At 45.2% G+C, this 70,078-nt stretch overlaps 4 protein-coding genes across 10 annotated transcripts in view; 2 read left to right on the top strand and 2 right to left on the bottom strand.

The window, feature by feature from the left end:
- Positions 1-8,346, bottom strand: part of IDS (iduronate 2-sulfatase) — a 13,404-nt gene extending 5,058 nt beyond the window's left edge. The window contains exons 1-6 of one of the 2 annotated variants that reach the window (XM_035113760.2): positions 8,142-8,346; positions 5,691-5,827; positions 4,059-4,236; positions 3,830-3,918; positions 2,215-2,415; positions 779-949 (exon numbers count right to left, since the gene is read on the bottom strand). In XM_035113760.2, coding sequence (XP_034969651.2) covers positions 779-949; positions 2,215-2,415; positions 3,830-3,918; positions 4,059-4,236; positions 5,691-5,827; positions 8,142-8,229 — 864 coding nt within the window. In that variant the 5' untranslated portion in view covers positions 8,230-8,346. Of the gene's footprint in view, positions 1-778; positions 950-2,214; positions 2,416-3,829; positions 3,919-4,058; positions 4,237-5,690; positions 5,828-7,716; positions 8,105-8,141 lie in introns of those variants that run through there. The other variant, XM_060270202.1, reaches the window with a different exon arrangement.
- A 26,097-nt stretch (positions 8,347-34,443) lies between these two features.
- TMEM185A (transmembrane protein 185A) lies at positions 34,444-57,518 on the top strand. 2 transcript variants are annotated; one of them, XM_035113218.2, is made up of 7 exons: positions 34,444-34,606; positions 40,153-40,329; positions 41,830-42,037; positions 42,958-43,041; positions 44,300-44,476; positions 45,218-45,341; positions 57,380-57,518. In XM_035113218.2, exons 1-7 carry the CDS (start codon positions 34,569-34,571, stop codon positions 57,406-57,408), a joined length of 837 nt encoding a protein of 278 aa, XP_034969109.1. In that variant the 5' UTR covers positions 34,444-34,568; the 3' UTR covers positions 57,409-57,518. The 2 variants fall into 2 exon arrangements, with proteins under 2 accessions (XP_034969109.1, XP_034969108.1); XM_035113217.2 differs by lacking the exon at positions 57,380-57,518 and adding an exon at positions 45,501-46,413 and having other exon boundaries at positions 34,445-34,606.
- Positions 52,809-60,178, top strand: LOC118084008 (heat shock transcription factor, Y-linked-like). The gene is made up of 2 exons (XM_035113219.2): positions 52,809-54,432; positions 57,380-60,178. Exons 1-2 carry the CDS (start codon positions 53,869-53,871, stop codon positions 58,157-58,159), a joined length of 1,344 nt encoding a protein of 447 aa, XP_034969110.1. The 5' UTR covers positions 52,809-53,868; the 3' UTR covers positions 58,160-60,178.
- Positions 60,179-60,530: 352 nt separating this feature from the next.
- LOC118084559 (protein EOLA1) lies at positions 60,531-67,673 on the bottom strand. 5 transcript variants are annotated; one of them, XM_035114198.2, is made up of 3 exons: positions 67,259-67,673; positions 63,486-63,769; positions 60,531-61,802 (listed from the first exon to the last, which is right to left on the bottom strand). In XM_035114198.2, the coding sequence occupies exons 2-3, from the start codon at positions 63,736-63,738 to the stop codon at positions 61,579-61,581; spliced, it is 477 nt and encodes a 158-aa protein (XP_034970089.2). In that variant the 5' UTR covers positions 63,739-63,769; positions 67,259-67,673; the 3' UTR covers positions 60,531-61,578. The 5 variants fall into 5 exon arrangements, with proteins under 5 accessions (XP_034970089.2, XP_034970085.2, XP_034970086.2 ...); XM_035114194.2 differs by having other exon boundaries at positions 67,419-67,669; XM_035114195.2 differs by lacking the exon at positions 67,259-67,673 and adding an exon at positions 67,062-67,238.
- Positions 67,674-70,078: the final 2,405 nt, after the last annotated feature.

Here is a 70,078-nt window from a genome sequence, read left to right as displayed (position 1 = left end):
GGTGGATGTCTCTCTAATTTTGTGTTATGCCACGGTCCCTGTCTGGTGTTATGTCACATGCCCACCTACCGCTGCCGCCACCATGGCAGTACTTTGTGACTGGTGCCGCCCACATTCCCCCCAAATCTGAAGCGTGCTCACTAGTCTAAAATGTTCTGCCATAAAGCAAACCCCAAAAGCTAAGGATTCCCCAAGTTCCCTACTCCCATATAAGAATGAGATCCAGGACCAGCACTAAGGATCTGCATGCTTCGGCCAGCAGCCCAGCAAGGGAGCTACTGACAAGAACGCCCCCCGCCTGGGCCTCCTCCTGACCAGCACTGCATGAGCCGCTACTTCTCACTCTGGTCCAGACAACCGTGCTGGTGAACAGGAGAGGTGGGTGTCGCTGCCTGCTTGCTCAGCAGCTCTATACCTTGCAAGGAAATAGGTGGAAGCAGTGATGAGGAAGAGGAAGAGGAAGAGGAAGAGGAAGAGGAAGAGGAGGAGGAAGAGGAGGAGGAAGAAGAAGAAGAAGAAGAAGAAGAAGAAGAAGAAGAAGAAGAGTAGTTTGGATGTGATATCCCGCTTTATCACTACCCGAAGGAGTCTCAAAGCGCTAACAATCTCCTTTCTCTTCCTCCCCCACAACAGACACCCTGTGAAGTGGGTGGGGCTGAGAGACTTCAGAGAAGTGATGGCACCTTGCCCAAGGGACCTGCAAAACCTGGAGCAGAGAACGGCTAGATCATTGACTTGCACTTCAGCTAAGTGCAGTGAAAGGGAATCCGTCACCTACCTGGAAGTCTTCTGGAATTGGCCCATAAGGGAAGCTGATGTTCAGTGCTGCAACATCCTCCCTATGCCTGATGTCCGTCCAGGGATTGTAGGCCACAGAAGGGAGCCCTTTAGGAACATCAGGATCTGGGGCCAGTGTGATGTTTTCCAAGGGGTATAATTTGAGAAATTCCTGGAGCAGAGATTTCAGGAGAGCCATTTCAAGGCTTGCAAGCAAAAATAGGCTGCAGGTTTTCTAGTGCTGTTCTTCAGTGGTTCTTACAACCAGGCCACAGACTGTTTGGCATGTGGCAGCAGCCGTATTGTGACTATGGAGAACTTTGAAGAACCCCATCTAGATGGCAACTCCACCCATGGGAGCCACTGACGGCATCACCCACCTATGAAAATTGGTCCCTGTGGGTGTGGGGAAGATAAGGATCCAACCCATTGACCGGATCCAGTTCCCTACACAAATTCAAATTCTCAAACCTTTATTGGCACATACCATAAAATCACTCATCAAAACCTGCATCTAACACTTGAGTTAATGTTGTATTACATTCACAGATCCTCACTTCATGTTGCAGAAACCTAGCTAATATCTCCATCTTATCCCCATCCTGAGTAAACATGCCGTGTTTCTCCGAAAATAAGCCATACCCCAAAAATAAGCCATACCCCAAAAAAGGCCATACCCCAAAAATAAGCCATACCCCAAAAATAAGTCATACCCCAAAAATAAGCCATAGTGATAGGCGGTTTAACATTTTAGGTTAAACTGTACCATACTTAATATAAAAAATAAGACATCCCCTGAAAATAAGCCACCGTGTTTTTTTGTGTTTTTTTAAGGAAAAATAAATATAAGACAGTGTCTTATTTTTGGAGAAACACGGTAAGGAAAGCTACTTTCCATTCCTCTGCATGCTACTCGCTACTAACAACCAACTGATCAAATTGTCGGATGCCAGGGGCAGTGCAAAAGAACATGCACAACTGATTCTATTTGCCTCTGTCTGCAGGGGCATAGTCTCTCTACAAGTTGTAGAAATTTCAGGAATTTCCCCTGTTGCATTGCCAACAGTAGCACGTTTAGTTTCACTAGCATTGATTTGGGTGGTCAAATGGGAGAGATAAGTCACCATTGGTTGTCCAACTCACAGTTTCCCATACTTGGATCTAGAGCAGGCATCCCCAAACTTTGGCCCTCCAGATGTTTTGGACTACAATTCCCATCTTCCCCGACCACTGGTCCTGTTAGCTAGGGATCATGGGAGTTGTAGGCCAAAACATCTGGAGGGCGGAAGTTTGGGGATGCCTGATCTAGAGGGTCAAGCAACCAAACCACTTTTGACCAACCAAATGCCAAACCCCATGTGATTTTCATTGATCTAGAACAACTGTCTAGGACTGTGCATTTCTTTCAGGCAGGCTCTTCTATTCAGGCTTCCTTACCTGGGGGTACCTGAATGGAATATGGGGTTTGTGGTACCCAACAGCAAGGAAGAACTTGCTCTCACTTTCCTTCACAATGTTCAATAAACGAATCGCTTCCTCGGTGCTCTGGATATCTGGCAAGGTCCCCTCAGGCATCTCTGAAACATCCACTGGGCAGATAAGGTTGGTGTGAAGTTCTCCATCTTTCCCTCTGCAAACCTTTAGAAGAAGAAAACAGTCTCCTGAGAGGGGCACTGGGATCAAAAGCAAATCTCAAGGCAAAAAGTCCCAGTGAAATCAACACAAGCCTATTGTATTGATTCACAAAGTCCTTAGCAACTTGGGAATGGGATACCTTAAGGATCTCCTGATACCCTGATATGCCTGCCTCATCCCTTAGGTCTTCAGCAGAGTCACTGTTAGTGGTCCTCCCATGGAATGTAAGCATGTTCCCTGTTGAACGTCTGGCACCAGCCACCCCCAAGGTGAATTGCTTATGGGTAGCTTGCGCAGCTGGGAGGGTCTTTTGGGCCTTCATCTCCCCCTGCCCACACCACTTTGACTGCTGCTACTCATGTATGAAGACTTTCTAAATGGTTCCGCGAGTAAACAAAAATATGTCCCGGCAACCTGTCAAAGTCATCTTCCCATATATCTCATCTCCCCTCTTTCTTCAAAGCCGTCCTCAAAATCTACCCTTTCCCCATGGACTTTGGCTTATCTTCTTAATTTTCATTCCTAGCTACCTCCAAACTTTATATAACTGTAGCTGCAATTGTACACATACACCCCTTCTTATCCTCGTCTCATTCCAACATATTTCTACTTTACAGTTAGATTAGACTTGAATTTGTATACTACTTTGAACATAAATTTATGTTTCAGGGAGAGGCAGAATACAAATTATTTTTCTTTACTTACTTATCATTTCATTCCTTTTTTCCATTTTTATACCACACATATAACAAGAATTCTCTATGTAGTTTAAAACCATTAAAAATGATAATGCACAGTACAACATTTAAATGATAAACACACTATAACAAATCTACTATATATTTTGGAAAGTTGTTTGTTCGCTATGCATTTGAACTCCTTAAGATATTGTCATCATTTTTTTTACGATGGTTCCTGGGTTCAAGGAGAAGGATGTTTTTTATCGACCGGTATGTTTGGATGCAACTGGATGCCATTTTAAATCAAGGTGGCTGATTGAACAATTCAATCTGATTTTAACCACTGATTTTAACCACTGACTTAGAAACTGAACTGATGTTTCTTTGTTTCTTAGAATTCCCAAGCGACAATGGGTATGTGAATGCTGGTTATAAATAAATCAAAAAAAAAATTATTGTTGGCTAAAGCCAACAAAAATTAAAGTCTAGTTTGGTTTAAATAAAAAATTTGTACTACTGGCTTTAGAATACAAAGTCCTTGAGAGCAAGATTTGTCCAACAGCACAAACCATACACACCTATTTAGAAGGCAGTCTCTCACTAAGTTCAATTAAGATAATTCCCAAATTAACTAGGCACAGCACTGTAGCCTCCATATCTCTGCGAATCAACCACGCACACCAACAGTGCAGCCCAGTTAATAATGGCAGAAATAATTAGCCATAGCATCCATTCACCTTTGTGTTTTCGTATTTTTCGGATGAGGGATGAAAAGCAGGGGTGGTCCAGCTGTACGGATAGTCATCGTTATGGTTTGATGAAACCCCTGAAAACAGAAGCAGCGGCATAAATGTCCGGGAGTGAGGTGGGGGAATCTTTCAAATTAATTCTCCAAATTCTAAAAGCCACTGGGCTTACAGAAAAGCTGCTTCTGCAGAGATCTCATCCTTCGAATTCAGAGCTTACCTGGGTGAAACACCTTCCCTACAGAGAGGGTGATGTAGCCATTTTCCTGGAAGTACTGCGGCAACGTGGTATAATTTCCCGCATGCAACCTCCAGTAGGAATGAAAATCATAGAGCCTGGTGGTGTCAGGTCTCCGCCCAGTGAGGAATGACACTCTGCTTGGGGCACAGACAGCTTGCTGGGGGGAAAAGGAGAGGAAGGCCATAGCTCAGTGGTAGACAATAGTGCGGTGGCAAATTCAGAAGGGCAGGATCCCCTCATGATAGTTGCAGCTCCACCCCAGCTGCACCCCCTACTAAGTGTATATAATGAAGTTTTTACAATGAGGGGTGGATTGTAATGATCCACACAGATCCCATACATTGTCTTTCAGCTGTTTTCTATGCATGTGCATAGGCAAATGGTTTGGAGGACTTGAGTAGCTTCTTTCAGAGTGACTTAAGTTGTGCTTTCCTTGAAGTTGCATTATATGCAACAAGACTTGCTCACCATTCTCTTGGAATGGAAGCCCCTTGTGCTTTTGGTGTTCTTAAATGCTTCCCTTTGGAGCAGACAGAGGCCAAAAATCATCCCTTTGATGCTGAGTGGCTCAGGGATGTTGGAGACATCGAAACTCTCCTGCAGAAATAGCAACAAGTCTTTGACCTCCTGCAACCCTGGACCACTGGCAGAGCACATGCTTTGAATGCAAGAAGTCTTTGGTTCAGTCCCTGATCGCCCAGGCAAAGGCCAAAGGACACAGAAACTGTTTTCTGGTGAGGAACACGTTCTGTCAAGGAGAAACTGTTGGAACCTAGAGGCTGACTGTGAATGGGAGAAAGAACCATAAGCAGCCAGGGCTTCACTCTCTTTCTCTCTGCCATCCCTTTTCCTCCCAGTTTTTCCTTCATTTGCCACTGGCATGAAATAAGGCCAAGGGCTGCTGTGAGTCAGAGTGGACAACACTGGGTTCTAAGGGCAAACAGTCCACTTCAGTGTAATGTAGCTCTTTGGTACTACTAATCTGAGCAAGCAGATTCATAGGACAGCATGCAGTCCCTCAGCAAGTGGCTTTCATTATCAGTTTGAAGCAGGAACATACAAAGAACCATGCTGGATCTGTCGCCACATCCAACATCCTGCTTTGTTGGTTGATAAGACACCGCAAGGACATGACAGTAATAGCCTCTCCCACTCCAGCAATTGCTATTCAGTGGCAAACCATCTCTGAACCAATCCCATGGAGAGGCCAGACCCCTGCCTTCCCTACCCGCCCACCCTATGGCCTAACTTTGACAGACAGGGACGGCTTCCTACCTGACATCACAATGAACTGATATTTAAGCATCAAGTGACACATTTTCCTTTGCGCAGCCAGTTTGTACGAAGGCACATTGCAGCATAAATCATGAACAGCCTTGGATAACTCCATTCTCCATGACTACGTCTAATCCTTTGGGATTAGTCAGTACTTGCCATAAGAAAAAGGGAGAAAACTGTGAATAGCCCTGCAGATTGTCTTCAGTAGAGAAACGTGAGATTACCAACACATGAATTAGTAGACATTTTGTCTACACAAAGTGACGGCACTCACAACCTGAGCACCAGAAACAGAGGGAGTGGTAAAAGTTTACATAACGTTGAATTGCTTACTTGTGCAAAAGCATTTTGGAACACAACACTGCGCGAAGCCAACTGATCAATGTTGGGAGATCTCACTAATGTGTCGCCGTAAGAGCCCAACGCAGGCCGCAGATCGTCAGCGATGATGAAAAGGACGTTCATGCCATCTTGAAAGCCAAAGAGTTAATAGGAAAGTGTTAGCACCTTCAGTCAATGCCTCAGAGTGGAACTTATCAGTGGCTAATTTTAACTGCTTAACCCTGTTAGAAAAATTAGCAGCAGATCAATGCCCCATGTACAATAATACCATTTTAAAGGGATTAACACCATCAAACTAACTTAAGGGATATTTAGGCATTCTTACAAAAGGATTGAAGAAATAAATGGTGCCATTGCAATGTAATGCACTGAGCTTAAATAACACATTTTCAGCATTATTATAATCTTATCTTATTTTATACGCTGACTGAGCATATTCAGGTCTGGTTCCCCGATTACACCTGGTAAAAAGGTTGCTGCATGCATTAGCCAAGGAAGCTCACCTCATACCATCTGTATCTGAAGAAGTGTGCATGCACACAAAAGCTCATACTAATGACAAACTTAGTTGGTCTCTAAGGTGCTACTGGAAGGAATTTTTCTATTTTATTTTTATTTATTTTTTGGTGGCAGACCAACACAGCTACCTACCTGTAACCCATTCCATCTGTATTTGCTTTTAGGAATCATGTAATATTGTTTGATCTAGCAAGTTTGCAGAAGTTTCATTTCATTTCCTGGTAACAAGTATTTTGTATTGTATTTTTAACTACATTTTTTGGAAGCCACCTTGGGCACTTTTTGTTTGAAGGCAGGGAGAAATTTAATAAACCTATATTCTTTACCAAAACTGATTGCTTTGTTTTGTAGGCTGCTTTGAGACTGCCGGGGGGGGGGGGGAGCACAGAGACTCTAAAAAAATTAAGATAGAAATCAGCCCTTGGTATTCCCATATTGAATTGCAGAGATCGGGCTGAGATCAGCTGGTGTGCAGACAGGGCCGTCTCAAGCAGGTCGGGCGCCCTGGCATTGAGGCGCAGAGATCGCTCCGGCGCCCCCGCCCTCGCAGCACAGCTTCGCCGCATTGCGCCCCCCCTGCCGGCCCGGCGCCCTGGCGCCCCGCGCCACCGGGACTACACCTAGAGCCGGGCCTGTGTGCAGATCAAAACATGAAATATGCATTGACTATCTTGTAGAGGCTTGAAAAAGAATGAACACCACCACCACCACCACCCCAATAATCATTCTCCTCCACATCTGCACTCATCCACAAAAACTGTGCAAGGAAGCTCAAGGCAAAAGCTTCTATAGGGATTGAGGTGCCTCCATTCTTTATATTGGTTACTCCTGCAACTACTGCATCAAATTAGGAATTGGGATAGAAGAACCTAATAACCAGAAGCTAATTTCATCTTAGCATGGGGTTACCAGGGCCAGGCCAAGCAGAGAACCAAAGCAGGTCAAGTCATTTTGGTATACAAGGCAGAAATCCCACAAAGACCTCTGCCAATTGAGTTCTTCTTCTTCTTTGGTGATCACTTGTAGCCAAGTAAGATTGTCTTCCATAAACACGGTTTTAAAAGTGAGCCTGTAAGTAAGTGACTGTGGAGGCCAATTTTGACTGCCCAGATAAATTTGTGAACACCATTCGGCTCCTCCGTGATAATATGACAGCAACAATCGCAGATAACAATGGCTCTCAAAGTGAACCATTCAGGCGTTAAACCGGATTATGTTATTGCCCCTACTCTATTCATCATTTTCATTGCCATGATCCTACACTTTGTCAAAGGGAAACTCCCCACCAGAGTAGAAATCATATATCGAACAGATGGAAAGCTCTTCAATCTGAACAGGCTGAAAGAGTAAGGTTACCGTAACTTCCTCCATAGAGCTTCAGTATGCTGATGACAACGTAGTGTGTGCGCACTCAGAGGATGACCTCCAAACCATCCTAAATATCTTCGCAATTGAGCTAATATGAAATTAAATAACTGACCTGGATCCTTCTGCTCACCTGGTTTGCACTTTCCCTGCAACAGCCACCATATAGCGATGCACCCGGAAACCTCCTCACAAGCAGATTTCCCAACCTGGTGCCCTCCAGAAATTACCGGACTGCAACTCCCATCTACACCAGTGGACACCGTCAACGGTCAGGAACGATAGGGGTTGCAGTTCAGTACAAAATATCTTTAGGGACAGCCAGGTTTTGGGGTTTCTTTTTGCGGGGGTGGGGGTGGAGAGGCACTGCTAGCATCCCGAGCTCCCAAGCTCGTACCAGTCCCGAATTACCAGCTCCCCATCTATCTGCAAGCGGCAGGTTCTGCTTCTGGGCATTCCCCAACAGCCGCGTGTGACGCCTCGGATCGCCCCCTCCACGATCACGCCCTCCAACCCCGCTAAACTTCCTCTTTTGCCCGCCCAGCTTTCCAGCGGCACCTGAGGGCGGTCTTCCTGCCCCGACGGCTCCAGCAGCGCAAAGGAGCCAGAACGCAGCGGCGACGCGCGCGCGCCACTCCAGCCCCATCTCCGGGGAGCCGCTGCGCTGAGCTGTGCTCTCTTTCCAGAAAGAGACCAGGGGAGCAATGGGGATTGCCGGGATCCTCCCACTTCGATCCGACGGGAGGAAGCGGGCGCGGGGCGGCGTTCCGAAGCTCCACCCCGCAAGAGGCTGGGCTCTGGAGGTGCCTCCTGCGATCTGGAAGAAGCGGCTAGGCGGCCGGCGGCCGGGAGATGGCGCAGCTGAGGTTCCTGCGCCTTTCTGCCGATCCTCGGCGCGCAGAGCATAGGATCGAACTGCGAGGTCGCCGTCCTATTACGCGCTGCCCTGGGAGTCAGCGCCGTTGTTCTCCTTGGCATTTACGAGTTGCATTGCGAGCAGATGTTGGACGAACATCTGGGTGGCTTTAATTGGGGTCAAGCTAATGAAATGCGGCCTTTTTGCACTGATCATCAACTGCGGGAGGGGGGGTTAATAAAAGTATCGTGCATGCAGCTTCTAAAGCTGGATAGAAGCCCTGCACAGCGTGATACAAACCTTCTTAGGAGTAAGTCCCATTGAATTCAACAGGACTCACTAGGGAGTGTAGAAGTGCAGGATCAAGCTGCCCATGATGTAGGTCACCCTTTTAAAAGTCCTGTTTAACCACCTCCTCTATCCCATTCCTAAGGAAAAGGTAAAGGGGCCCCTGACCATCAGGTCCTGTCGTGTCCGACTCTGGGGTCGCGGCGCTCATCTCGCTCTATAGGCCGAGCATAGCTGCCAACCGTCCCTTTTTTGCGGGAAACTCCCTTATTCCAAGCCACAGCTGTCAACTTTCCCTTTTTTTTGCTGGAAATTCCCTTATTCCAGCGCTGTTTCCCGCTGCTATCCTGGATTGTTATACCGTAGACTGTCCCCAGGACAGGTGAGGCTGCTGATCCCTTATTTCAAATCCGAAAGTGGACAGGTAAGGCTCCTGACCCCTTATTTTCAAATCCGAAAGTTGACAGCTATGAGGCCGAGGGAGCTGGCATTTGTCCACAGACAGCTTCCGGGTCATATGACCAGCATGACAAAGCTGCTTCTGGCGAATCACAGCAGCACACGGAAACGCCGTTTACGTTCCCGCCAGAGCGGTCCCTATTTATCTACTTGCACTTTGATGTGATTTCGAACTGCTAGGTGGGCAGGAGCTGGGACCGAGCAACGGGAGCTCACCCCATTGCAGGGATTCGAACCACCGACCTTCTGATCAGCAAGCCCTAGACTCTGTGGTTTAACCCACAGTGCCACCTGGGTTCCTACCTGTGCCCATTTATTGCTGCTGCTTCTTCCCATTAATAGGTAGTACTTTTAACTGTTACTAGATTTCTTGCTCACCCTTCCCCATGGGTTATAGCAACTTAATACTGCAATGTTAACATCTGTTAAAAGAGATCAAGAGAACAGTGGTGCTTAAACATATCTCTTAAGCTATATTTTGTTGTTGGCATCCGGCTGCCTCAAGAGGCAATGGAATGCGCCTCCCATGGGCAAAGCCAGTGCTGGGTTTACATATAAGCTAAACAAGCTATAGCTTAGGGCTATAATATACTATTAATATACTTCTCCCTAATTGTATTTCAGTTCAACAATTACTTTGGGGGAAAAATACACATTTTGTTATGTGCAAATGGCTTTAGATACCAATTAGGTCCATAAATTAACATATAGCAAATATTCAACACAAAAAACACCAACAATTTGTTGTTGACAAAGGACAGCTGGGTGTATAAAGGGGCAAATTACCTTCAGTAGGTGAGGGCCTCATCAAACCTAAATCCAACCCTGGGCATGGCGGGGGGTGGCAGCTGCCCACCATGAAGTAAAAAAACAGAAATACTTAACTAACCAACCAGTAAAGTCGGCCGTACCCCCCGCTAACAAAAGTCCTGCCCCCCCCCAACAAAAAATCCTCACTACGTCCATGGCGCCTTCCCAGGTGAAATCAAACCACTGCATTAGCAGTACTGCAGTGGCCTTCCTGGGGCACAAGCCTTGGCAGCATGCATAGAGGTCCTGGACTTCCAAGACATCAAGACACACAAACCCCTCATCCTCACTGGAGTGGTCCAAAGGAAAGAAGACCAAGACGCTTGGCACCAGCTTGGCTCCAGGAGTTGCTGAAAGGAGGCTTAAAGAAGAAAAGAAAAGAAAAAAGAATAAAACAAAAATTTTGGTAAAATCAATTAAAACAACTAATTCGAGCATTAAAAATAAAAAATAGACCACCAATAAAAAAAGGTAAAACAGAGTCTTCCAGTCCCTCAGGCCCTCTTTGCACTACAGTATCTGGGTTTGGAAGCAGCCAGCCAGAAACCCCCTAGGTGAAACACATTTTTCCTCATACCAGCATTGTCCACCAGGTGACACCAATGCCCCAAGAAACAGGCCTTCTCTCCATAATGTGCTCTCATATTTAACTATGACTTGTAGCCTTCCATACGTGTCATTGAAGGGGGTTTGATTTGTAGGCAATTGTGTCTCAGGAGAGGAAGGCAAGATCTTACAGGTTTGCCTCATGCTGCATCCAGCAAAGGATTTTGATCAAATAATACCAGTTCCTGGGAACCGGATGTTGGGCTCAGCAGGTACCCTGCTTGTAGGCTTCCCAGAGGCTGGACTAAATGGGCCTTGGCTTTTACTAGTTGATAAAAGGCAGCCGTTTGAATGGGGAGATGGGTTCCAGTATCCCTTTTTTTAGAAGGAAAGGGGGTGTGATTTTGACCAAAATTAGGGGGAGGGTTTGTGGGTTTCATTAAGGGCCACATTTGTTCCCCCCATAATGTAAGCACCATCTCTGAAACAAATTGAACAGAGAAGAACTGGAGTTTTCCCCTTCCACTCTGCAGTCAGGGAGTATCTCAGGTGTCAAGACACATCCCACTATGGTCCTAACACCCCACAAGAAGCACTGATACTTCAAATTAGGGCATTGCTGCATGAAGACATTCCTGCTTATTCTGCCGAGTAGGGCCCAGGAATTGTGCAGCCTGGTGCAATTGCCTTATTTCACCCAATAGTAGGGCCAGCTTGGCACCATTGCTACAAATCCAAACCTTGGTCCTTGATATGGGTAGTGCAACAGAAGAATTCGCATCTTATTTCCCCCTTGAAGTGCATGAACCCAAAGGCCAAACACAGGATGGGAAGAGTTATGTTGGCCAGAGGACCACCTAGTCTAGCATCCTTCTTTCATAGTGGACAACCAGATGTCTATGAGGAGCATGTAAACAGGACCTGAGCACAACAGCATTTCCCCCACTTGTAATCCCTAGGAACCAGTCCTCAGAAGTAAGCTGCCTCCAATAATGGAGCATTAAAGATTCCTCAAATTGGGTCTACTAGACCCCAAAACTTTAAGCAATGTGGACTAAAGTTGCTTCTAGGGCCCCTCTGGGATTAGGGGCCCTGAAGCTGAAGCTTTAGTAGAGCTGTCCTTGGCCGTATCAGAGCCAAGGTCGCATTTCAGCCAGGAAAAAAACCCTAAGTGAGGGTGTGAAGCTGGGGGTGGGATGTAACCTGGAGAGACTCAAAGGGTCGAATGGAGAGACCTCATTGTCCACATTCATCCCCCAAGCCTGGGGTTCCCCACCCTTTCCGTAAGCCAACTTCTTATTTGGGGTGGTCTGCTAGCTCAGTGGAGTAGCATGTGGTTGGGTCACAGGCAGCTTTTAAAAGGGATTACGCAGATGCATGGAGGAAAAGGCTCCAGATCAGAATACCAGTGATTCCCAGAATGATTTGACTGGCTTCTGCAGGAAGCAGGAAGCTCCATCAGATTGGTCTGATCCAGCAACCTCAGCCTGTTACCTCCCTGCTTGCTATAAAAAGGAATATCCTTCCAGCTCAATTTTTTGTTTTATTTTAAGACCGGCACTCATTACCCATGCTGCTCAAACGTTGCTGTCTTTGTTATTTAAGACACATCCTAAAGTGGTTTCCTTAAAAAAAAAAATGTTTCTGAAAGATTCATGAGCTCTGAGCTCAAGAACTGCAGGAGAAGCGTGCAAAGATTCTCATAAACCTCTGCACCCCAGGTTGAGCCAAAGGCACAGCTTCAGCGGAGAAGCAGATTTGCGTAAATTTGCCACATTTCATTAGCATACTAATAATTAAATGGTAAGGCACTCTTGCTGTTGCCTCCCCTCTCCCCCCCCCCCCCCCGCCGCAAATAGAGATTGCTTCCCAAGAGCAAAGCCCTGGAAAGTACATGCAAAAGCATTCAATAATATATTCCTGGTTCAAACATAATCTTTGCAAGACATCATCTCAAAAGACGGTAACAATTTCCCAGGCTAAGAAGCGAGTATTCTGTGTAAGTTATTCATTAGCAAGCCTCTCTCGTTTTGTCCTAGGATTATTAAATGATATTCAGCTGCTCCATTAATTACCTCCTGAGGGCTGCTTCTTCAGGCTCCCTGGGCACCAGACAGGGGAACCAGGGAACCGTCCTGCGTTATAGAACCTCCACAGCAACACCTGAAAGCCACTTTGCTAGATCAGAAGGTATCACCCACAGCCTGGTCTTCCAGACAGAGACAGTTCAGCTGGTTCCAGAATACTGCAGCTGGATCACTGACAGGTACCAGTTTATTCAGTAGGAGTCACCAGCCCATGGGTGTTACGGCACCCATTCAGTCTTCTGGTGGCACCCCTGGGCCAGCATAGCTCTTCTTGGGTTCTTCCCATCCCAAACTCTGAGCTTTCTTTCTTTTCTTTTTAAAAAGCAAGCCTCTAGTCTCCTAGAATGAATGCTAAGGGTGCATACTAAGCAGTCTCTGTGAAATGAAAGTGGTGCAGCTACCTGATCAATTTTGCGAGAAAGGAGGAAACTGAATAACTCGGACCTCTGAATCCTTGATTTTTGTCATCCTCCTCCAAGGCCAGATCTAAGACACACACATCAGGCTTTACAAGCCTGGTCTTTACAAGCTTGGCTTAAGCACCTGCCTGCCAATTCAGGAACAGCACAGGTACCTCATAGGTCAGGTTGTATCTCTGGTTAAAAATCCATTCTCATTTAGCTTTCAAGAGTAAATTAAGTAAAGGGACGGCAAGCCGTCTGGCTGGCAATTCAGTTGGCTTGTGGTTAGAATTTAGATAGGCTTTTTTAGTCTGAGAAATTAAGTAACCAAACAAACTGTGAATGGAAAGGAAAATTCAAAAATCTGTGCTCTTCTAATTCTGGCAGCCCAGAGTTCAATGGTGATTACAACAAAGGGTCTGACAGGAATATCAATGAACAAATTACCGTACATAGTGGAGCAGTTGTATTTCTGTGCAAGTTGAAAGGCAAAGCACAGCCAAGACTCCTTCGGTTTTAATGAGGAGTGTAAAATGTACACTTTTGTGGTGCTCTAAGCACCTTTCCAAACCCAGTACATGGAAAGGTAAATAAACAAGCAGGCCTGGTTAGAACAGCCATAACCACAGACCCTCCAAGTGTCCCTATTTTCCAGGGACAGTCCTGGATTTACAGAAGCCATTCCGGCTTCTTATTTGATCTGGGAATGTCCCGCTGTTCCTTAGGATGTTCCTATTTTCACGGGAGAAATGTTGGAGGGTATGGAGTTATCAAACCCCTGAGCCAAGGAGATAAGTAACTATGCAACCTTGAGAAGACATCTGAAGGCAGCCCTGTATAAGTTTCTTTTTTTTAATGTTTAATCTCTTATTATGTTTTTATATATGTTGGAAACTGCCCAGAGTGGGCAGGACAACCCAGTCAGATGGGTGGGGTATAATAATAATAATAATAATAATAATAATAATAATAATAATAATTGAATAGGGCGTCCCTGTTTTCATCGGAGAAATGCTGGGGGTGGCATGCAATCATCACAGTTCCCTGGTTAGAAGTGCCATAATTATCACCCACAATTCGCCTTACAGAGCATGACCCTCGGCCGTTGTGGAAAATGTCAGCTGGACTTGGCCTAGGGCCGGCCCACCCATAAGAACCATCTGAGGCAGCGGAATCCCATAGGGCAGAATTCCTGTGGGTGCTCTGCCCCTGCTGCAGTTTCCAGTAGTCGCTGCACACCCCTGAAAGTGAGGCTTTGGTAGTGGGGGTAGGAGATGGCAACTTCCTGTTTTGCCTCAGGCGGCAAAGCAGGGCAGACAGATAATAATAATAATAATAATAATAATAATAATAATAATAATAATAATATGTACCCCACCCATCTCACTGGCTTGCCCCAGCCACTCTGGGCAGCTTCCAAAAGGATATAAGAAAGAAAACACACACACACACACACACAATCAGACATTATAACTTCCCTGACTCAGCCACGCATTGCTACTTGTGAAAAAAAATTGAATTTTGAATTGCTATTGTTATTTATTAATTGCCTTCCACATATGTCCCCAGGCAGTGGACAAAATATAATAGAAATGATTAAAAGCGGCACACACAGAGAAAAAACCAGAAGATGAATTTAAGAACAAAACAAATAATGTGGTTATTTATTAATCACATTCCGTGTATTTTTTTCAAATATTAAAGAAAAAGTGTCAAAACATTACCTCCAGAATCAGAAGCACCATGCTCCAGGGTAGTAGTTGATGGTGCTGTTATTTATTGTTTTATCTATTCAAGTTATAGGCCACTTATTATCTCAAAGCGGTTTACAACAAGAGGGGGGGGGAGTCGTAAAATACATTAAAACACAACATGCAGACACATTCCAGCATTTTTCTTCTGCCTGTGCCAGGCTCATGGCTCTGTTTCTGTGGCATGCAAGCAAGGAGGCGGCACTGGTCTTGTGGGGCCCTGGCATGTTTGCAGCAGCATCTTCATGCCCCATCACCTGCCACACCCTGGGTGGTCACTTCGGGGGTTCCTGAACTGCAGGACCCTGCACTTAAACTCTGAGGGTCCAACCCTAACTGCATCACTGTGTTCAGAAGTTGTTGTGAACATGCGCAGGGGAGTTTTGGCCAATAGGTGCAATCTTGCCTCACTCTCCTCCTCTTCCTCCTGTTTCTGTGAATACAGCCAGCATAAATACATAATCTAAACAGGAACTTTTGTGTATTTAAAAACAAACAAAGCTAAGAGAGGCACCTAAACTCTGCTGTGATTTGTAATGCAGTCAGAGTCCCAGTAAGATAATGCAAACAGCACAGGAGGGAAAAACATAACTTCTTTTTATAATTGCTTATTAGGCCTTTCCTTGCCAGAATTATATTATGCATAATCTACAGAAGCCAATTAATTCTTATGTTTTGCACACACCATTGTTATTACCGACATCGTCCTATTATGCATCTTTGAGTCATTGGCAGCAGCACAAGGAGGTCATGAATAAATGGACACCACCCTGAGTTTCATAGAAGCAAAAGCAGGATGTCATTGTAATAAACAATAAATACATAACATGGGAGTGGGGCAATTAAAAAGAATGAGCACAAGTTTTGCTAATGCTGTATCCTGCAAAGGACACATTGGGTGATTGGGTTTTGTCCAGGTTAACAACAATGCTGTAGCTGTACCCCTTAAGGAAAGGGCTTTAGCTCAATGGCAGAGCATCCGTTTTGCATGCAAAAGGTCCCAAATTTGACGCCCGGCATCTCCAGGTAGGGCTGGAAGAGATCCCTCTTTGAAACCCTGAAAAGCCACTTGCAGTCAGTATAGACAGTACTGAACTAAATGGACCAAATGTATGACTCATTTTAAGGCAGCTTCCTATGTTCCTGTTGTTGCACACCACCCCCAGTCTCCGAGCCATGCTAGATCCCAGGATTCCAGGCACTTACCTAAGGTTTGGTTTCTTTTGGAATGAGGGCGACAGAGACTGTGGCTACAATGGAGGGGTCACAGCATCAACACCTTAAAGGGGTCTTGTTTCTCCCATAGCCTCAGCCCTGGATTCAAACAGAAGTCAAACATTGCTCTCTGACTCTCTCACCAGCTTGCTGCTTTCCTTCTGGGTCACATCAGTGCTCCAAACTATCTTCTCTAAACTCAGGCTTTATCTGTTGAGGGAGGCCCCCCACCTACCCATTTGCCATCTTGCACCAAGCTCCTTAATCCCCCCCCCAATAATGGCTCATCACCCAGTTTATCACCTCACCAGGGGGTTAGCCTGGCTATTTCAATAATGAGAAATCTTAGAGGGGTCTGGCACCCAGCTTAACACCCCAATCTTATAACATTATGTTTCTTGTACATTCTGCCTTCTGGGACTTGGCAAACATTCCATGAATAACACAATCCTGGGTATCACAAACAGAAGAGGGCTATTGTCCTATAGAATCAACCAACATTTTGCAATTTCTAAACGATCAATTTCTAAACAAAAAAGCCAGCATTTCCTGGTGAGATAAGTGTTTATTTCATAGAATCATAGAATTGTAGAGTAGCCCTAAAGCAGCCATGACAAGTTGCCATCCAACCTCTCCTTAAAAACCTCTAAGAAAGGAGAGTCCACCACCTTCTGAGGGAGACTGTTCCACTGTCAAACAGTTCTCACTGTCAGAAGGCTCTTTCTGATGTTTAGTCAAAATCTCCATTCTTGTAACTTGAAGCCATTGCTTTGGGTTCAACTTCCCAGAACAGGAGAAATCAAGCTTGCTCCATCTTACATGTCACATTTTTTTGTTGGTATCTGTCTGTCTCGAAAGAAAATGGAGTGTACCTCCTCTCAGGGGTGCAAGCCTGGGTATATGGAGGTTTTGTGCTGCCCTGACAACAAGACCCTCCTCTCGGTCTCACTGATGTGGTCCAAAGGAAAGCAGACAAGATGTTTGGCACCAGCATGGCTGCAGGAGTTAGCAGAAGGAAGCGAACAATGCACCATCCATCTGTCTTAGGGACACTATTCTGGAGCTGTGCAGGGTTTACTCCCCTTTCTTGGGAGTAAGTCTCATAGAACATTATAGGATTTGCTTTTGAGTCAACATGCATAGATAGGATTGGACTGTCAGTGAATGATCTTATAGTAAACAATTGTAAATTCTGCTGCTTTGGGTATAACTCATAATGCAGCTATTTCCAAATTAACAGGTGGGACTGGGTCACTTCTTACATCTTTGCAAACAAAGCTGAATGGACAATGACAGAAAGGAATTTCACATCATTGTTTGAAGGAGAAACGTTTATGGCTGACCTCGTCAGCTTCCCTGGATCATTGACATCAATGAATCTGAAAAGTCAATGAAATTTCAGAAGCATTAAGCCTGTGAATATGTTGTAGCAAAACCACCACAAGTATTATAGCCTTGGGCCACCTTCAAACATATGATATAATCAGCCTTTCCAAATCTGGATCCTGTTTTGGACTACAACTCCCATTGGCCTCAGCCTCAGCATGCTAGCCAGTGCTGATGAGATTTGTGGTCCAAAATTACTAGGTTCCAGCTGCAGAGGGTAGGACTAAAACCAAAGGATTCAAGTTACAAGAAAGGAGATTCTGGCTAAACATCAGGATAACTTTCTGACAGTAGCAGACCCTCCAACTGTCTCTATTTTCCAGGGAGAGTTCCAGATTTACAGAAGCTGTCCCAGTTTCTGATTTGATCCTGGAATGTCCCGCTTTTCCTTAGGATGTCCCTATTTTCATCAGAGAAATTTGGAGGATATGGAGTTGTCTAACCCCCAGTCTGAAGGCAACGCAGTACAGTAGTACCTCGGGTTACGAACACAATCCGTTCCGGATTGCGGTTCGTAACCCGAAAAGGTCACAAACCCAGTGTGCCGCTTCTGCGCATGCGTGGGACGCACGCGCGCCGAAAACACTTCTGGGTTTGCGGAGTTCGTAACCCGAAGTGTTCGCAACCCGAGCGGGTCATAAACCGAGGTACGACTGTATAGGGATTCTTTATAAAAATGTTTAATGGTTTATTATGTTTTTATATGTGTTGGAAGTCACTCGGAGTGGCTGGCGCAACCCTGTCAGATGGGCGGAGTAGAAATAGTAAAATTATTATTATGGAATAGGATGTCCCTATTTTCATTGGAGAAATGTTGGAGGGTATGTGTGAGAGTGAGTGATAAAACAGGATGTGTCTCGAACTCAGTAGAATAGGACAGGATGCCTGTCAGCTAAGTTAGAATAGGACAGGATGCTAGGACAGGATGCCTGTCAGCTAAGTTAAAATAGGACAGGATGCTAGGACAGGATGCCTGTCAGCTAAGTTAAAATAGAGGGTGCTATGTCAGCTAAGTTAGGGTAGAGATAAGGAAGTATAGCTCCTGCTTCCTAATAAGGTTAAACTTTAAAATAGCGAGCGTAGATTGGTTAATGTATAGAAATGTGTCTTACTCAGGTAGATTGTAAGCCAAGCCTCTAAAGGAGGGGCGGCAGCAGTAGGGATGGATATAAAGCTTATGTCTGTACATTGCTCTTGGCTCTTCGCCACTCAGGTCGTGGAGCCCGCCTTTGCAAACGCGTTACAATAAAGAGGAAGTGGTAAGCCTTACTTCGGTGTCTCCTTGTCTGATTGCAAGTCCACGTAAGGGACTTCTCACAATTTTGGCGCCCAACGTGGGGCCCTCGACGGTCTGCGCGGCGGGGAATCTCGGAAGAGGGTCGGCCGGCACTCCGTTCTTTTCGGAGAGACCCACTGTCCGGACCCCGTGGTGACAGATCCCGAGGGCTGAACGACGGAGAACCGATTTAAGTGTGTCTAAGGGAAATAAGAGAAAGGAAGCGGTCAGGGACCGTTGCAGTCAGGGACTGCTTTGCCCTGCAGGGACGCCTGCCAGTTCACCAGTCACCGAGAAGGAGGCACTGGACTGAAAGGGGTGAGTATTGTGTGATTTCCTGAGAAGGGAAAGATAAGGGAGAAGGGTGTATTGCATTTGGAGTACATGTGTTTTTGTAGTTAAGGAAATAAGGTGTTGGCCTGTTTTCGCGGATGAGCGGAGTGACAAGGAATGGAGCCGGCTGAAGGAAAGAGACTGTCTCAACCCCGCAGGACGGGTGAGTAAGGGACCCCGCAGCAGAGGTAGGGGCAAGAGGCCTGATCAGCCTCGTGGAAGTGGTCTAGTAGGCACGCAGTAGAGGTAAGATGTGACCGAACCATCCTTCCATAGGGTAAAGGTAAAACGCGTAAGGTAAAAATAAAATAAAATAAAAATGGGAAGGTAAAAGGGAACCAGGTTAGGTTGGGAGGCTGTTTGTGTGAGGCGCCTATATGCATGGAGTGTGAAAGAGTGGGGGACCGTAGAGGAAACCCAAAACTGAGTGTGGGTCTCTGCCTTGGCAGAGACCGGACTGGGCAGTAGTGCGTTTCCTGCGCGTGGGCGACCACCCAGGCCACGAAACCCAGGTGCGAGTGTGTGAGTGCAGTGAATACTTAAAATGAAGAAAATATATATATATGGTTATATGTTACATGTTGTCTGTTATGTGTGTTTGTTAAGTATATGTGAGTCTGTTCTTTGTGTCTCTGTCAAAAGGCCAGACAGAAACCCATAAATAATTAGAGAAAAATCCAGCCTGAGAGTCTGTATGTTAGAGATCTCTGTTTTTCTTGAAGTAAATAAGAGCTGTACTCAAGACTGAAAATGTTCAAGGGATTTGTTTAAATTTGGCATATCCATAAATATTCATAAATAGTTATAATTGCAAGCTTGCTCTAAAAAATTTTAGTTTAAAGAAGCCATGTTGGACCTGATCAATCTTAAACATGGAAATGTAAGAATGAGGTGTGCAAATGTTTTGTCAAAAGAAGGGCTCCAAAATAGAGTTTTCCTCTAAGTGGTAGAAAGGAAAGGAAAGAATTCCTGTACGTGTTAAATTGTGTTCTGAAAGGGGGATTGCCCCCCTTGCAATTAAAGAGGAAATAAATTTGGAGCTTATGGGGAATGTTTAGTTGGAATTGAGTTTATGAGAGAGCTAATTTACTGTCATGTTCTATTCTACTTTGAAATGTGCTGTGAATTTAGCCTAATGTTTTTAATACGGCGTGCCTTCTAGGAAAATATTATTAAAGGTAGAGGCTCCATAGCCAGCAATTGTCTACCTGAGTTCAGTTTTAGCTTTGGTTCAGTTGGGCAGAAGGGCTCCTACAGTTTCTGTGAGAGCAGCCAGGATTTACTAATAAGTAAACTTACTCCCAAGTAAGCTTCCTTTCATGGGAAAGCTGAAAGGGAGGGGGGAAAGTATTGCTAGGAACTCCATTTGGTGTGAAAAGTACTCACCCCTTCTCAGTTTCTGTATGTGCTTATTTAACCCTTAGTTACTCCTATCCTTTGCGTTAGGCGTACCATGCAAATGAGGATGATTCTTCTCTAGAAAATTCACCCAACTTGGGTATCTTATGTGTTATAAGCATTCCTTAGACTTTTTAGTTTAAGGAAGTAACTTCTGTCTTGAACTGTTTATCTTAAGGGTTGTTAAAGGCTTCTATATAAATATTGGTATTTTTATCTTCCCCTTCTTTTTTTCCTAGTACACTTGTGTGCTTGCATGATAGGGCATAGCCTGGGATTCCTTTCCCAGTTTTATGTCTGTATTTAAATGTATGTGTCTCTCTGGTAGCACAAATCTTGCTGTGAACCCTGTATTTTAGAGCAGTGGTTCCCAATTAGCTAATTACTGAGGACCCCCTACTTTTGAAATTTTTGATAACTCTATGGTAGTTACCTCTGCAAAGCAAGTTTTTGAACAAAATGTGGGGTAGCTCCTAATAAGCAATGGATTTTAGGGATACTAAAAAAAAAAAACAGACTAGGGCTGGGTGATAGCTGGTTTTCAACATCATGGTATATCAGCAGCTTAGCATCATGATATCCTGATAAACCATGATGTGTGCTCCCCCCAAATATGGACCAGGCGGTGGTAGAGGGTGGGGGGAAGTCTAACAGAGACCTCACCCCCCCCCCTCTGGCTCATGCTGGAGGCAAGGTGGGGGTTAAACTTCCCACTTGAGGGGAATGCAACTGCATGCCTCTCAATGGAGAACTGGGACAGAGCTTGCATTTCCCCAGCTGAGCAGCCGCAATCCCACACCGGCTTGCGTGCAGAGGGACTCGGGAGGCAGAAGTTTCACCCATGATACACCGCTGAGTGAAGCCGTAGTTGCAGTCTGTCCCTCATGCTGGTCCTGGGCAATGTATCAGCCAGGCCTAGTGGGGTTGAGGGAAGGAGCAGCCACAGAGGTCGGATGAGGGGGGGAGGAAAGCAGAGTCACTTCCACCGCATGGTTTGAGTGGAAGGGGATGAGGGGGTACCGGTACTTCAAGCCACCATCAGCAGGGCAGCGAGCGGTGGCAGCCAGTGAAGATGCATGCCCACTGTGGCTGCTGCTGCTTTCTTGCTGATTAAGAAAGGCTGCTTTGCCTCAGTGAGAAGGGAAGGTAGTGCCATGGTGCCTTGAAGTGAGGATGATCTGTCAGTGTGAGGGGAAGGCAGGGTTTCGCAATTGGCTGCCCTGTTTTCCCTCAGCCTGAGGAGTGAAACATTGCTATGTATTGGCAGCTTTAAAAAAAAAAAATTGTTTTTTTTTAATGCGATAGATTTCAAAACTGATTCTGGCCAATCTATTGAAAAACCACACAGCGATATAACAGACCATAAAATTTGTACTATTACCATGCAAAAATGACAAAAAATTAGTTGGGGGGAGCCAAGGGATGGGGCCGTGTACCACCTGGGTGTACTCCGTGGACCCCCAGGGGTCCCCGGACCCCTGATTGGGAACCATTGTTTTAGAGGGTCAGATTGGATGACCTTAGGTCCCTTCCAATTCTGTTAGTTTATGGCTAGGTGGAAGGCAACGTGTCTGCAAGCCTACAAATCTCTTGCTGAGTAGGGGAGTTAAATGGTGGATTGTATGTTGGATGTGCAGTGAAGGTGCTAGGTAGGTAGAAGGAGAAAGAGAGAATGTGTCTGCAAGTAAGGAAAAGTGAGTTTAAATTCTGGTGGTGTAGTATAATGGGCTGAATCTGGTCAAGCATTGGTTTTCAGAGTTTGGAATGGAATTTAAGAAATGGTGTTTAGAAAGAAGTGGAGTTGGTATATCATGCATTGAGATGAGTATCCAAAGAGTTTTCACCATGTTGTCAGCAATTTTTGTGAGCTGCAAAGTTTAGGCACACACGAATTCATAATTAGGCTTTGGCATAAGGGAGGCAGAGAATTTAGTCTGCCCATGGCTGTAATTATTAAATATATGAATTCTGGTCATTTCACTTGTACATAAGGGAGTGAATGATTTTCTGTTAATGACCAGAAATAGAGCACACAAATAATAATAATCCACATTTGTGTAATTTTGGAATAGAAATCTGTACCCCAAAACTTGTAGAAAAAGGAGGCAAAATAAATCCCAATTTCCTTTGCCTGGTGTATATGTCTGTTTGGTGCAAGAAACAAGAAATAGTGTAGCAAATTATATTAGGACTCCAAACTAGGAAAATGGATTTAAACTGGCTTTGGAAATTTTTTGCTAGGTTTTTGTTTTTTTGTTTGAAATCTAACCCTATTTTTAAAATCTATTCCTCACCTTTCCCTTCCTTTATTCAAATAATGATTTAGCCAAGAGCATTTTAAATGGTACAATAGATTTGCTGAAATATGAACTCTGTACATGCACAGAGGCTATGTCAGCTTGAAGAGAAAGAGAAAGGAGCAAAATGAAGTTTTAGGACCATAGACTTGACATGGGTCAGCAGTGTGGTGCAGCAGCTAAAAAGGGGCGGGCGGCTGTTAGCGGTGTGGCCATTCCAAAGGATACAAGTAGATTTTACTGAGTTGCCAGAAAGAGGAGGGCAAAAGTATTTGTTGGTGTTTAAGGATCATCTCACAGGATGGGTTGAGGCCTTTCCCAGCCGCAGGGCCACGGCTCAAGTGGTTGGAAAAGCCATTCTGGAGCACATTCTTCCTCGCTATGGGATAACGGAAGCAATAGACTCAGATAGGGGGACCCATTTCACCCAATTGGCAATGCAAGAGGTGATGAGGGCGGTGGGAATCACGTGGAACTTTCACACCCCCTGGCATCCTGAGAGTAGTGGGAAAGTGGAACGGGCAAATGGAGAAATCAAGAAACACTTGACCAAGCTGTATCTAGAGAATGGGTTGCCCTGGACAAAGAATCTCCCCCTGGCCTTATTAAGAATGAGGGTGGCTCCCCGGAAGGACACTGGACTGTCCCCATTTGAAATGATGATGGGCCACCCCTATCTAGCTCCCCTAGGAAACCCTCAGATTGAATTTAGGGATCAGTTCACCCGGAAATATTTGCAGTCACTGTCCCAGTCTCTGTTATCCTTTCACAGGCAAGGCGTACTAGCACAGAGACCCCCACTCTTGGAGCAACAGCACAGCTTCCAACCTGGAGACCTGGTCCTGATAAAAGCGTGGCGGTCGGAGAAACTCACCCCGAGTTGGGAGGGCCCATACCAAGTCCTACTCACCACTGAGTCAGCAGTACGGACCAGAGAGCATGGATGGACCCACTACCACCGGGTGAAGAAAGCCCCGCCGGAGAGTTGGACGGCAACGGCCAGTCCAGATAACCCGCTAAGAGTGACTCTTACAAAATCAGGAACCAGGATCCAGCAGGACACACTGAGACTGTAAAGCAAATGTGTTTGTTCTGTACTTGTGTGTGCTTTTTCGAATGCTGTTGCTGTGCACATTGTGAGGGGTGTGTGTTGTGTGTGCATTGTACAGAAAAGTGTAACATTGTTTTCATAGAAGACATCATCCTTCAACATTGTAAGATAGCATTAGGAGGAAAGGTCCAGTGTGAGCTGGCAGAGAGTCCAACAGTGCGGCAGGCATTGGAGTATCTGTCCCCCGAAAGGGCCCCATTCTTTCTGAGTAAGAGGGAATAGGATGTGGGAAGAACCCTGGAATCATTGGTATTGGTGGATGGGGGTGGTATGTACGGGATTGTTGACATGGATGATAACTTATTTTTGTTGGCATGAAAGGGATCGAATATGTGGAAGGAGAAGGGGCGTCCTAATACCACCAGGCATGTTGGCTTTGTTCTGTCTGCTCCTTCCGACCATCCCCGCTCAATCAGAACCCCAGTGCACTGAATGCATTCAAGCAACCCGAACAGGCAGTAAGGTCACACAGACCTTGAGGTATTATAATGTAGCCCCAGACTGTATTCAACAGTTGGACCCTTGTGTGCACAATAAGACACAGTATTATAGATGCATAGGTGTAAAGTAAAAGGGAATAAGACAGAGTGTTATGAGCCCCTGGCTGTGGGACCCATAACTTCCAGTATATATATATATATATATATGGATACAAGGGCGGGACCGCCAATAAAGCCAGTGAGAGGAGTAACATGTTCAAAATAGCCCAGAATCGACAAGGATATATAGCGCATAACACAATGAGGGGAGAGGGCAAGGTTGTGGTTTGCTTTGATGCCTGTGCTGCCATAGATAAGGGCCAGGGACCTAACGGGAGAGCTGGAGTTTGGTGTGGGAATCATGGACGGGAACAGTCCTATCTGCAGGAACGGAAATATCTGTTCAAGCACATCCAGGGCAGCAATGTGGGGGTGGTGGTGGTGGCTCCTATCATTATTGGTATACGGAGGGAGTCCACACACAGCCCACCTATAAGGGACCTGAGGGGATAAATTTGACTAGAGGAGCAGCATCCACCGATTGTTCGACGGGGAAGTGCAACCCTTTAATCCTTTTCTGCTTTTGTATGCCCTGCTTGCTACAATGCTTACAGTCAATGATGGAAAGAATGATGGATAGGACAGTTATCTTAATGTTAACATAATGATGTTAATGCAGGCTTATAAGCCCCTCCCAACAGGTGCGCCAGAAGGAGGTCTAGAGGGAGATGAGGAAAGTGGACTAGGCCACGAACTACTGTGTGAGTTCGAGACGAGATACAAAAAGAGGAGGGATTGTGAGAGTGAGTGATAAAACAGGATGTGTCTCGAACTCAGTAGAATAGGACAGGATGCCTGTCAGCTAAGTTAGAATAGGACAGGATGCTAGGACAGGATGCCTGTCAGCTAAGTTAAAATAGGACAGGATGCTAGGGCAGGATGCCTGTCAGCTAAGTTAAAATAGAGGGTGCTATGTCAGCTAAGTTAGGGTAGAGATAAGGAAGTATAGCTCCTGCTTCCTAATAAGGTTAAACTTTAAAATAGCGAGCGTAGATTGGTTAATGTATAGAAATGTGTCTTACTCAGGTAGATTGTAAGCCAAGCCTCTAAAGGAGGGGCGGCAGCAGTAGGGATGGATATAAAGCTTATGTCTGTACATTGCTCTTGGCTCTTCGCCACTCAGGTCGTGGAGCCCGCCTTTGCAAATGCGTTACAATAAAGAGGAAGTGGTAAGCCTTACTTCGGTGTCTCCTTGTCTGATTGCAAGTCCACGTAAGGGACTTCTCACAGTATGTAAGAGCTGTTTGACAGTGGAATGGACTCCAAGGAGAGGTGGTGGACTCTGCTTCTTTTTAGCAGTGGTTGGGTGGCCACCTATCAGGGATGCTTTAGTTGAGATTCTTGCATTGCAGGAGTTGAACTAGATGACACTTGGGGTCCCTTCCAACTCTACAATTCTACGATTCTATAAATGAAGTAAGCTTGTGGGGGGCTGGTATAAGCTTCCTCTGTGGTTCCTTGACCCTGAGAGAATATTTGGCGAGACCTTTTAAACTGCAACAGGACTTTTCTTGTTTTTAAACCACTCCGTTTACTCTTTACTTTCATAGCTTAACGGGCTCTGTTTCATTGAAATAGTATGATATGGCACTGAACTCAGGCTTGGGCCCAAGTCACCACTCAGTTGAAAGCTTCAGTGGGGAATTTTGAGCCAGTCCCTATTCCTTAGCTTAGCCTACCACTCCAGGTTATTGTTAGATTTATTTTTCGCATTTCTATCCCACCTTTCTGCCAGGGAGCTCAAGGTGGTAAACATAATTCTCCTCCTCCTCCTCCTCGTTTATTCGCCACAACAACCCTGAGGTCACCCAGTAAGCTTCATGGTTGAGTGGGGATTTGAACCCTGGTGCCTCAGGTCCAAGCCCAACACTCTACTACACGGCACTGCCTCTCTCTTTAAATATCACATCGTTCTTTTTTATTTTTTTAAGGCAGATTTCAGTTAAGGTTGAGGCAGCAATCCTAAATACAGGTACAAGGGAGCAAGCCCTACTGACTACTTCTGGGAACATATGGATTGTGCTGTCAAATACACAATCAAAAAAGCAAAAATGAACACAAATAAATGCCTTGCAGCAGCAACCTAAAAACAAGAAAGAATAAAGGAGAGAACCACCCTGAAGCTCTTTGAGAGATGCAGTGGGGTGGTGATTGTAAAAAAACAAACAAATAAGTTTTCCTCTTCTTCCCTAACTTTTTATTTGGTGTTAATGCATACAGACATATAATCTGAGAACCAGAGTATGGGAGGGAACAGATTTGCATAATTAATGTTAAATCTAATGCATGCAAATCCTAGGAAATGGCAGAGCATTAGTGATGCTTGACAGATGATAAACACCATTTTTAAAAGCCAAAAGATACCCTTTTGGGAAAAAATAAATGAAAAAATGCTCAGCAGATGACAAACAAAAACCTCCTATATTGAACAGAATGAACAGTGGTGATGCAATGATTTCAAAGGAACTGAGTAGTGGTGCTTGGTACCTATTGGGGCTGGTGGTGCCTAAGATGGGGAGCCCAGGAAGATGAGCCAGAACCAACAACAGGACGCTAATTCTCCTTTTATCCTCATCCTGAGTTCTATGAGGGCAGCACTGAGAATAAGGAAGAAGAAACTGACAGCTAGGGTCACCCCCTGGTCTGGATGCAAGTAAGGCAGGTCGGCAGGTGGGGGCTGGCTAAGGGCAGGCTGAGGTTGGCGGCCCATTTGCCCTAACATACCAACCTCTGCTGGGTAGATGAGTGTTTCCATTAAGGGGGTTTGTCAGGACTGTGCTTGAATCTGAAGTCATGCAGGAGGCAGGAGGCAGGATATGGATCAAAAGCATAAAATAAATGGGTGTCGAGAAAAATGTTGTAAACAATAGAACCCAAGCATAGTTAATGAAAGTATCGTGCAACAGTTCAGCATGCACAAGAATGCAGCGATCATTCACAAACAGCAACTGATTATAGCACCGTCTTCCCATATTTGCTACGTTAAGGGCTCATCCAGAATTCCTATTGCACGATGTTTCCCAGGCACTGGTCCGCACTTTAAAACTCCATGTCCTAGCATGTCAGACCCTCAAAGTGTCCCTATTTTCCAGGGACATCCCTGATTTGGAGAAGCCACTCTGGTTTCTGATTTAATCCCAGAATGTCCCACTTTTCCTTAAAGGTAAAGGTAAAGGGACCCCTGACCATTAGGTCCGGTCGTGACCGACTCTGGGGTTGCGGCGCTCATCTCACTTTACTGGCCGAGGGAGCTGGTGTACAGCTTCCAGGTCATGTGGCCAGCATGACTAAGCCGCTTCTGGCGAACCAGAGCAGCGCACGGAAACGCCGTTTACCTTCCTGCTGTAGCGGTACCTATTTATCTACTTGCACTTTGACGTGCTTTCGAACTGCTAGGTTGGCAGGAGCAGGATGTCCCTATTTTCATCAGAGAAATGTTGGCGGGTATGGAGTTATCCAACCCTGAACTGTCTGATGGCAATCCTGTACAGGGACGTTTTTAAAAAATGTTTTATGTTTTATTATGCTTTTATATGTGTTGGTAGCTGCCCAGAGTGGCTGGGACAACCCAGTAGGATGTATAAAATTATCATTATGCAATGGGATGTCTCAGAGAAATGTTAGGCGGGTATGGCATGTTGTTGTTGTTTTAATGTCCTGGTGCTTTTTCCAAGAAAAACAGTGTTTTACCGCTCAGTCAGAGCAAATGGCTTTGCATGGAAAACCCAGTTGCTGTTCACTCCAATTCAGCGATAAAACGTGGGTTTTCCTGAAGAAAGAGCTGGGACGAATAAAAAGTTCTTAGACACAGAGCTTCAAAGTCCAGACCTGTGCCTAGAAATGTAGCACAAAAGAAGTCTGGTTGAGCCCTTAGTTAACACTTATAGTCGAGATTGGTCTTGACTGGGCCCTAAAGCTATACCATGGTTTATTGGTCTACTCTACAACCTTAATCAGTGGGACCCAGGTGGCGCTGTGGGTTAAACCACTGAGCCTAGGGCTTGCTGATCAGAAGGTCAGCGGTTCGAATCCCTGTGACGGGGTGAGCTCCCATTGCTTGGTCCCAGCTCCTGCCAACCTAGCAGTTCAAAAGCACGTCAAAATGCAAGTAGATAAATAGGAACCGCTACAGCGGGAAGGTAAACAGCGCTTCCATGTGCTGCTCTGGTTTGCCAGAAGCGGCTTTGTCATGCTGGCCACATGACCTGGAAGCTATACGCCGGCTCCCTCGGCCAGTAATGCGAGATGAGCGCGCAACCCCAGAGTCGGTCACGACTGGACCTAATGGTCAGGGGTCCCTTTACCTTTACAACCTTAATCAACCCACCAAGACCATGGTGCACTTTACTCTTCCTCTACAAGAGTTAAATTTGGCACGGCAAAGGGAGATATATTGTGTTATTGCCAATGACTGCTTCTGTGAATGGATACTAAGCTTTCTCACTCCCACTATTAGTGAACTAAGATAATGAGTGCCAAAAGGATTGTAGCCAAAATAGCACCACTTAGAAATAAGAGGGAAGAATCAGCTTGTTTGGGAGAATTCCCAAGGTTTGCTGAAGAAAGACCAGACACACTAAAAAAAAAAGAAAAGAAATATTTTCCCCCATTGTTACTGTCATATCCAGGAGCAGAATTATGGCACTGCAACCAGGCTTGAGAGACTGAGGGGAAGGATTTCCAGATGTGGTAAAATTCAGCTCAGATTAAGACTTGAATGTTATTAAACCCATTCCACTTGGAAGAAGTCTTCACCTTCCATATAAGAATGGGTTTTAAATCTTCTGTATTTGAACTGGCAATATATGAATGAGAACTGAAAGAGGATAAACCGCTTAGAACACATTTCGGCTTATAAGCAGTATATAAATATTCCTATATACATACAAATGTCAGGCTGTCAATGCGAAGTGGGAGCGCCCATTAGAAAATATGTAGCGTTGCAGCACAATCCTGGATTTGTAAGAAGTCAGGGGAAGGGGAGGGGAGCGAATGAAAATTTAAAAAAATTAATTTAAAAATTGCAGTTTTTAAACAACAGCAGAGGTTTGAATAAAGCAGTGATGGAGGGACACAGAAGAGCTGTAAGGATATGGGGCAGTTGAGTGAGGTGTAAAGAGAGGGGTGGTTGGTTGAGTGGTTTGGTAGGGTTGGCAAGCAACATGAGCATGGATAGCAGGCCCAAACAAACAGTTTTTCTTGAGATTTATGCATCATAGTAATCAATCCAGTGTGCTTGTTCTTCAAAATCTTCCATTGTCCTCCTTCCTTCCTTTAACTTTCCCTTTTATCTTCTGTTATTTTGTTTGTTTGAATGTTACTTTATTTGCATTGTTTTTTTGTATAAACAATAAAATGGCAACACCCAGTTTTTCAGTGATCTGGAAGCCTCTGAATTCATAACAAGACATGTTAATATGGAGAGGGCTCCTGGAAAATAGAGAGTTTGGAAACAGAGAATTTGGAAAGGCTTTGGGCAAAAGCAGTAGCATGGGAAGATGTGGAACATGGTACTGAGCAACTGCTTTGCTCCTGTCCCTGAATGGATGGATGGTGTGGCCACATAATCATCACTCCATCTATTTCAAATGTTCAGGGGCCAGTGCAATTGCACAGCCTAAACAGTACCATCCGTGCACAAAGAAGATGAATTAACCACACTGGGAAAAGTGAAAGGAAGTCAAAAGACTTAGGAAAAATGAAACCTGAGAAAGGAACATCCAAAAAAACAGTCCAATGAGGAATGGTGTCCCATCCAGACAACCAGTTTATTGGGCATTCATCTTGCTTTGTTTGTAGTGAGATTAGGTAGCATTGGCTACTTAATGATTATGATTTGTTTGGGAACTTAGATAACTTTGCATCAAAGCAAGTGTTATCCCACACTTTCCAGCGCATTTCCCCATCACTTTCCTTATTGTAAAAAGAAATCCAATCTTTCGAGGAAGTGGGTTTGTTATAAGACATCCCAATAAACTACAATTGTGCAATTTGAATTTGCTAGTATGTGGCTGAATCACACCAGTGAACCACATAATTATGACTGGAATATTCTGAAGAAAGACATGGTACTGACTTACTGGAACAGCAGAACGCCACACTGCAACTTTTTGTTTGCAGGTTCCACTTGACACAGAAGCAATGCAGTCTGAAAGAGGGTCTGTGAACTCGTTTGCAAAGGTGAGCTAGAGGGATCAAGTCCTCTGAGGCCACCACCACTCCTAACCCCTGAGAGATATCACAGATGAATAAAAAGAATGATTATGTTGTTTGCCTTCCGGAAGCAAAGCAAAGAAAACCAGTGGCACTTTAAAGCCTAAGGAATTCATTGTGACATTCATTTCCCACAGGCAATGCATCTGATGTGATGAAGTAGGCTTTCTAAGAAAAAGACTGCACATATTGCTATGCTACCCTTTAAGCTTCAGCGAGGTTTGGATTGAAAGTTATTTTAGTAAAGAAGGTGGCTCAATTAAAAATGGCAAACATATTGGGGGGGGCAGTAATATGTTTGCATGGAGAAGGTCCCAAGTTCAGTCCCCAACAGACCATTTCTGAAACCCTGGAGAGAAACTGCCTGTCAGTGAACACATCGCTGAACACATCGCTGAACACATACTCTGCACAATCAATCACAAGCCACAGCACGCACACACCATTTGAATGGCAATACCCATCAACTTGGGGGTGGGGTAGGGCTCAAATAATTTAATTGGGGGGCGGGCAGAAGGCCCCTAGGAGTTGGCTCCTATGTTAATAGATCCATGCAAAACTTTTTGTGGGAGTCCAAGATTTGAGCTTGTTGCCCCCTGCTCAGTTGGGCCAACTTGAATAAAATATGGGGGGTAAGGCCCCGTCCTACATAATCGATCACATGACACGGTGGACTCATGTGAAATATTTTATGGAGGGGGGCTGAAGACCCCTCGGCCCCGGCTCCTATGCCCCTGCTTGTCACCTTGCCAATTGCCCTTCTGCCCTTGTGGAGGAGACGCGCAGCGCGTCATTACCTTGCAAGAAAGCGAGGCGCTCCTCTGTCCCTCATCGATTCAGAAGTCGCCGTGGTCTGGGTCCCTGCAAATGTACCAGAGGATCACACAGAGAATGAGTAAGATAGCAAAGAGGAAGACAGCCACGAAGATCGCCTTGGCCACTGGGGAGACCAAAGTCTGCATCTTCTTTTTCCTCCTCCTCCTCCTCCTCCTCCTCCTAACCACGAGGCGGTGAGAGGAACGAGAGAGAAGGATCGCTCCAGCGCTCTGCCTCTCTAGACATCACAACCAGCATGCGACTAAAAGAGAAGAAAGACAGGAGAAAAGTTGCATGTACTGTAGTACCACGAGTCGCAGCTGATTCCCCTGGGCGCGCGTGCGTGCTGCCCAGTCTCCGTTTCGGAATGGGCACGGGGCTCTTATGCCGTGTAACACTTCGACTGCCAGAGCGCGGGAAAACACACTGAATCCTTAGGAGGTGTGATTAAGCGCTCTCTCTCTCTCTTTGCCTCCTCGGCTGTACTCGAGCAGAGGTTTATGTCTGCACGCAAGCTTGCCCGGTGTCATTCCAAAAGGAGGAGGCGGCGGCTGCATCTTGTACTTACCCAGGCTCTGCACTCCTGTTGCTCTGGTCTTTATTTTCAAGCGCCACCCGCTCTTCTTTGAAGACAAATAAACTGCATGTGAAATTTAGGGTTGGCTTTTATTTTGTTTCGCAAAATTTAGTTGCAGTGCGCAGCAACAGCTGAGTGTGGGTGCGTGGGGCGGGGACCATCCCAGCGATCACTTATTTTCTCTGCAAAAGGGTCGTGTAATCAGTACTCCAGATTCTGCAACGGGGATGAGGGGGATCAGGCTGTTGTTAGGCTGACAGGGCCCAATGAGAGCTCGTTTATGTAATTCATAAGATTACTATACCTCCTGACTGTAATAAAACCTCAAAGAACAAAACAATGAGATTATCAGAAGAAGAAGAAAAGGCACTTAAAAATTCCCAACTGTTTAAAACATTAAAAAAAGAAAAAGAAAAATAATAATAATATCAACATCAAGCTAAAAACCAAAAAGAAATTCTACATGCCTTAAGAGGCTTGCCTAAAGGAAAATGTTAAGTGGCACCAAAAAGAGTAAAGGGAAAGCAGCTCCCTGATGTCAGTAGGGAGGGAGTTCCAAAGTGCGAAGGTTACCACACTAAAAGATCACCTGTTTTCAAATGTGGAACAAATATTAAGCGACAGAACACCTGGGGAACCTCAAGTCCAGGGTCCCTAACCCTTCCCGCATTGCTTACTGATTCTTGCACCCTCCATAAATACTTTGTTGTTGTTTAGTCGTTTAGTCGTGTCCGACTCTTCGTGACCCCATGGACCATAGCACGCCAGGCACTCCTGTCTTCCACTGCCTCCCGCAGTTTGGTCAAACTCATGTTCGTAGCTTCGAGAACACTGTCCAACCATCTCGTCCTCTGTCGTCCCCTTCTCCTAGTGCCCTCCATCTTTCCCAACATCAAGGTCTTTTCCAAAGATTCTTCTCTTCTCATGAGGTGGCCAAAGTATTGGAGCCTCAGCTTCACGATCTGTCCTTCCAGGGAGCACTCAGGGCTGATTTCCTTAAGAATGGATAGGTTTGATCTTCTTGCAGTCCATGGGACTCTCAAGAGTCTCCTCCAGCACCATAATGCAAAAGCATCAATTCTTCGGCGATCAGCCTTCTTTATGGTCCAGCTCTCACTTCCATACATCACTACTGGGAAAACCATAGCTTTAACTATACGGACCTTTGTCGGCAAGGTGATGTCTCTGCTTTTTAAGATGCTGTCTAGGTTTGTCATTGCTTTTCTCCCAAGAAGCAGGCGTCTTTTAATTTCGTGACTGCTGTCACCATCTGCAGTGATCAAGGAGCCAAAGAAAGTAAAATCTCTCACTGCCTCCGTTTCTTCCCCTTCCATTTGCCAGGAGGTGATGGGACCAGTGGCCATGATCTTAGTTTTTGTGATGTTGAGCTTCAGACCATATTTTGCGCTCTCCTCTTTCACCTTCATTAAAAGGTTCTTTAATTCCTCCTCACTTTCTGCCATCAAGGTTGTGTCATCTGCATATCTGAGGTTGTTGATATTTCTTCCGGCAATCTTAATTCCTGCTTGGGATTCTTCTCTAAATAAATACTAAATAAATACAAATCTCCTGCCGTTGTCTTTCAGCTGGACCTACATTTTTCTGTGCACGCTCACGGGCAAACCCCAGTGTCTGTTTTCAAGGTGATTTAACTTGTGTTTTCCTCGAATATCCATATATACATATTATGTACCATATATGCATACGGTATATATACAGTATGTTGTCATTATCGCTTTATTTATTTTTAACAAGGCAATGGAATGCAAAACAGTGGGGACAAGGGCACGGAGAGAAGTCTTTTCTGCTCTCCATGCAAAAGTTACCGAATTTCTGTGAAAACTTGAAAACGGTGTTAATTAATTATTATTATTATTATTTAAAAAGAGTACCGTATTCGCAAGCTGCCTTGAAGACTGCAACTACACAACCGTCCCTAAGCGAACTTTCTTTTGAGTAGGCATGTCTAAGTGTATGGATAAGCATCGCTAAAGCACTGTGTGTGAGGAAATAAAACCCAAGATACAAACCAGGCAGCTAGTCAGATAAAGGCACTGCGATGGTCGGGAGAAAAAAAAGACAGCTGGTTGAGCATTAATCTCAGGGTCGTGGATTCCGGCCCCACGTTAGCCATAAAAAATTCCTGCATTGCAAGGGGACGGGGTTGGGCGCTAGATTGTGGTGCCCTTAACCTATGATGCCAGGTCCTTAGAAAAAGCATGATTACGTTGGAAAGCCCAATGCTTTTATCACCTTGCCCTTCTCTGCCCCGCAACCGAGCAAAGCTTCGAAGGCGCGCATGGCGCAGGCGCCTGGCCGTCGCGCACGCGCACTGCCTTCCCAACGCCTTTAGCCGGCGGAGGTGGGCGGGGCCCGGAGCTTTCGGTAGTGGGCGGGGAAGGAGAGAAAAAGAAGCAGCCTTGGGCGCAAGGGAGTAGGGAGGGGAGGGTTGGCTGGGAACAGCCTCCGAGATCCCGCGCGTGCGCATCCGAGCGGCGGCGCAGGCGCGGTGCGGCCCGGCCGCTGTGAGCTGGCAGGATAGGGCGGGCGGCTGTCGGGCGGCGGACATTTTTGGGGGGTCCCGCGATGCGCCCCCTGTGAGAAGGGCGGCGGAAGGCAGATCGCCATGAACCTGAGGGGCTTGTTTCAGGACTTCAATCCCAGGTGAGGCCGGGAGGGGTCGAGGCGGAGGCCGTGTCTGCGCGGGTTCAGAGGGGCCTCGGAAGGGCCGGTGGAGCGGTTATTGTTATTCGCGAGAAACCTTATTGTTCTTTTTATGGCTGCTATTCCTTGGTGAGGCAGCGCCCGCACCGTCGGAACTCCCTGCCCCTTGAGGTCAGGGAGGCGCCTTCCCTGCGCTTTGTACTCTTTTCGGCCCCTGCTAACCAGGGTATTTAGGAGGAAGCCGAGGTGAACTCTAAACACTTTTTAGCATTTCGGCTTCCGCGTGTTGTGAATTTTTCCTCGATTTTACTGGGGGGCGGGGAAGGGAAGAGTGTTGCAAACCGCCTCGAGGGGTGTCTCTCTCCTTTTTTAAAACAATCAAGTGGTGCATAAGTCTTACGAAGTAAATAAATAAAATAAAACTGATAGCATTTTAAAAAACAAACCATAAACCAGTGCTTATACCTTATAAAGTAAACAGATCTCACGCACAGACGCAAACACACACACACACACATATATAAAAATGGATGGCATTATTTGTTTGTTCATCTACCTCGTCCCGCTGAAGCTATTGCAGAAGATAAAATATGCAAAGCAGACAAAATGGAAACCAGAAAATTTTGTCAGATGAGAGAGTCTGCTTCTCCCAAGGGATTTTAACATACCTAACATCCCCACACAGTCTTTGACGTTTTACTAAGTTTTTGTATGTACTGAAAGCCACCCAGAGTGGCTGGGGAAACCCAGCCAGATATGCGGGGTATTGGTATTGTTGTTATTAGAATAGAATAGAATAATTTATTGGCCAAGTATCAACCATACTTGGAATTTTGCTTCGACTATATTGCATTGCAATGTAAAGAAAAAACGTACCTCATACAAACGGTATTCCCCTCACAATACAACAGCACAGCGAAAAGATTCCATACTCGCAACTGGCCTCCCTTCCGCCCACAACTACAGATTCAACAATTTGATGGCACAAGGAAAAAAGCTATTCCTGTGCCTAGACGTTTTTGTATATAGAGTCCTGTATTGACATCCGAATGGGAGTAAATCAAACAAGTGATGACCAGGATGCGAAGGGTCTACTCCACGGGTGTCAAACACAAGGCCCGGGGGCCAAATCCGGCCCGCCAGACCTCGTCACTTGGTCCGCCGAGCGCCCCAGCCAACCTTGCTGCTGAAGCGCCGCGCCGACAAAGTGCCGACAAACAGCTGGGGCTGGGGGGGGTAGAAAGGCGGCCGGAGCAGCGCCGCACGGAGAGGCCCGAGCCTCTGCAACGCAGCAGTGCTCTGTAGCACTTTGAATCCTCCTCCTGCCATGGCTCGGCGCCTGGAAACGGCTGCTGCTGCTGCTGAAGCACAGACAAAGCACCCAGCCGCGTGGAGGAGGAGGAGGATTCAAAGTGCTACAGAGCACTGCTGCGTCCCAGAGGCTCGGGACTCTCCGCACGGCGCTGCCGGGCACCGACCCGGCAAGCCGCCGCCTCCTCCTCCTCCTCTTGCCTCACCTCCTCCTCCTCCTGCCGCGGCTCAGCCTCACGAACGTGCAACTCTGAGGCTTTACGCACTTCTCCTAAAACGGACACCCGCTGCCTCACGCTGCACGGGAAATGCTTTTTGCCCCTGGGTCCCTTCACACTCTTTTCTGGCACTCTTTCTTCCTCTCTCGTTCTTATTCTTTCTTTCCCTCTCCTTCCTTCCTTCTTTATCTCTGTCTTCTCTCCCTCTTTCTTTTTCTTTCCTTCTTTATTCCTTCTTCCCTACTCTTCTTTCTCTCACCTCTTTCCTTCCTCTCTCCCTCCTGCTCCCTCTTTTCCCTTCCTTCCTTCCTTCCTTCCTTCCTTCCTTCCTTCCTTCCTTCCTTCCTTCCTTCCTTCCTTCCTTCTATCCTTCCCATCTTTCTTCCTCTCCCTCATTCTTATTCTTTCTTTCCCTCTACTTCCTTCCTTCTTTCTCCCTTTCCGTCTTCTCTCCCTCTTTCTTTTTCTTTCCTTCTTTATTCCCTTCCTTATTTCCTACTCTTCTTTCTCTCTCCTCTTTCCTTCCTTCCTCTCTCCCTTCCACTCCCTCTTTTCTTCCTTCCTTCCTTCCTTCCTTCCTTCCTTCTTCCCTCCCTCCCTCCCTCCCTCCCCTCCCCTCCCCTTCCCCCTCCCCTCCCCCTCCCTCTCCTCAGAAACATAGGATGCTGCTTTATACTTCTGGCCCTTAAACCCTGGAACCAGGAGAGCAGCTCCAGTGAGTCAACCTCAGCCAGTCCCTTTGGTGAAGGGTGGTGGCTCACTGGCAGAACATCTGTCCTGCATGCAGAAGGACCCCAGCATCTCCAGGTACTAGTAGCTCTGCAAAGGTCCTGCATGAAACCCTAGCGAGCCTCCACCACCCAGTGCAGTTACCAAAAATCATTTTTCAATAAATTGTACAATAATTGTACATTTGAATATCTACTTGCCATTATTCTGACTATGTTTCTGCTTTCAGAGCTAGTTATTACTTACATTATTACAAAAAACAGTAATAATTGAATGCAGTGACAACAATTTATGATAATAAAGAGTGGACACATAGTCCTACAGATACAACCGGCCCTTTGAGGGTGACCAAACTGCTGATGCGGCCCCCAATGAATTTGAGTTTGACACCCCTGGTCTACTCTACAGCAATTCTCTCTGCTCTCTTCTTCCTATGGGACAAAAAAAATATGGTGCATTGCTGCTGGAGGTTCCTTAGAGCTTTATGGATTAGTAGCTGTTAAGCATAGGGATCCAGTTTGCTCTTCCAAATAGCAACCTTTTGAAGAAGAGTAAAGCTGGGAGATTGCAGCCATCCTGGAATCATTGTGGCTGAAGGGAGACTTGAGATCCAGGCCAGCTTGATTCAAGGCCATGCTGTCAGCTACACTGGCCATGTAAATAAGGTGAGGACAGCCAACCCCCCATTTACACGGAGATTACTTCTGAGGCACCATGTGTGTCAGTGAAATCACGTACCGGTAAATTTGAAACACCATTGGAAAAGCCTACAGACACTTTGAACCGCCTGGCCCCTTTTGGGGGGTCACTTTTGGGTTCAGTGTGATGCGCAGTTGCGCATGTATTGAACACACGTAAATTGAGGGGTGGGTTGCCTGTAATAAAAATTACTACTCTGCCAGCAGAAAAGAAATAGGATCCCATCCTTCAACACCTGCATTTCTATAGTAGGTGCAGAGCAGGTGGCATCCCCCTTCTGGCAGCCTGCTTGGTTTCTGTGCTGATGACAGCAGATGAATGAAGAGCTCCATCTCTCCTTTGCCAGTCTGCTTATTCACCTGCATGGAATTTATTTTTTATGTCATGGCTGCCAGGCTGTGGTTTAAATACAAAGTTGGGTTGTGGAGTAGGTGTGGTTACGGTATTTAAGTGGTTTTTGTTATATAGTCTAGTTCAAAGTGGAAATCTTTACAACAGCCCTGTGAGGCAAGCCAGCATTCCAGTTCTCCAGTATTGTAGCTATGGGCTGACAGAGAGTGATTTGTTTAAAACAACTTAAAGAGCTGAGATTTGATACAGGAACTTTTTGAAACATGCTGCACTAGTTTCAGTCAAAGGTCTTTCTAATCCAGCATCCTGTTTCCATTAGTGGCTAGCCAGATGCTTCCAGGATGACCACAGACTTGCTTGAAAGGAATAACCCTGCCTTGTTTGTCTCGTGACAACTAGCGTTCAAAGGTTTTCTACTTCTGTATCCCAAGGTTCCTATTATGACTAAGTTGCTAGTAGAGCTTTCTGTCACTTAGCTTGTACATCACACTCTATTACTGGTACTTCTTTAGAGCAACAAATGAAAACTGGGAGATAAAAATTATGGAAGGCTTAAATCTTATAAAGAGAAAACCAGAAAGGTGTTTTTTGTTTGTTTTTAACATGGAATAGAATTATAGTGCCAGGAAAGTATGAATATTGTGAGAAACAGCTGGGTTTTAAAAACATATTGCTTTTTACAAGATAAAATGGAATTAATCTATTGTGAATTGAATTTTATGACTCATCATTACTTGCCTCATTGGGATGGAGTAGGCAAAAAGCAAACGCATGCCCTGTTATGAGGTTTGTCTTCAAAAATAGAGGTGGGTTAATGGCCATCTGAGGCATTTCTCATGTGGACGAGGGTCTTCAGTCCCCATCAAGCGGAAAAATAATCCCCCAGTTGACCTGAAGGAATTTGCTTCTTGCATTTTGTTTTAAGAGGTTTTTGTAATCTCACTCATAGCACCTCATGCACCACATAAATACATTCTCCTTTAATTCTTACTACTTATAAGAGGGTTGAGGCTGGCCCAGCTCTATGGCAAGTGGTTTTGTTGTAGGAAAAGTGTTTTGATCGATCAACTAATTTGTTGAGTTTTAAGAGCATGCCTGGAGTTTTAAAAAGTAATGCAGGAAGCTTCCCAAGGCATATATACCAGGTGTGTAGTGTCAGATAGCTGAGCTATGTTCTTGGAATAGAACATACATTGGTACAGTCTTACCAATGTATAATATATGGGTCTTTTGGAAGATTTTGGTGCTCATGTGATGGGACCTAGGGGTGCAGGTAGATTGAGTATTGGGACATTTGGATCTTTATTTGTTCAGTGCCTTAGATGTTTATTGATTTTTTAAAGATACCTAGGACAGCAGCATTCATACCCTAAAAATGCAAATTCCTTGATGTTCATGTGTTTGTTACTACAAGACTGGACTACTGCAATGTGCTGTATGTGGGGCTTCCTTCACGCTTGATCCGGAAGCTGCAGTTAGTGCAGAATGCAGCATTATTGCTGACTGGAGCAAGGCATTATCAGCATATAACACCTGTGCTTACAGATTTGCACTGCTTGCTCATTTGCTACTGGCAAAGTTCAAGGTGTTACTATTGGTATAAAGCCCTTAACAACCTGGAACCAGTTAACCTACAAGGTCACCTTACCCTACATGTGCCTCCTTGAGCGCTCCGATTGGTAGAAATGGCACTACTACAGGTGCCACATCATACCCATTACACATTTGTAAGATCTCAATTCTTCAGTGTGGCAGTGCCTGCACTTCGGAACTCCCTACTGAGATCAAGCAGGCTCCTTCAACTTGCCCTTTCTGGTGCCTGCTAAAAACATTCCTATTTAGACAAGCCTAGACCGGGGTGCAGGTGGCGCTGTGGGTTAAACCACTGAGCCTAAGGCTTGTCGATCAGAAGGTCGGCATTTCGAATCCCCGTGATGGGGTGAGCTCCCATTGCTTGGTCCCAGCTCCTGCCGTTTGAAAGCATGTCGAAGTGCAAGTAGATACTGTAAATAGATACCGCTCCGGTGGGAAGGTAAACGGCGTTTCCGTGTGCTGCTCTGGTTCGCCAGAAGTGGCTTAGTCATGCTGGCCACATGCCCCGGAAGCTGTACACTGGCTCCCTTGGCCAGTAAAGTGAGTTGTTTTATCTTTTGTAAACTGCTTTGAGGTTGTTGTTTTTTTGCAATCTCGTGTGTAAAAATAAATCATTCTCTCTCTTTTTTAAACCCCCCCCCCCAGCAAATTTCTTATCTATGCCTGCCTGCTGCTGTTCTCAGTTTTGCTTTCTCTTCGTTTGGATGACAAGATTCAGTGGAGCTACTGGGCAGTGTTTGCTCCAATATGGCTGTGGAAGTTAATGGTAATTGTGGGCGCCTCAGTAGGAACTGGAGTATGGGCACGAAACCCACAGTATCGGTAAGAGTAATTATATTTTTTGTGTGTTTAAATAATCAGTGGGTTACCATATTTTTCGTTCCATATTGTTGTTGTTTAGTCGTTTAGTCGTGTCCGACTCTTCGTGACCCCATGGACCATAGCACGCCAGGCACTCCTGTCTTCCACTGCCTCCCGCAGTTTGGTCAAACTCATGTTTGTAGCTTCAAGAGCACTGTCCAGCCATCTCCTGTTGTCCCCTTCTCCTTGTGTCCTCCATCTTTCCCAACATCAGGGTCTTTTCCAGGGAGTCTTCTCTTCTCGTGAGGTGGCCAAAGTATTGTAGCCTCAGCTTCAGGATCTGTCCTTCCAGGGAGCACTCGGGGCTGATTTTTCGTTTCATAAGACACACCTTTTTCCTCCTAAAAAGTAAGAGGAAATGTCTGTGGTCTTATGGAGCAAATGCGTGGTCCCAGAAGCTGAATTGCCCAGAGGCTAAAGGCAGATTGTGCTTTTTTTTAAAAAAAGAAAAGAAAGAAAGAGCTAAGGGCTAACAAGAGGAAATGAGCTGAAAGGAACCCACTCAGCAGCTGATTGCAAGAGATCGGGGAGGGAGATAAGAGAGCTAACTCCCTTCCAGGCCCCTCCCATAGGCCTCAGTTGTTGTCTGCAGAGGGAGACACGTGACTGGCTGATTAGATTATCTGTCTGGAAACTGTAGAAATGGGTCCCTTTCCTTTCCTATAAAAGAAGCTGCAGAACTGTGAGTTGAACCCCATAAAAACAGGATTTTTTTCCCCTTGCAAGGAAACTCAGCAATTTTGAGCTGATCCTTAAAAAATGGAGCTTTCCCCCTTTGCAAAAAAGATGCACAACTCTGAGCTGACCCCCACCCCCCAAAAACGGGGCTTTTCCCATTTGTAAAAAAAGCTGCACAACTTGGAGCTGATCCTTAAAAAATGGAGTTTTCCCCCTTTGCAAAAGAAGCTTCCTCAAATATTTAATTGGGGGGGGGGCAAAGGCATCTAGGCCTCTAGGAGTTGGCTGCTATGCCTAGGACAATTCAAGAAAGCAAAGTAGTTTTTTTCTTGCTTTCCTCTAAAAAAACTAGGTGCGTCCTATGGTCAGGTGCGTCCTATGGGGCGAAAAAATACGGTACTTCGTGTAAACTTTGTGGTATAGCCACTGAGAGTGCTTGTGTGGGCCCTGTTGCCACACAATCTTAGTTCCCTCACAGGACTGCTTTTCAGATGGGGATAGGATCATGGTAGTTCAGTTAATGACCTTAACCAAAAAACAAGTCCTTTATGCAGTTAGTGCCACCTTGGAAGATGACATGTTAGCAATTATCCTGTGGTGACTTATCTATGTACACCTCATGAGCACAACAGGTGACCTTTTCCCATAAGGGGTATAGCATCTTCGCATAAAGTATAAGTAATATGTAGAGAGCAGGCTAAGTCAAATCCCTGTGAATGTGTGGACAAAGTTGTATTGTTCATCTAACATAATACTGTATATATTTTTTCTGCCCCCCTTTAGTGCAGAAGGAGAAACATGTGTGGAGTTCAAAGCCATGTTAATTGCAGTTGGCATCCACTTGTTACTGCTGATGTTTGAAGTGCTAGTCTGTGATGGGATTGAGAGAGGAACCCGCTTTTGGCTTCTAGTCTTCATGCCGTTGTTCTTTGTGTCTCCAGTATCCATTGCAGCTTGTGTTTGGGGCTTTCGGCATGACAGATCTCTGGAGGTGAGACTGCTGGATGGGTGGATAGTGCTGTGGTGGGGGTTGAGGGCTTTAATTTATAATTCAAATTTATAAACTGAAAATATCTGTTTCTATCTCAGTTCTTTTGAATCATGTTGTAAATCAATTTTTAGTAGATGTACAGTGGTACCTTGGGTTACAGACGCTTCAGGTTACAAACTCCGCTAACCAGGAAGTGGTTGCCCCGGGTTAATAACTTTGCCCCAGGATAAGAACGGAAATCGCGTGCCAGTGGCACAGTGGCAGCAGGAGGCCCCATTAGCAAAAGCACACCTCGGGTTAAGAACCGTTTCAGGTTAAGAATGGACCCCTGGAACGAATTAAGTTCTTAACCTGAGGTACCACTGTATATATATATTATCATATTATATTGCTTAGCATGGAAAAGTAATTGTGCTGGCTCCTAGAGATCAGGGCAGCTTTCCTCCTCCAGGCCTGCTGTCCTGAGGTATACCATATTTTGGCTTGGTGGTACATCCAAATTCAGTCATATGGTTTATCTGCCCCAGACAGACCATGAGTGGAAAACCACTTTTAGTTTCAGCATGCCCTGACCCTAATGAGCCAAATTTGACAGGTAGGCAGGACATTATGTATGATGTCAGGTGCAGGGCGGGCATGGCTTCCCTAAAATGGCATCATGAGCCAAATTGGGAGGTCTACTGGGCCAGATTTGGCTCCTACACTAGAATGTCTGAAGGGCCTTATTAACTTCCTGTTTATGTTTCAGTTGTGGTGGTACACTCATAATATAACTTATCTAATTGCCCTCAAGGAACAAAATGGTCAGCTCAAAAATTATGTACAGGTGCTTTGTTAAGTGTATTTTGACTGTGGTAGCATTGGGGGGGGGGAATAAAACCCTATTTCATTCTGACATACCTGCTTTTATTCTTTCCTAGCTGGAAATCCTGTGTTCTGTCAATATTCTCCAGTTCATATTCATTGCACTCCGACTGGATGAAATAATCAAGTGGCCATGGCTTGTATGTAAACTGTGCTCATTTTTTATGCTATTTTCAAAGCTTTAAGGTCTTATGCAAATGCTAAGTGTGATGACTATCTAAGAAAAAGGGGCTTTTTAATTATGGCATACATGGAAACCTGAGCAATAATCCACAAAGCAAATTGACCGCTTGTTTTAACAAACCTTAAGATGCATTATAAATAGTAGGTGAGCCTTCTGTATTTATTGTTTCTTCCATTTACAAGCCACACTTTTATTAACAGGGTGACATACAACTAAAAAACAAGTACAGCAAAATCATAATGAAAAACACATAAGCTGTAGCAAAACCCACAAAAATATCTCTAAAATCATAAAGCAACCTTAAAACTTGTGATAAAAACATAATGGAATACCTTGGCAATTTTTTTAAAAAATTGCCTGCTTTCTAAAATCCTTAAGTAAGTCCCAGGCGTTCCATATCTAACGTACGGTGGATGAGAAAGCTCTCTTTGTGGTCACCATGTACTTATTCGGGTGGTGGTGGGGGTTCAGAGGGCCTCGGATGAATAACAAAGGGTTTGGAACATACTTCATGCAGAGAAGATGAAGAAAGACATGAGCAGAATAAACAGTACAGTAAATGAAATTTAGGCTGCCATGATATCCATAAGACGTTATAAGGGTTTCTGTGCTGCAAGGACAAACTATAAAGGTCTCCTTTTCAGATGAGTGTCTGATATGGTCTTCAGAATGTAAGGTGCAAATTACATTTAAAGACACCGAGCACATTAGTGGTGGTTTTATCTTAGTCTCCTGCTTCATAATGCCTGTCTTCCATATGAAGGCAATATTGACATTGTAAGCTCTGTGAAACCAGTTGTCCCCCTGCCCCTAGGACTGATATCTCCATTATATTATCCCCCTCACCCTACCCCACTTTCCAGTATATGGGTACATGAAGAAACTCCTATCTAAGTTTTAGACTTCAAATGAAGCAAAGTCCACACTTTAAAATAAATCTTGTTTAAGTATTTTACTAAGGCAAAACTTCTTAAAGCTGTGGTGGGGAGGAGGTAGATTTATAGTTCCAAGTACCGTGTGTTCTTTGAGGTAGGTTCATCTGATCGCATGACTGTTGTTAAAGGTAAATAGTCCCTGTTTGGTTTTAAAGGAGCTGCACTAAAAGGATTTTTAAATTAATGACAAATTTCAGAACTGGTACTACCTTCATAGGAAAACTGGGCAGCTTTTCTGACTGATGTGTGAAAGCATTATCTCCCCTGCTTTATTTGCAGGTTGTCTGTGTCCCTCTGTGGATTCTGATGTCCTTTCTATGTTTGGTTGTGCTCTATTACATTGTCTGGTCAGTCCTATTCTTACGTTCGATGGATGTGATTGCTGAGCAAAGAAGAACTCACATAACAATGGCCATCAGTTGGATGACAATCGTAGTTCCATTACTCACCTTTGAAGTAGGCAAAAAATGATCTATTTACCTTGTGAGGTTGGAATATTGTCTGGGAGATCATTCACAGTTCTTTTAATAGTGTGCCTTTTTTAGAGGCAGTCACAGTTGCAAATGGAGCTGCTGTTGTGAATAAGATTTTCACAGCAAAATGGGGAGTGTGTCTTAGTGTTGGGAGGGCATAACAATGAGTATTGATTGCCTGATTTCTAGAGCGGCGTTGATAGTTGTGTGAGAGGATTATAAATTCTGTGATCTCTGTAAATTGTACATACTAAGCACATTTGTGCATGGGCATCTTGCATAGCTACTTTCACTTCTAGTTGCAAAGAGTTATGCAGGGCTAGACTGTCCTCCTGTACTTTCTTTTGACTTTGGCTCACCACACACTGTCCACCCATTTTCAAACTGTATTTGTAGTTGCTAGTACTAGAAACTACTGAGGCTGTCGGTATTCTCCACCCAGTACCAAACTGTGTCAAATACGCAATCATGACTGAAAAAGGCCTCCTTGAAAACAGACACATGGCTGTCTGAAAAGATTGCTAGCCGTATGAGACCTGTGAATGTAAGATAATGTCTAGAATTGGGTTCCTACTTGATTTGGGAAAAAATCACATTCATGGTCATGATGCCTAGGAATTTCAACCACCTGCTAGTTTGGTGCCTAAGACATTAAAATAATCTTGTGTTCCTAGGAAGAGGATGTATTAAGCTTGAAACTGAAACTCCCTAATTGTCTTTCTAGATCCTGCTTGTGCACAGATTGGATGGACACAATACATTCTCATATATACCCATATTTGTTCCTCTCTGGCTCTCACTGATAACTTTAATGGCAACAACATTTGGACAAAAAGGAGGCAATCATTGTAAGTATTCTGCAGAGAAGCCTTCTCCTTGTTCTTCTCATTTTGAAATAACATCCTATCATTTTTACGTGCAGCAGAAATAGGTCTGTTTGTTTTGCTTCTTGGTTTTTGGTCAATTTCATTTTAGACTAAAGGTCTCAATAATCCTTTGTTGTACAGGGTGGTTTGGAATCCGCAAAGACTTCTGTCAGTTTCTACTTGAAATTTTCCCATTCCTAAGAGAGTACGGCAATATTTCTTATGATCTGCATCATGAAGATAATGAAGAAGCAGAAGAAACCCCTGTCCCAGAACCTCCAAAAATAGCTCCAATGTTTCGGAAGAAGACTGGAGTGGTCATTACTCAGAGTCCTGGAAAATACGTTATACCGCCTCCCAAATTAAACATTGATATGCCAGATTAAAAGTGAACTCGGTCACGTAGCACATAGCTAGGACTGACTACTCGCTGGGAATCAGTGGCCAACTTTTTTGTCATGCCTTTGTTTTTATTTGTTTATGGATAGCAGTGTCTGCTTTAATGGCTTGTAATGTAGATAATGTAGAATTGTTTTGATATAATTATAGAGTTTCAATGTATTTGCATATGAAATACCATGCCAGTAAAATAAATGGGAATGCAATAGCTGGGGTAAGGTTCACAAAAGGTCTCATGTTTATGGCATATACTCTTGTTTTGGCTGCGAGCATTGAACCTCCAGTGTAGAGTTTGTTAGCTACGGAGTCCAAGTTTTTACACAGTACAATTAAGAATTTAAAATAACTATCCTACCTAATGAGCATCAAACCTGCCTAGTTACAGATGGGCAAGGCATGTTGAAATCAGTGGCCTTTGCACATGTAACTTGTGGACTGGATTGTAGCCACAGCGTTTTAGAGAAGTGGAAAATACTGCTTTATTTGTTAATCTTCCTGCTTTGTTTTAATTAAAGCTTGCCTGTATAGTATTTATAAAGGTAAGGTACTAGCTTTTTGAAAAGTTGCTTTTCCACTTTTGTTAAAATGTTATTGTTTGTTAATCTTATTTCTCAGTCTCCCAATTTTTGGCTGGTCAATAAAGTATCCTCCTGTATTGCTTGCTTAGCTCTCTATTTTCTACAAAGTGTATTAAAACTCTAGTTTTGTGGACATGCTTCCAAACTCCCCGATTTCTTTAAGAACTAGGGTTGGGATGTGCCCATGATAATGTACCTTATTCTGTTTGTAGAATTCCTCATTTTTAAAGGAAGAAAATTACATGACAGGATTCATTTATAAGCCATTTCATGATGACATGGGCATTCACTAGATTTACCATTTAGGTTCTAAACGACAACAATAGCAAAAATCGACTTAAGAAGTCCTATTGTGCTCGGTTCAAAAACTGAGCAGAAAGCAAAAACTTAGTGGTTCTGTTCTATAAACACTTGCAGAAGACTTCTGGCAGGGCAGTGCCACAATTTTTCAAGGGGTATTAGAATATTCAGATTATAATATCAAAAACAATGGATAAAGACACAGTCATGTGATGAACACTAACAGATCTTTAAAGGAGCTTTGTGAAAGAATCTTTAGCTACATGGAAGAGTTTCCTTGCATTTAGGGTCACTTTTTCATGCTCCATTCTTCAGCTAGGTTGGAAAGAGCCCTTCCATGTATAGAAGGACACTGTCACAGTGGCCGGAGTGGACTACTTCAGAGTAACGACGCTACGCAGCTCTGCATTTTATTCTTTTATTGGTGCTGCGTATTTACAGTGCTCAAGTCATTGCTATTTACACGGAGCGATGTTGTCAGTCGGTTTCAGAACCTCCTAATGGCTTTTGGCGCGTCTTTCTCCAACACAAAAGCTTTGGCAGACCCATCCTCTTGCCCCTCCTCTTCCTGCGTAATTCTGGAGTTGGAGGGATGGGTCTTCCCCCCTTGCTTGCCCCTTCCTGTCCCACCTGGGACCCTGGCTCCTCTACCTTGCCTGAGCCTCGGACACGACTTCCTGCTTCCCCACTGGAATCGGAACTCTCCCTGCTTTCCCCTTTGCTCGGGGACGGGCTTGAACTCAGGAGGGGAGGGACTTCGCGATATCCCCTGTCCCTCACATCCACCCCCCTCCCAAGCTCTCCTTCACCCCTCCCCAGGCCCCCCCCATGTGTCGGTGACGACTGGAAGCCTAAGAACTCAGTGCTCTCCGAGCCCGTTGGTGTGAATACCTCCCCCCAGTCCTGCGAGCCCCCCCCTTCCGCCTGGGCGGACGGGAATCCCAAAAAGTCCGTGGCGTCAGAGCTGGTGGGGGTAAAAACGTTCTGCCAATCTGCTCCTTCCTCTGACTGGGTGGATCTCGGTGACACCCATACCTCATCCTCTGGTTCCTCAAACTCCGCTTCCCAGCGCCATGGTGAGCTGCTCTCCCGTGCCTCCTCCTCCTCCCCCTCCCTTTCCATGTGCCAGGGCTTGGGTCTGTGGGGAAAGAGGGCGTGAAATTCTTCCACCAAGAATTCCTCCTGTATCTGAGTGGCTGGGACCCATTCATTCTGGGACGGTGGAGCATCCTCCCATGCCATGAGGTACTCCAGTCCCCCCACCCCCCACCTTGAATCCAGGATGGCCGTGGCCTCATTGAGTTGCTCCCTGCCTTCCCTCTCCCCCCCTCCCTCGGGGGTTTGTTCGCTGTCTCGGAGCCTGCTGCTTTCCCTGTACGGCGACAGCAGCGATCTATGAAACACTGGATGCACCCTCATGTCCTCTGGCAGTGCCAGCCTGTATGCCACCGGGTTTACCTGTTGCGTGACCGTGAAGGGGCCCAGCCTTTTGGGTGCCAGCTTTTTGCACCTCCCTCTGGTGGGAAGGCCCTCCGAGGACAACCACACCTTGTCCCCCACCCTGATGACCTCCCCTTGTCGCCTGTGGCGATCTGCCCCCTTTTTGTACGCTTCCTTGGCCCTCTCCAAGTGGTCTCTGAGCTGCTGGTGCACCGTCTCCAGTTCCTCTGCCCAATCCTCAGCCTGTGGGCCCTCCTCCTCCTCCTCCTCCCTCTCCCTCTCTGGGAAAGATCTGAGGTCGCGCCCGTAATTGGCCTTAAAGGGCGACACCCCTGTGGAGACGTGCACTGCATTGTTGTAGGCAAATTCTGCTAGTGGCAAGCGATCCACCCAGTCCGTTTGCCGCTGGCTGACGTAGCATCTCAGGTACTGCTGCAGAATGGCGTTGACCCTCTCCGCTTGTCCGTTGGTCTGCGGGTGTCTAGCCGTCGACAAGCTGACCTCCACCTGCAGGAGGTTCATGAGCCGCCGCCAGAACCTGGAAACAAATTGGCGGCCACGATCCGAAATAACCCTTAAAGGTAATCCATGCAGTCTGAAAATGTGATCAACAAACAGTTTGGCTGTCTCTTCTGCCGAGACTGCCCTGGCACACGGTATAAAGTGACACATTTTGGACATAAGGTCCACCACCACCAACACTGCAGTCTTACCCCTGGACGAAGGCAGATCTGTGATGAAGTCCATGGACACCACTTCCCACGGCCTGTGTGGTGTGGCTAAGGGCTCCAGCAACCCTGGTGGCGCTGCTCTGACCACCTTCGCCCGCTGGCAGGTGGTACAGCCCCTTACATAGTCTCGAACATCTTCCCGCACCCCTGGCCACCAGAAGTGTCTCATGACTAGGTGAGCGGTTTTGTCCCTTCCAAAATGCCCCGCTGTAGGGTTGTCGTGCATCTGCTTGAGGACCGTACGTCGAAGCTGGGTGGTGGGTAGGTACAGCGCACCCTTGTAGAAAAGCAGCCCTCTGCGTTCTGCAAAGTCTTTTGCCTGCTCCCTCCCCCCTCTCAGTTCTCTGAAGATGCGGTTGGCAAATTCATCCGCTGCCGTCAGTGCTGTGAGTTCTGCCTCGCTCACCACAGCTGCTCCGCAGGACCATGCCGACGGGGGGAAAATGTGCCTTGGGGCTGGTGGCGCCTCCTCCTCCATGTACTCTGGCTTGCGGGAGAGGGCATCCGCCCTGACATTCTGCTCCCCCGGGATGTAGTGGATGGAGAAGTTGAAGTTCGAGAAGAACTCTGCCCACCGTATCTGCCGCTGGTTGAGCACCCTGGCAGTTCTCCAGAACTCCAGGTTCTTGTGGTCTGTGCACACCTGGATGGGGTGCTTCGCGCCCACCAGGAAGTGTCGCCAGTGCTGGAACGCAGCGTAGATCGCAAGAAGTTCCCTATCAAACACTGTGTAGTTGCGTTCAGGCTGTGTCAGCTTCCTGGAGAAGAAGGCACAGGGTCTCCACTCCCTGTTGGCGTCCAGTTGCAACAAAATTGCGCCCACAGCTTTTTCAGAAGCATCTGTCTCAATGCGTAGGGGCGCGTCCTGCACCACATGGAACAGGTTTTGGTCTGAGGCGAACACTCTCTTGAGGCTTTCGAACGCTGCTTGCGCCTCTGGTGTCCACTTGAACTTCTGCTTGCCTCTCAGGCAGTCCGTGATGGGAGCCGTAACGCGAGAGAAGTTCTTGATGAACTTCCTGTAGAAGTTAGCGAAGCCTAGTAGGCGTTGGGCATCTTTGCGCGTCCTGGGGCTGTGCCAGTCCAGGATGGCCTGCACCTTGTCCTTGTCCATCGCCAGCCCCTTGTCTGACAGCTTGTAGCCCAGGAAGTCCACCTCTTTGGTGTGAAACTTGCACTTCTCCAGCTTCACATACAGGTGGTTCTCCTTCAGGCGTTGCAACACCTCTCTGACATCTTTCACATGCTGCACTGGGTCATTCGAGTAGATAAGGATGTCATCTAGGAAGACCAAGCATTTCCTGAAGAGGAGGGACCCCAGGACGTGGTGCATGAAGGCCTGGAAGCATGCTGAGCCCCCTTGCAAACCGAAGGGCATCACCAGATATTCAAAAGAGCCCAGAGGCGTGAACATCGTGGTTTTCCATTCATCTCCTTCCCGGATCCTGATCAAGTTGTACGCCCCCCTTAGGTCCAGCTTGGTGAAAATCTTGCCCCTGCGTGCCGCTGTCAGGAGATCATCCACTCTGGGCATGGGGAAAGCCACGGGCTCTGTCACCGAATTCAGCCGTCTAAAGTCCACCACAAGACGGCGCTGTTGCGTGTCTTTCTTGTCCACCCAGAAGACCGGGCTGCCCCCTGCTGCCTTGCTTTCCCTTATGAACCCCCGCTTGAGGTTCTTGTCGATGAAAGCGCGCAGATCCTCCAGCTCCTGGTCTGACATGGCGTACAGCTTGGCTGGGGGTATCGTCGCCCCTGGCACCAGGTTGATCTGGCAGTCAAAAGGCCTGTGCGGGGGTAGGTGGTCGGACTCCGCTTCGCTGAAGACCTCCTGCAGGTCCCAGTACTGCTTGGGTATTGCCTCACCCCCTTTGATATGCATGGTGGCCACCGTGGCTATCGGAGGCCCCTCCCCTGGTTGGTGCTGCATGCAATGTTCCAGACAAAAGTCTGACCCAAACGTGATGCACCTCTGGTGCCAACTGATGGAGGGGTCGTGGCGCGCCAGCCAGCTCATGCCCAAGACGATGGGGGGGTCTGAGATGGTGGTGACGTTGAACGCCAGTGTCTCTGAGTGCCTTCCCACCGTCATTCTCATGGGGGGGGTTTGATGTGAGATGGCCCCTCCCAGCAGCTCCCTGCCGTCAATGGTTGCTACGTGCAGAGGAAAATCCAACTGCAAAAGCTGGATTTGGTGCTCTTCTGCAAAGCTTCTCGAGAAGAAGTTGGCGGACGCCCCACTGTCAATTAAGGCGAGGACCGTCAGGGGATAGCCATTTGGGAGCGTTAGCGTCACTTCTAGAACCACTCCTGCTCTGGGAGGGGTGGGCTGGCTCTGCACCTCTCTGTGCGGGTGGGCGGGCTGGGGCTGTTGTCTGCTGACTGTGCCTGGCTGCTGCCCCTTGTCTCCTGCAGCCAGGCTTTCCCGTTTCCCTGCTGTGGTGCTGCGTCAGTGTGGGAGGGCACCACCGTTCCCGCCTTTCCTTGCCACTCCCTGCGATGTGGGCAGTCTCTGACGAGATGCTGGGGTGAGTTGCAGAGAAAGCAATTCCCGCCCCTTCCCTCCTTGCGTCTTGGCGCCGCTGGGGTTTGAAAAGCCCGCGCGCGCGCGCTATCAATCTGCATGGGCTCCTGGTCCTGGCTGGCTCCAGGCGTGGCCTGAAAGGGTCGTTGAGGGAGTGGCTTCTCCTGCGACCGTGGGAACCAAGCCCGCTTTGCGCGCGTCGCTTGCTTGTCGTTCCACCGGGATTCCTGCCTCACCCCCACCGCCAGAGCTGCTTTGCTCAGCTGATCCATAGTACTGGGCTTTGGACCTCTCGAGAGTTCATCCTTCACCTCCTCGCTCAAACCCAAGTAAAACGCAGCTTGCATGGGAGGCGAATCCAAAACCCACCCCAGTCTGTGCACCAGCATGGTGAATTTCGCCCAATATGCGCGAACTGTCATATTTCCTTGGCGTAAATTATGCAGTTCCTCCTTAGTCTGGTCCAAATGACTATCGGACGAATACATCGTCCTCAAACCTTCTAGAAATTGTTGGACATTTTTCATGCAAGGATTCTTGGTTGCGATTAATGGTCTTAGCCACTCCCTGGCTGCTCCGGTGAGATGTTCCACAATAAACGCTACTCTGTGCTCATCATCGGGGAACTCATTCTGGTGCAGCTCAAGAGCATACACGATCTCAGTCTCAAAGCCCTGAAACTCCTTCGGGTCTCCATTGAACTTGCTTACAAGGGTCCCTGCTCTCCTTCCTGGCAGCACTTGGACTTGGGGAGCCCCTCCCGCCTTGTTTTTCTCTGCATCCAGCTTGTTTTGGAGGTCTACCGCCACCGCCCTTAAATGCTGCTCTTTTTCCTGGAGCTCTCTCACCTGTTCCGCAAGTTGTAGCCGGTCGTCCTGGACCTTCTTAGTCTCCTCTTTAGCTGCCTTCAATTCTCCCTGCGCCTGCAGCGACAGCTGTTGCAGTTCTAGCTGGGCTTGCTCAGCGATCTGCCGCCACTTCTCCGCCTCGGACACGCTCATCCCGGCAACTCCGAAGTAGCCCAAAAATGATTAGGAGGTTGCTGTCACAGTGGCCGGAGTGGACTACTTCAGAGTAACGACGCTACGCAGCTCTGCATTTTATTCTTTTATTGGTGCTGCGTATTTACAGTGCTCAAGTCATTGCTATTTACACGGAGCGATGTTGTCAGTCGGTTTCAGAACCTCCTAATGGCTTTTGGCGCGTCTTTCTCCAACACAAAAGCTTTGGCAGACCCATCCTCTTGCCCCTCCTCTTCCTGCGTAATTCTGGAGTTGGAGGGATGGGTCTTCCCCCCTTGCTTGCCCCTTCCTGTCCCACCTGGGACCCTGGCTCCTCTACCTTGCCTGAGCCTCGGACACGACTTCCTGCTTCCCCACTGGAATCGGAACTCTCCCTGCTTTCCCCTTTGCTCGGGGACGGGCTTGAACTCAGGAGGGGAGGGACTTCGCGATATCCCCTGTCCCTCACAGACACCTTTTAACCCAAGCCACTTTTTCTGTTGCTGTACAACAAAGTTGCTTGAAATTCGGCATAAAACTTCCTTTGTGTGAAAAAGGAATGGTTTATTCACAATGATAGAAAATCAGTGTCGGCAGGGCTTGTACTGGAATAGCAAATGAGAAGCTGCTGCCTGCTTATTCACAAGCTGAACTGGAACAGATTTCCTCTTCACCAGGTGACAAATTTTAAGCACATGTAACCACATTTGCATATTTCTCTTAAAGCTATGGACTTAACCAAGGTTCAGTATGCATCTACTGTAGTGTTTAACCTTAGTGTATGTATTAGGCAAATTGTATTAGCTGAAGGGAGTGGAGACTTGAGTAGTGTTTTGTCTCTACATCTAAATTGTTAATGAACTTTTGCTTGTGAATGAGGATGTACAATTATGCTCACAGAGCAACAAGGGGGATCTAGCAAGTCAAACATGCTTCCTCTTCTGTAAGAGCAGAAAGGGTGGGTTCTTAGCTTTCTGTTCCTTACTATAAAATTACAGAGTGAAAATTGGCCTAGAATAACTCCAGTTTCTGGGGTTATTGTACCCCAGATTTTGTTCTGAACTGTGTTACATGCAGTGGTGGTATTGACACAATTCACTTTTCTTAAGAGAATGCACGGTGGGTTTTTTTTTATAGCATTCATGCAACACCTCGAGTAAAACCACCTTTATCCAAGTGCAGGAAATTACACAAACAAATTTTCTTTTTTTAAAAAAAGAAGTATGATCTTACTTGTGTCCTCTCTCTTGGAATTAAAGTGCAGTGGGTATGTGATGCTTTTATGGTGCGTATTTTAAGGCAAATATTTGATAGGCTTTGTCCTAATTTCCCTTGTTCAGTGAAGATGCATAAATACTGTTCAGTCATTATGAAATCGTTCGCTAGGAAACCAGAGTTCATTTTGTGATGTCACACCTGCACAAGATAGGTCTCATTGTGATGTTCTAGAACTCCCTATTGAAGCTCCCTACAAGCTAGCATCATTTTTAATAGGCCTGCTGCTGCCTTATCAGCATGGTTTGACTAATAGTATAAATGGCTACAGCTGAAAAAAATTACCAGAATGAGAAGAGAGAAATGGACATGGACCTTCCTGCTGCACAGACTCAACACTTTTCAGCTGAAGATGAAATAGTTCATTCTGCAATATCAATTTCATCTACTCCGTTGCATGATAAAACTGCAGCTGGTGACACTGCCTTGAGGTCTATGATAGAAGAAAATGCTTTTCAGGCTTTGAATGATGGACCCTGGGCAAAAAGACCACGGCTTACTCTCTGTGATGATGGTTCTCTTGAAGACAATGATTTCCTATCCCTCACCTTCCCAAAGAAGCTTTGGAAAATTGTTGAAAGTGATCAGTTTAAGTCACTGTGGTGGGATGATGATGGGAATTGTGTAGTGATAGATGAAGAGCTTTTTAAAAAGGAAGTTCTAGAGAGGAAAGGACCACTGCGCATTTTTGAAACTGACTGTATGAAAAGCTTCATTCGTCAGCTCAATCTCTATGGCTTTAGCAAGATGAGGCAGAATTTTCAAAGGTCTGCCTCCCTTGTCGAATTTTTAGCTGAAGAAAAAGCTGCTTATGCATTTAGCAAGGTAAGAGCATGGTGTGGTTTTCAAAAGGTAGACATTGCTCAAAGCTTGCTTTTAATACTGTGCAAGATCAGTCATTCTCCAGAAAAGGGGAAAAAAGCAACACAGAATGGAAACAGGTACTTAAGAGAACGTGGAAAAATAGTGGATATTGAGCTGCTTCAAGGCCAGGACACAAGTGAGAATGTACAGTATATAGTGTTAGTAATTTGGTTAATCCAGAAAGTCGCTAATGTTTCCCCATTTCCCAAATAGAACACAATAATGCCTACTTAGAAGCTCTTACCAGTACCTCCTTTTCTTTTTAAGCTGCTAAACATATTTGAAAAGAAGGGGTTAATTTAATTGTCATGTGAATTAGATAAATTCATTCAACATGGGACTGACAAATCCAAAATAATCAGCTAAAAAGCATCCTCACTCTATGCCACTCACAATGAACAATGATACAGTTCATTCTGTATCTGCTCTTAATTCTCACAAGCTCTCCAAGGCATCTGAGTGATGTTCTGCCAAGGCCGCTTGTGATTCATTATGGCAGCTGCTTAAAAGCTGACTCCAACTTTTGCTGTGACAAGAGGCTTTTTCTGGATAAATTGGAAAAGTATACTTCATATTGTACTTTGCAATTATGGACTGCAACTTGCACAGAAAAAAATGGCTGGCTGGCTATTGTATATTGCAGTTAGTGTAAGGACACAACTCTAGTTGGTTAGAGCATGGTGCTGATAATAAAAAGGTTACAGGTTTGATCCCCAAACGGGCCACCTGCATATTCCTGCATTGCATCTACAATTCTATTATTCCATTGCAATCCTTAATGTTATATTTCTTAAATATAGTTTACTTCCCTGAAGTTTTGCACTACCTCATTTAAAGATTACCAGGTCATTATTTTCATTTTTGAAGTCAAATTTGGATGTAGCCAGTCAAGTACCTCTGTAGATGTGAACACTGAGGCACATTAAATATAAATAGAATGAAAGCTAGTTCTGTAAAGGCTCTTGTGATGGGAAGGCATGTTCAGAATCTCAAAATACATGTAGGAGGTGGCCTCATAGAATTCCATGAAGAGGTGAATGTTGATTACTAAATCAACTAAGCAAAATAATTGAAAGGCTTGATAAAGGGGGAGGGAAACTATGTGATACAATATCCGGAAGGAAGAGCTATTCACGCAAATGGAAATTGCTCAGGAATGTCATCATAAGGTTAGTGCCTCTTCAGTGTGAATACTAAATATAGCAGCAAAACACATTCTGTGTGAGCTTAATGCTGTGCACAGACTACACAAAACAGCAGATTATTTAGATTGGATAAATGGAAGTTATATCAGTGATTTCAGATCTACATACTGTCTCTTAAAAGTTAAAACACCTCTAAACCATTTATTACAGCAAGAAAGATTTACAACAGAATCCTATGGGTGTCTGTTGAGACTTATCCCCAGTTAAATGTGCATAGGATGCAGTTTACGTACATATCTCTCACTGAAACCAATGGGATGTAAAGGTAAAGGGACCCCTGACTATCAGGTCCAGTCGTAACCGACTCTGCAGTTGCAGCACTCATCTCATGTTATTGGCCGAGGGAGCCAATGACAGCTTCCAGGTCATGTGGCCAGCATGACAAAGCCGCTTCTGGCGAACCAGAGTAGCGCACAGAAACGCCGTTTACCTATTGAGTTAAAAAGGGGGAATAATAAATATGGCATTTATCCAAATTGACAACCAAGCATCTTGAACCTTTCATATGTCTAAAGAAAGACACTTTTTGCCAGTAACCGCCAGTCCTTGTTTTAGGAATGTTCTAGGCACTTCATCTTCAGATAAATTGATCCTAAAGGTGTCCCTACATGGGCCAACAAAAATTATCTAGTTTTGCAACTGTTTCCCCAAACAGATAAAAAGTTCTTAGTGCAGAAGGCATGTGGGATACATGACCAGGTGTTTTCTATTATGCTCTTGTCTAGTATAAAGGCTCCAATTTAGTTGCAAACAATAAAAATGGTTTATTTGCTACAGCAACCAACTAATATGTGCACTTGTTCAAGAATTTTATGAAGTGGTGGCTGGTGCCCATTGGAATGTGGTAGGGTGGAAAGCAGGGAGACCAATGGTAAGTGGAGTCAGAGCCAACTATTCCTAGTTTTGTTCCCATCTTCCTCCCTGCTGAGTTCTGCAAGGACAACATTGACACTAAGAAGGAGAAAACTGGGCTGGTGGGGGAGGACCGAGGACAGAGTAGAGTTAGTAGGGCCATGCCTATTACCCCTAATGGGGCCACAGGCCACAGATTCCCTATGACATTAATCCCTAGCATCCTACTTTTGGGGCAGGACCCTAATCTGAAAAACCTTTTTTTTAAAAAAAAAAATGTCCAGTAGCATCTTAGAGACCAAATAAGTTTGTTCTGGGTATAAGTTTTCATGTGCATGCAAACTTAGTGGGTCTCTAAGGTGCTACTGGACATTTTTTTAAAAATATTTCGACTGCGTCAGACCAACATGGCTACCTACCTGAAATTGAAAAACCTATATTCTGGATTTTAAGTCTAGATTCTTCAGAACAATACATCCACTCCCTTTGTAGTTTCTGAGCTCATAGTGCATTTAACAATGTCTGTACTCAAGTTTTGAAAATATATCACTTAGCTACTGTTTCCTTTTATTAAGCCTCCCAAAGACATTATGCTGACAACACGTGCACCGCCAAATTCCTTCCTCCCGCTTTGTAGCAAACTCTATGCCAGTTTCCACCAACTCAGTTCATAATTATAAGATTACAGAACTGATTCAATAGAGATGTAGGATGTAGAACCCCACATTTCAGAGCCATTGTGTGACAACTGAAACATACACAATGGAGACTGTCATTTTGCATTGCTTCGTTGTTGCATTTCTCTTTGAAACCTTATGTTAACTTCATCTCTTCCTCTGTTTTTATTCTAGTTACAGTTCTACCACAACCCAAATTTTAAGAGAGGCTGTCCTCACCTTCTTGCAAGGTGCAAGAGAAGAGTTGGGATCAAAAACACACCACCTATTGCTTTCTCCTTAGATGAGGACTTCAGTGAAAGCTGCTTGAAGAGCAGGTCAAGAAGCCCAGAAGGTCAAACTACTCTGGGACCTGCTACTAGAGAAAGTAACTTCCTTGCAGCTTCCCCAAAGGACAAAATGCACAAAGCTGGACTCCGAAAACCTACTATGCCAAAGGGCCTTGCTGGAGCAGCAGCCCGGCTGAGAAGTGGATACACTGCTTCCCCTCCAACCCCTCTGAGGTCCTCTGAACAGGCAGCCCCGGAGGACAATGACAGCAAAGTAAACCAGCTAGCTCCTTTCCATCTGCCCCAGCACACCAATCATGCTCGAGTCAACACACATGAGATAGACTCGACCACCACCACATCTGCTACCTCTTTGTATCATGTCATACCTCCTGTACCCAACAACCCCTTTGCACCGGTGATGGGGTTGCCAGCCTTCCCAACCATGTACCCAGACTTATCAGCCATGCAGGCTCATTGGGCTAGTTTACTCCCGTTTTGTAACCCATGGTTTTCCATGCCTATGATAGCAGCGGCTTCTGCCATTTCCATGTCAAGATCTTCCCATCATCATCGAACTCCTTCATATCACCATTGCCCTAATTGCAACTGTGCTTCAAATGCTACTTCTGCTTCCAAAGGAGTTGGACCCAAAGCGACAGACTACAGTGGTTACCATCGATGAAACAGAGGGCAGACTGGAGGAGAAAAAACAACCCCACCCCTTTTTAAAATAGAGAAAATCAGAATGACGTGGACTGAAGAATAAAACCTCTTTCTTTCCTTTCCTCCTGTCTTGTCTACCTAGGTTAACTTTTCATATTTCATCCTAGAGGGATTAGGAGTAACTTGCTTCCTACGATGGTCTAATTGTGTGAAGTGTAGACTTTAAAAGGGGGCTAGTAGGATAATAGTAAATTTTATTTGGGTTGCCAGCTTTTTGCTGTTCCTGCAGATGAAAACTGTGATGCACATTTACTTGGGAGTTTTCTCTGTCATCCAATGGGAGTATTTTGAAGCAAGTGGATTGCCACCAGAAGGAATGCATTTGCTGAACTATACAGCCCAAGCAAAATACCTCATGTTTTATGATGGCATGAGAAAACACGTGGCCGAGATGGTTTCGAAAACTAGCTTGAAGTTCTAAAAATGAGTGAGTAGCATTATATCCTAAGAAGGAATGGCTTTGCCAGGGATACTTAACACACACACATATTTCAGGAGAGGGCAGATTTTGATGGAGACACTTGAATTATCTCTCATTCAACACTGTCCTTTGTAAACCTTTCACGTTTTGTTTGATATGCAATCAAAAACAAAAAAGGGTAAGTTTTCAGTAAGCAACTTCTACACTATAATAAAGTACAGTGGTACCTCTACTTACAAATTTAATGCATTCCGAACGCACAGGTTTTGATGGCATGCTTATTTATGGTATGAAAAAGCAAAAATATATAAAGGGTTTCACAACCATATAATGAGATCACTGTTCAAAGTGTGGGGGAAATGCCGGTATAAAGATTTATTAGAACCTAAGACATCTTGGAGGGACGCGGGTGGCGCTGTGGGTTAAACCACAGAGCCTAGGGCTTGCCGATCAGAAGATCAGCGGTTTGAATCCCCACGACAGGGTGAGCTCCTGTTGCTTGGTCCCAGCTCCTGCAACCTAGCAGTTTGAAAGCACATCAAAGTGCAAGTAGATAAATGGGTACCACTCCAGCAGGAAGGTAAACGACGTTTCCGTGCGCTGCTCTGGTTCACCAGAAGTGGCTTAGTCATGCTGGCCACTTGACCCAGAAGCTGTACGCCAGCTCCCTCAGCCAGTAAAGCGAGATGAGCGCCGCAACCCCAGAGTCATCCGCGACTGGACCTAATAGTCCTTTACCTTTACCTTTAAGACACCTTGGTGGTTATCACCTATTGAGGCATTGCCACTTAAAACATTGGGAAAAAAGGAGAGAATGGCCAACACATAGAGACTTATTAGTAGAAGAGGGGAAACTAAAATTGAAAAAATATGAAGAAATAAAGGTTCTTCAAAGTTGGTTGCGCCATAGACAGCTAAAGGATATCTTCAAAGAGGACAATAAAGGTTTTTCATATTCAGTTTCCAAATTCCAAAAGGAAGTGCTAGAAGAAAATTCGAAACTATTAAAAAAGGCATATAATATCCTTTTGGAGTGGGAAACTAAAGATGAAGAATTAAAATCGGTAATGATAAAATGGGCACAAGATATAGGTATACAATTTGAAGATCAGATAAACTTGTGGAAAGTAAATTTGAAATTTACGGATTGTGTATTGCTGAGAATTACATGAAGATGATGTATAGATGGTGCCTATTATTAGCCAAATTGGCAAAAATGTATAAAAATGAAAAGAAAGAGTGCTGGAGGTGCAAGGCTGAAGGTACTTTTTATTATATGTGGTGGGATTGTAAAAATGTAAAGCTGTATTGGGAAATGATATATAATGAATTGAAGAAAATGTTGAAAATAACATTTGTTAAACAACCAGAAGCCTTCCTGTTAGGCATTTTAGGTCAAGATCTGCCGAAAGAGAAGAGGACACTATTTATGTATGCTACTACGGTGGCGAGAATTCTGATAGCACAAAAGTGGAAGACTGGAGAAATGCCAACTAAAGAACAATGGGAAGAGAAATTGATGAACTATGCAGAACTGGGAAAATTGACAGACAGACAGACAACAGTGACTTTGAAAAAGAGTGGGAACGATTTAAAATATACTTGCAGAAACAAAGGAAGACTATTGACTTGATGGCAGGATTTAACTAAACACTCACATCCTTATTAATAAGTAACATTTGAAACGATAAAGAAATAATATAGTGGATCTTTAGGAAACAGCAGTATATAATAAGGGGGAAACAAACCAGAAGTGGAAGTTGGGGGAAGCCCAGGAGGGGAGGGGAGAGGTGATGTAATATAAATGTTATTGATATGAGATGTATGTAATGATAGAAAAAGAAAAGTGAATAAAAAAGGAAAAAAATAATTTTAAAAAGTGTTTAATATTCCATAATGTGCAGGTAAATGATGATAATAGTGTTTATTTATACCCCTCTTTCCCCCCGATGGAACTTAAGCTGGTTTACAGATAAAAACAAGAACCACTAAAAACACGAAAATTATTAAAATACAATTAAACAATGATAGAATTAAAACTACATACATATTTAATACCTGTTTGAAACATGCCAATAATTACAGTAAAAACAGCATGGCACCAGCCCTTTCATTAAAAGCAGTCAGTTTCCCAAAGCCTGTTGGAACAAAAAAGTCTTCCATCTGTTGGCAGAAGGACAGCAAGGAGGGAGCCAGTCTAGCTTCTCTAGGAAGGGAGTTCCAAAGTCTGGGAGCAGCCACCAAGAAGGCCCTCCACCACATCCCCTCCAAGCATGTCTGTGAAGGTGGCAGAACAAAGAGAAACGTCTCCCATGAAGATCTCAACATCTGGGCAGGTTTGCGCGGGAGGATATGGTCTTTCAGATACAGGTGAAACTCGGAAAATTAGAATATTGTTGAAAAGTACATTTATTTCAGTAATGCAACTTTATTTTTTTTATTTTTATTTTAGTTTTTACAAATGCTTTCTTTTGGAAATTCCACAGTAATAAAACAAATAGTTACAATAATACAAAAATAAACATCGCTATTACATTTCATTAATTACATTCCATTTATAATTGACCTGCCTAACGACAAATAATTACAATTACAACAAATAAAGGCTTGACATATCTTGCTTTGCACGTCATGCATTTATCTCATATATTGGTTTCACCTTTTAAGTTGCATTACTGAAATAAATGCACTTTTCAACGATATTCTAATTTTCCGAGTTTCACCTGTAGCTTGGACCTAAGATGGGTCATTCACAATAATCCACATCTAAGAAGCTTCAACAAAGCATAGTTTTACTGGTGACGCCAACTATTCCATTGTTGCAAGAGTGATCACACCAAGGTATCAGGCACTTGCTCACTTTATAATAGTGGTCTATATTAAGGTCAGTAGAAGAAAATTATTCCATTTTAGTAGCTTGGAAAATGTAGAGTTAAGGGACCATAAAGAAAAAATATTCAGGAGTAGTCCAAAGAAGGAATTAGTTCCTCTGGGATGTCCACCTGCCATACATCTTTGCGTCCTCGTGTAGGAATAGGTTCCAACAACCATCTGGGGTTTGAAATAACTGTCAGGTATTTCTGCTCCAGGCCAGAGAGGATAGCTTTATTTTCTAGTAACAAAATGTCTTCAGAAGGCAAGAGTTCTGGGCACTGTGATGTCTCCCCAATGTCAATTAGTCCTGTATTTGAAACACAATATATATATATAAATGTAAAAAGGACATGTGGGTGTGTTTCCACTCTTCACCAAAACTGCTTGACCGATTGAGGTGAAATTTTGACACAACATCACATGTGAATGTCCGAAGGATATAGGAAAGTTTGCTAAGACAGATGTCACACCTCCGCCAGGTAACCCCCCCCCAAAAAAAACCTGTTCCAGAACGCACCACTCAGCCAAAAGTGCATGCTGGGAAAAGAACCAGGTTGCAACCCATCGCCCTCTAGCGGTGGCTACACTGGTACTGCACCTATAAAACCTTCCCTCTCAACAGCACCTTGGCTCCCATTTACATACTAGACCAAAGCCTTTACAGACTAGGCCGAATGGGGGTACTGACTTGCCTGGGTGGGGGTTGGGACACGGTGGGACCAGTTACAGGGATGAGCCGCGGGTGGGGTGGGGGGCTACGTCATGGATTGGCACAGGGTGGGGGAAATCACAGGGATGAGCCACAGCAACGCATGGCAGGGCCAGCTAGTATTGCTATAATTTTCTTCCTAAAAAATAATGAAATTTCTGGCCTGTTTATTTTTATTTGCAGGACTTTATCCTGCCCTTCAGTTTGAAGCATTTGGGGCAGTTTACAGAATGTAATAAAATACAGTAATAAGACAAAGAAGAATACAATGCTTAATGACAGCATCAAACATTATAAAGTCAGCAGAGATAAAAGAGATTTAAAAGATCTGGGTGGGCAGACTTCTCCTGGAACCTAAATGATAACGACGCCACAGGAGCCTTCCCAGGGAGCAAACTCCATAAATGGAACCGTACAGCTGGAAAAGTTGCTTGCTTTCACAATAAGCAGATACCCAATAGGCTAACAGATGGGGGAATTGGTATTTGTGGTATAGCTCCAGCTCTCTCACGCATTTCCCCTTGCTTTGTGACATTCCCCCAGTGCTTCCTTTCCCCTCTTTAACCCATTTACTGGTTTGTATGAGGGGAGTATAGAAACTATTGGTCCTCTTTGTATCCTACTAGAAACGGTACTTCCAGCCAGAGCCTTTGTAGAAAGCTTATGAAATATATTATAACAAAAATATGACCAAAAATAACATGAGCTAACAAAAATCACTTAAACGGCTATAGTCTATGGCAGGCATCCCCAAACTGCGGCCCTCCAGATGTTTTGGCCTACAACTCCCATGATCCCTAGCTAACAGGACCAGTGGTCGGGGAAGATGGGAACTGTAGTCCAAAACATCTGGAGGGTCGAAGTTTGGGGGTGCCTGGTCTATGGCATACATTCCAAGTATAGTCAACTGTTAAAGTGCAAAAGTTCACTTTGAAATCCTATATAGTGTTAGGTGATTGTACAATGAACGCTCATGGATATGATGTTTAAAGCAAAGTTCCCCAGTTGTCCTCGTCTATCCATATAGGAGTTCTGTCTGTCTATATAGGATTTCAAAGTGAACTTTTGCACTTTAAGAGTTTACTATACTTGGAATGTATGCCATAGGCTATAGCCATTTAAGGATATACTTTCCCAGATGTACTTTCACCATCCTCAGGATAGAATATGAGCAGATTCTTTAGACTGGGGTGGGCAGAAGTATAATAATTATAATAATACTCTACAAAGTCAGCATTTCATGTCTACTGGAAGTATAAAAGCTGAGTCATTGTCACTTACCTGCCACAACACCTCTTCCAAACCTTTCACCTGCATCCAATAGTTCTTCAATTTGAGTCACTGTCATGCCAAGCCTGTTTGTGAGGATGTCTTTCCAGGCTTTGTCGTCCCAGTCTTTAAAAGCAATGTGGACAGCAATGGTACAGGACTCGTACTGGGCCAGCAATGGTCGCCAACGGGTCTCTATTGTTTTTACTTCATTTAAAACCAACCCAGCATAAGGTTGCCGGAAGGAAAGGCAGGGAAACTTCATACTTCTTTAGTTCAGTCCTTTCTTGCATCACCTTTAATTTTCAAACAAACAATTTAAAACCAGAATGAGGAACACATATTCTCTCTTGGCAAGTGTTCAGGGCTTGCATGAATCTGCCTGCCAAATTCCAAAAATGAGGGGTGCTTAAAAGTTTCAACACGACTGCGGAATTCAGTTGAATTAATATACCGTAATTTAGTTTTGTATGTAAAATGAGTGTAAAATTGCTTAGAAAACATTAAAAATTGAAATTATTCAGTTTCCGAAAGCAGTTTATGGGCTTCTTCTTCCATTGTAGGTTTACCAAGGGAAATGTTCTCTAAATCACAAAAATAAAAGAGCATTTGGACTCCTCACTCCCAAAAACATGTTTTCAAGACCACTTCTCACTGAGGACATTTGCAAAAGCTATGTCTCACCTGCTAAAATGGCGTGCCCTCAGTGACGCCACAGAGATCCTCAACTACTGCATGAATCATCTTCTTTTTATTTTACACAGCACAGTATTTCAAATAACTGTCATTCCAGCCCACCTTGGCTTGTGAAACAGACCATAACAATACATTTCAGTAACACCATTTCAATAATCCATAAACAGACCCAGCAGAACCCCCTCCCTGCAGCATATTTCATCAAATAGGCCATTATCCAGCTAATCATAATCCATCAAGTTTTAGCTTAGCACCAAAAAGATGTTTTATGATGATGCCAGGTGGACCCCTAAATAAATTTGTTAAAGTGGTCCTAGATTCTTCATTCTTTTAGCAGCTTCAGGTGTTTTAATAAGACATTAGTACTAATAGGGGGTCTTGCTTCTGAATAATCACACATAGGATCACATTCTACACCTAACTATTTTAATGCCTGAAAAACAGAACCTTTTCCAATAAAGCCCAGCAATGGTACTTTTTATAAGATGCTACTGTTTCTTTTTATTTTTTGTGATTGTAATTTTAAAGTTGCTTTTAACGCTGTATTTTAAATGGCTGCAACCCAGCCCAGGGCCTTAGAGCGAAGGGTGGTTAACAAATTAAAATAATAATAATAAAATTAATAAATAGAAATGGACACGGGGTAAACTTGGTGCTCAGGTTTCCAAAAGAAACGTATTGTGGGTGTCTTCAAGCGACTTCCGATTTGCCCGGCTTCCTCACCTAGGGATTAGCCCTCCTCCCTGAATCTTGATGTGCCAGGACTGGCTGCAGTTACCGAAGAAAAAGTGCTCAGGAGCACTCTTGCTTGCAATATTTTCATGAGTCCGAGATGAAGCTGGGCAGAGGGAGGGAAATCATGCAAAGAAGGACGGCCCTTTATTTTATTTTTTTACTTTTTACATTTATATGCCACCTCCTGCAAGGTCACAATGGCCTGTATGGTTCTCCCCACCCACTCCCAACAATAACCTTGCAAGGTGGACTGAGATACTGGCCCAAGGTCACCTCAGCTCCTATCAGACCTGGAACCCTCAGTTTCAGTTTCAGTTAGGAAGTTGCAAGTTTAAGTTGCAAAGTTTAAAGACCTTTTTTAAAAAAATAAGGGAAAACAAAAAAGTCACAGAAACGGGCTATGATTTCAAGTTCTCCATAAATTATCTGGGAAATTCTAAAGCTTGTCCCCTTTTTTGTGAGGTTGACCCTAATACTGTAAAGGTTATTACCCAACTGTGGAGCTTGGTATATTCTTCTTATAGACATACCGGTAGCTATGGTTTGCTTTTTATAATATGCATCTTTCTGCAGGAATATTTATTTTTGGTTGGTTGGTTGAAGGGGACACTGGGGTGCTGCTTCTCTTTTTTAAAAGAAATGTTATAAGATCCGGCACCACAAAGCCATCACAAGGCACTAGCCAAAAGCAGGCTTACTACCGTAATGGGACGGGCGCTTGTACCTTAACAGCAGCAGCACAATACGAAATTTAGGTGAAGCACGTACAGGCTGGGAAACCTCCGCCTCCACCTGTTTTTTGTTTGGTGTGTGTGTGGTTATTGTCATTATGCACTTGGTAAAGGTGCATTAAGTTCTATTTAAGGAAAAGAGGAGGAAAGCTATCTGAATTAAAGAACCTTTTAATGAGGGTGAAAGAGGAGAGCGCAAAATATGGTCTGCTGAAGTTCAACATCAAAAAAACCAAGATCATGGCCACTGGTCCCATCACCTCCTGGCAAATAGAAGGGGAAGAAATGGAGGCAGTGAGAGATTTTACTTTCTTGGGCTCCTTGATCACTGCAGATGGTGACAGCAGTCACGAAATTAAAAGATGCCTGCTTCTTCGGAGAAAAGCAATGACAAACCTAGACAGCATCTTAAAAAGCAGAGACATCACCTTGCCTACAAAGGTCCGTATAGTTAAAGCTATGGTTTTCCCAGTAGTGATGTCTGGAAGTGAGAGCTGGACCATAAAGAAGGCTGATCGTCGAAGAATTGATGCTTTTGAATTATGGTGCTGGAGGAGACTCTTGAGAGTCCCATGGACTGCAAGAAGATCAAACCTATCCATTCTGAAGGAAATCAGCCCTGAGTGCTCACTGGAAGGACAGATCCTGAAGCTGAGGCTCCAATACTTTGGCCTCCTCATGAGGAGAGAAGAATCCTTGGAAAAGACCCTGATGTTGGGAAAGATGGAGGGCACAAGGAGAAGGGGACGACAGAGCACGAGATGGTTGGACAGTGTTCTCGAAGCTACGAACATGAGTTTGACCAAACTGCGGGAGGCAGTGCAAGACAGGAGTGCCTGGCGTGCTATGGTCCATGGGGTCACGAAGAGTCGGACACGACTAAACAACAAAGCTCTCCCGCATGCGCAGAGCCTTATCTGCCTCACCCGGGACTCACACTTCAGACCGTACCATTAGCAGATCATGGTGCGGGGGATGCCCGGTCTTTCCCCAACCATTATTCTCGACCTTTTTCGCCCCTGGAAGCTTTGTTTTAAAGCTGTGGTAACACTACAGTACTAGTCTTTGCTTCAGTTCCTCGTTTCGCTTTGGCCTCCCCTACCCATTTCCGGACGTTGGTACATTCCTCTCCCAGCAGATCTTGTGGCTGGCCAAGACCACCTCACTTCGACCCCCCCCCCCTCCGTCGCGACTCCCAAGCCTACAGCAAGGCGAGGGAAGGGGGAGAGCGGCAGCAGCTGCTTTGCCGCTCTGCTGCTCGCTGGCTTTGGGGGAGTCGCGACGGGGGGGGGGGTCCTGCGCCAAATGGTACTCCCCCCCTTCAGCTTGGCACCCGTTGCTACTAAGCCCCTGATCTAATCCAACCCCCTGCAATGCATGAATCGTGTTTTGAAACCTCCCGAGGGGAATTTAGCTTCCTGCTTACCTAGCAGATTTGCTGCTGCTTGTTCGTGCCCCCGGTGCGCTCACTGGCCACCATAGCTGCCAAGTTTTCCCTTTTCCCACGAGGAAGCCTATTCAGCATAAGGGAAAATCCCTTAAAAAAAGGGATAACTTGGCCACCCCCCACCCCTCCGAACCAGGCCGGAATCCTGAGGCGGGGAGTTCCGCGAGCCAACTCACCCGACGGCGCCCAGGCCTCTCTCCCGCCCTCCTTCGACCGTCCCCAATGGCGTCTATTCCTGTCCCTTCGCGCGCCCGCCAGGCCTCGCCAAGGTGGAGGATGCCCGAAGCCGCGGCCTCTCCGCCGCCCCCTGTCCGGCTTTGCGCGCACCGCCCTCACCTCCCGCCGCAGGGATGCTAGGCTCCGCCGTTCCCCAGGCTGCGAAGAGCGCAGTTTATTCCTACGATGCTCCCCTCCTTTCCTACACTGGGTCTCCTCATGAGATGAAAGTCATGGCGCCGGAAGCGCGGGCGCGCGGGGGGGGGGCGTTCTTTCCCCTGCTGCTTCGCCTCAGAGGAAATGGCGAGCAGCGCCTGGCAGGGAAGAGTTTTATTTAGCAGCATCGCTTCGCTTTAATCGGCCAGGGTGGCGTGCGAGGGGGTATTCCCCCCCTCTTCGTCTGTCCTCACAACTGCCCTGCGAGGTAGGCCAGGTTGAGAGGTTTTGTCGTCTTTCATTCCCTGCCATGTAGTTATCCCTTGCAGCCGGCCGTAGCGCCGCGACAGAGTCAGTCAGGTCGTGCATCCACAGCATGGCAACCCCCTTCCAGAGGGATACGGATTTTAAGCAATTGGGGGGGGGGTATTTCACTGTTATATATCTGATTTAGACATCGTGCAAGTTGCTGAAATGTGACCTGCCGCCGGTATGGTAATTGTAGTGTTCTCTCTTATAACGATTAGTGATAACGTTGTTGATGATTAGTATTTATATAATGTAGGAGTGACTAACCCCTGGCACAGGTCTGATGCAGCACTCCCAGGATATATTTTTTCTGCACCCCATAAGACCCCACTGATCTTGGTGGCAAATATATTGCACCAGGTTGGGCAGATTTAAACATCTCCACCAAGCCCAGCATCCCAATTCCTGATAATTTGATGGCCAGGATGAAGTAACAACCCTTCACTTGGATAAGCTGAGGAGCTGTGTAAGAGTGTTAAAAATGGCAGCACCCAACCAGCATGAGAAGTATGGAAGTTTGGCCAAGGGTGAATCATACGTGTGTGTTTGTAGATACATATTTCTAGTACAGTGGTACCTCTACTTACGAATTTAATGCGTTCCGAACACACATTTGTAAGTCGAAAAAAATTGTAAGTCGAATCCCATAGGATGCATTGGGAGAAAAAATTTGTAAGTTGAAGCAACCCTATCTAAAAATTCGTAAGTAGAAAAAATCCTATCTAAACCGCATCCAAGATGGCGGACGGAGCTCCATTTGTAAGTAGAAAAATTTGTAAGTAGAGTTATTTGTAAGTAGAGGTACCACTGTATTGCAATCAGATAGACAGATAAGAGTTAGGGCTGACAAAGTAAAGTACTTTCCACAACACATTGAAATTCAACTTTGAAATTTACTACCACAAGATGTAGTGATGGATTTCACAAGAGAATTTGAAAAAATCATGGAGGATAAGGCTGCTAGCCACAATGGCGGCCTCCACTGATGGAGACAATATGCCTCTGAATACCAATGGCTAGTAATCACAAGCAGGAAAAGTGCTGACTATTGCATTCAGGTTCTGCTTGTGGGTTTCCCATAGGCACTTTGGCAGCCACTGTGTGAACCAAATGCTGGACTAGATGGGGGCAAGGTACTGATCCAGCCAGGGCTTTTGTTTTTTATATACATGTTTTTATTCATTTTTAGGTCAACAGAATAATACAACCAACAAATAACACTACAACATATTAGTCGACACAACATCCTACAAGAATAAAAGCTATGAATGTTCCATATGTCTGTATTGGCTTAATTCAAGAAACCATTCTACAAGCTTAAATGAGAGTGGTGGTGATCTTTTGTGGTCTTCTGTTTTCACCTAGTCTAGAAACGGTTACCAAGTGCTGTAAAAGGAAAAGTGAGCTGACTTGCCTTGAGCAACTTTCTTAGGGGCCAGCAAACACTTTTCAGCAGGGGGCTGGTCCACTGTCCCTCAGACCTTGTGGGGGGCCAGACTATATTTTGAAGGGCGGAAAATGAACAAATTCCTATGCCCCACAAATAACCCAGAGATGTATTTTAAATAAAAGGACACATTCTACTCACATAAAAACATGCTGATTCCCGGACCGTCTGCGGGCTGGATTTAGAAGGCAATTGGCATCTGGCCCCCCGGGCTTAGTTTGGGGACCCCTGGATTAGTTAATTCTTCTGTTAATGCAATTGACCAAACTGTTGTGTACCATGTGTCCAAAGCAGCACTGGCCCAATAGCTTTTGTCACCTGAGGGAAACCACAAAATGGCATTCTGCTGCTGCCAGGGAAGGAGGGGTAAGTGAAGATCTACACTGGGAGAAAGGGGGGAATAAATATCTACATTAGGGGCAAGGGTGGAGGAGACCAGCAGTGCCTCCTAGACACCAAGAGACCACTGTAGATGTGGCATGGGGGTCCAGATCCAGCCTCCCAAGGAGCGTGAAACAGCTGTTGCTTCCACCATGGCAGCAGCAGTGGGCAGTACATTCATTAATGGCCACTATGGATTCTGCCGCCTGAGGCAGTTGCCTCACCTTGTCAGCCCCGATTGAAAGTAAGACCCTCTGCATCATGCCAGGGCTTAAATGTTAAATCTGTTCTTCTTCAGGGTCCACAGCAATCTTTACAATAGCTATGTAAGACAAGTAAATATGAAGGTCTAGTAGTTAACAGAAACTCTGTTTATTTTGTGATTTGAATGTACATAGATTTGTGATATAGTATCTTAAATGTTACCTGATTCTATCTACATATGATGTGTTAAAAAAGAAGAAATTGAGTTTTTGCATACATAATT

This window comes from Zootoca vivipara, chromosome Z (assembly GCF_963506605.1).
Source record: "Zootoca vivipara chromosome Z, rZooViv1.1, whole genome shotgun sequence".
NCBI classification, from domain to species: Eukaryota; Metazoa; Chordata; class Lepidosauria; order Squamata; family Lacertidae; genus Zootoca; species Zootoca vivipara.
Note: the sequence above shows the minus strand (reverse complement) of the source record. Positions and strands in the feature narration are given on the sequence as shown.

What these genes read in the sequence shown, in the direction of transcription:
- TMEM185A (XM_035113217.2), top strand. Translation starts at nt 34,569, where the DNA reads ATGAACCTGAGGGGCTTGTTTCAGGACTTCAATCCCAG. An exon ending in TTTCAGGACTTCAATCCCAG is followed by an intron (nt 34,607 to 40,152) that starts GTGAGGCCGGGA and finishes CCCCCCCCCCAG; the next exon opens with CAAATTTCTTATCTATGCCT. An exon ending in GCACGAAACCCACAGTATCG is followed by an intron (nt 40,330 to 41,829) that starts GTAAGAGTAATT and finishes GCCCCCCTTTAG; the next exon opens with TGCAGAAGGAGAAACATGTG.
- LOC118084008 (XM_035113219.2), top strand. Translation starts at nt 53,869, where the DNA reads ATGGCTACAGCTGAAAAAAATTACCAGAATGAGAAGAGAGAAATGGAC. An exon ending in CTGCTTATGCATTTAGCAAG is followed by an intron (nt 54,433 to 57,379) that starts GTAAGAGCATGG and finishes TTTTTATTCTAG; the next exon opens with TTACAGTTCTACCACAACCC.
- LOC118084559 (XM_035114198.2), bottom strand. Translation starts at nt 63,738, where the DNA reads ATGAAGTTTCCCTGCCTTTCCTTCCGGCAACCTTATGCTGGGTTGGTT. An exon ending in TGGAAGAGGTGTTGTGGCAG is followed by an intron (nt 61,803 to 63,485) that starts GTAAGTGACAAT and finishes TTTCAAATACAG; the next exon opens with GACTAATTGACATTGGGGAG.